Source organism: Dendrobates tinctorius, unplaced genomic scaffold (assembly GCF_039654945.1).
Source record: "Dendrobates tinctorius isolate UK_male_01 unplaced genomic scaffold, ASM3965494v1 ptg000213l, whole genome shotgun sequence".
NCBI classification, from domain to species: Eukaryota; Metazoa; Chordata; class Amphibia; order Anura; family Dendrobatidae; genus Dendrobates; species Dendrobates tinctorius.
The window spans coordinates 5,735,128-5,807,216 of NW_027361880.1; the positions used below are offsets into that span (position 1 = coordinate 5,735,128).

The window sequence follows — 72,089 nt, forward strand, 5'->3', positions numbered from 1 at the left end:
AGTGTCTATAGTGACTGGGGGTGAGTGCAGGCACATGTAATATGCACCGCTCCCCTGTCTACCAACTCGGTGCTGTTTCAGCACCGAGGTGATGGACAGCGGGTGCAGTGAATATTACATGAGGCTAATGAGCGGGAGCACAGGACCTCCCGCTGTCTCTGCAGCCCCATCCAGCCCACCCCAGCCCCCATCCAGCCCGCCAGAGCCGGCCCCCCCCCCCACTCTATAGCACAGCAGCACACAGATTTGCTTTATAAGACGCACCGCCCACTTTCCCCCAAAATTTGGGGGAACAAAAGTGCGTCTTATAAAGCGAAAAATACGGTATATATTCTCAAAGTACGGGTCAGAACAGTTGGCTAGCAGGAAACTGAGTTGTTTTTGGTTTTATTTATTTTAATCCACCCCAGGCCTCACATTTGTGCATATTAATTGTGATTGGAATCCATAAAGGCGTTGTCCACTTTATCTTTATTTTAATATTTTAACATGATATTATGGCGTTGTTATATAGCTAAATGCTGTACCTGCTGTCTTTAATTACGGTGTAAAAATGTTTTTCCATGTTTTCTAACAAAATTGGTCTAAAACTTCTTATTTCTTTTAAAATCTCTTTTTACCGATTTTCTTATATTGACTGCATTTCCCTCCGCTCTGTTAAGATTTAATTTTTTAAAAAAAAATCTTTCTTCTGACAGATATCTTGTGGACTGTGTTCCCCTGGTGGAGGTTGAGGACATGATGATCATGGGGAAGAGGCCAGACTCCAAGTGCGTTTTCACCTACGTCCAGTCCTTATACAACCACCTGAGGCGGCATGAAATGCGTCTACGCAAGAATGAATTTTAATAAAGCCCTTTCATCCCCTTGAATTCTCCTGGCACAGCACCAACACTATGCAGCTAACGCCACAGCAGTAGAGCGCAACTTCACAGTTAACCCCCCCGATCACTGAAGGGACACTTTATGGGGGTTACATTGTGCTGCCAACATGTCATTGGTGTTATAGACTGTACATTTGACTATGTGTTAGTAATTCCTCCCCTTGTAGCTGTCTGAGGCCGGAGCGCTGCAGTGCGTTGCAGTGCAATGCATTGACTCTTTGGTCAACTTCTGCTGCTGTGCTAGTGGGATTGTCACTGCCTGAAATACCTAACCCCTTTCCCACAGAATTAATATATTTGGATAGTACTATAAAATAGCACCAGATAAGCGCTGGGCCTTTACTTTATCACAGCCACAAGCTTCAGAACCTTTGTTGAACTGTCTATTTTTCCACATTCATTGGCGCTCTGTGCTGTATATGTAGTCAGGGCTAGTATGGCTCTTGGATACAGTGTACATCACATGACTTGTACCAGAACTCAAAAAACTGCAACAATCATGGACATAACTGATCTTATTGGCCTTTCCATTGGGCTTTCATTGATGGGTACGGTAATTGTCTGACAACTTATGAATGATAATACTGCATTCTGAATATGAAGGTAAACGCATGCAGGAACCTGTCATGGTAAACATGGTCTCCTGTGCAAAAATTTACTATTTCTTGTGTTTTAATTATTTAAATCCCTACTCTTTCTATGATTAGGGGTAAAGTGGGCGGTTTTATTCAATGATTGACAGCCTTCTCTGGTAGTGTGCATTTTAGAGTTGGGTATCTGGTGCTGATCTAGATGTCACTTATAAGAATCACACTTGATTTCCAACACCACTATGTTGGAATGCTAGTTATAGCCTCGGCCTTCATATATATTTATTGCAATGAATGTATATTTGAACCCTTCATCTTATAGGGGTTTTTTGGGAAAAATGAAAAGCTCACTAGTGGTTTGGATAGAGTTTTACTCTTCTGTCACCCACCTGGATCCTGCACAGGACGTTCCGAGGTCTGCACTTACACATGAGGAGGAGACGGCGCCAATCCACCAGATGGCTGCAACCTGTGATGCGGTGCTCATGTGAAAATACTGCTGCAACCAATCGCAGACCACAGCAATTCTGCGGCAGGTGGAATGGTGACTTGTCCTCTTACTGTGTATGCACAGACCACTGCACAGCTTGTGCTGGACCCAGGTGGGTGATGGTTTGGAGTACATAGTTTATTTGGGTGTTTGTTTTTTTTTGTTTTCTGCCACCAGTGAGCTTTTCATTTTGCCCTGACAATCCTATAAACATGTACCCTGATTCTAATTCTTTCTTTTACCAGCAGGCTCTTTTTTCTGACAACCCCCTCTTTTGATGGTTCCTCCTCTTTGTCTGACAAATGCTGCATGAATTGTAGATCGGCAAGGAGTGTTTGGTACAGCACAGTAAATGTATAAATGCCATCCTGTATCTATGCACAGTGCTGTCTACACTTATGGGGAGAACTTGTTTCCATCGGATTGCTAGGCTTCATTAGTGTGGAATTGCACTTTAAGATTTGTGTTTTTGGGTTTTTATATCTTCATACATTTACAGTAATGTAAGGAGTAAGAAATGTTCAGATATACATTAATATAGATTCTGCTATATTTTGCCAGTCAGTCTTTAACGATGGTTATGGAAACCATTTATTAGATTTTCTGAATTATGAATTATGACAGTGGACAGACTGTATCATCTGGATCACACAGACTATAGACTGGTGCATTTATACAATTTTTAATATATATATATATATATATATATATTCGTAAAATCCACCTCCAATTTTTGATGAGTATCCCTGCCTTCCTTTGAAATATCGTCACCGATTGTCAGTGTGCATCAGACATTCATAAACCTTATTTTAATATGGTTTTCTGCTTTACTCTGTATACGTGTTTACCTATTTCTATACTGTTGCCTGTTTTCATATATGGCCGGTCTGTGTTCTCAGACAGTTTAGCACATCAGACAGACTGAAATGTCGTCAGCTAATGTGCATCAAGTTGAAGACTGCCATCCGCCAGGAAAGCCACCGCAATGTTGCCTGGCTTCGGGTGACTTGTAGGATTAGGAATGTAAGATGTTTCTGCAGTCTCATTAAATTTACAGTTCTGAGAATGAGATGTCACCGATTGCTCGTCTTAGAAAGCCAAGACATCGGAGCCTCCAGCTTTGTGCATACTGCTATCTGTTCTCGGTGCTAATTGACAGGCACACGGGGCATAGACCAATGTTCTACATAAAGCACATTGATATCCATTACGGAAAGGAGTGCAGCACTATCCGAATTCCCTGGGAGTAGAATAGATGGCTGTAATATAAGCTAATAGTCAAACATTTTTTCTTGCGTTGCGTCATAAAACTTAGTAATGTCATCCACTTTCGCCTGTTTTTGGTAATTAAATGCATTATATTAGGTATTTCATTACCTTTCTGTCTAGATTAATTGCCTGATTTTTTTTTTTTTATTAGAAAGTAGCTCCTGTCTGTAACACTATCCATGATACCTCTAGATGGGGTATTGCTCGCTTTTGAGGGACAGGTGATGCCAAGTCTACTGATGCCTGTTGGGTCGCTTGTGTGATTGGCAGGTAGCATGCACATTTTATTTTCTTTATTCCAATCTGCTGCAAAATTCCCTTCTATTACATTCAGATTTGTTGCAGTTAGAACCCTATGCACTGCAAAGGGTTAATGCCGCAGCATAAATTGACATGTTGGGGATTTAGTCTTGCTGCAAGTCATTTTTTTTAAATTATTATTTAAACCATCTGGATGAGATTTTGAAAAATCTCCACTTTACTGGTGCTGTAATATGCAGCAGATTTTCCTTCAGTGTATCTGTCCCGTGTGAATACAAAGGTAAAGGTGAAAAAATATTGTTAAAATGGTACTGATATGTCCTAATCAGGTGATCACATTGGTAGTCTGTGATCTCAGATCGTTACCGACTTCGAGAAAGAATCCTAACACACATCCCTTTATAGATACTATTATTTTGAATAGTCTTTTGCTTACAGCAGTGTTTCTGAAACGGCAAGGCCATCCTTTCCAGTGAAGCGCCCCCTACCTGTTGATGAGGTTCAGCTGGAAAGTCAGTATTCACAGACGTGATAATAAAATGCACGGTGCTTTTTCTTTGTATTAGAGATCTCTAAAGTAGCAACACAATTGGCTAATTTTGTACGTTCTTTAATATTCTAAAGCGTTTAAGAATAAGGGCCCCGTCACACATAGCGACTTACCAACGATCCCGACAACGATATCAACTTGTCATGATCGCTGGTGAGCTGTCAAACAGCTTCACCAGCGATGCCGAGCACGCGGCGTCGCTGTGTACTTTAGTTACCAGCACTCTGATGCAGGGAGCTGGTAACTAAGGTACACATCGGGTTTCTAAGGGGCGTGCGTCACTTAGAAACCCGATGTGTACCTTGGTTACCAGCTCCCTGCATCAGCGCACTGGTAACTAAGGTACACATCGGGTTTCTAAGCACCGCCCGGTGCTTAGAAACCCTGCGTTTACCTTAGTTACCAACTTACTTGAGCCTCTTTTTATGTTGGCTTCAACTTGCACCACTAATGGTGAGGCCCTGACATCTTTTTGGTACAGTTAAAAAAAAAAAAAAAAAAAAAAAAGTTAAAAACAAAGTTTAAGAATGCCTGACTTTAGGTTTCTATACACATTAGACTGGACTGTCCGCCAATTCCATTTATATTGGTGGAATCAACCTACTATCTCTGCAGATGATGCAGGATATGAGGATGCGGCACGTCCTATTTACTACGTCCTCCTTATGTTCTACAGGAGATGAGCAGCAAATGAAAAGTATTAAGGCCACCATACACATGAGGTAAAGGTTGCGTGAACCAGTTTGGCCATCCATTGGGGGCCTCCTGACATATGGCCAACAGCATTTTTATGTATAGGGCACTCGGGAGAAATGGCTGTAAGCTGAGTGAACAATAGATCATGTCTTCTATCCATTATCCAAAGTTTCTGAGCAGGATCAAAGGCAATGTGATCTTCTCATGTATTATGGACATTAGACCATTTGGTTTTCCCTACCACTGCTACGTTGCACATGGACTTGCCGATTAGACCATGATATAGCGGATACACCTACACACCGCTTTTAGTCCTTGGCGTTCTAGAATATCCCACTGATACAATCTGTACATTGCTGATACCTGCTGCTCTACGGCAATGTTGAGCAGGGTGGTGCCAGGTCCTTTCATAACGACATTACCGTTAGGAAGTTCCTGGCACTTAGACTGATGACGTCTGTTATAGCCAATGTAATAACACTACAGTCCTCAGCTATCACAATTGTGATAACCTCTAGTTACTTGTCAGACTCCCCGTCTGCTTTGTTCTACATTGGTAAGTATATTTGCAGGTTCTTCCAGAAAATAGTATGTCTCTACATTTATATTTTTGGACATTTATATACTTTGAAACCCTACAAGACACAAGCATATGCAAACAGCTGCATATACAATGCTCGTAGATTTGTGTGACTTCACATTAACTGTATGAACAATACACATTTTTATTGTTCTCGTTGTCTAAATGGTTTTAATAGCCAGTCTGTCTGTTGTGACCAGAAAGCTTCGATCACTCCTCATTCACAGCTTTTGTGTACCGTTATTTTTATACACCAGCGTGTGCTGTCATTTTAATAAATTTCTATTAATTAATGTGTTCTCTAGACTCTTTATTTTACGCTACACTGAAACTTAAGAGGATTGCGATGATGGCGGTTACTGGTAGACACTCCATGGAGGAGCTGAAGATTAAATGTGCTTTCATTTTAGATGGGGTTAACAGGGCAAGGGGCGGATTATTGTTCCTGTATGGTCCGCAGTCTGATGACATGTAACTGCAACTCCCAGCATCATCTTACCATTGTAAAGGACATATTGGGAAGTGTAAGTTCATGTGATTCAATTGTATATATGGGGCTGACCTAACATTTGCAATAGATCACAGACTAAGCTTTGTGCTGTATACATGTACTGATGTGGTTCTGATGGCCTATTCATGTACTGAAGCTCTTTCTGGCACTGTGTTCATGTACCTCAGATGTTCTGGCGCTGCATTCGCGTGACTTGGCGGTGCTTCTGGAGCTGCATTCACGTAGCTTGGCGGTGCTTCTGGCGCTGCACTCATGGACTTGTAGGTGCTTCTGGCGCTGCACTCAGCGCGGTGGTGCTTCTGGCCCTGCACTCACACTGGCGTAGCGCAGAGGTTCTTCTGGCACTATGTTAAAACTTAAACTCAAAACTGAGATTTGAAATTGAGGAGGATTTGCAGTTTCTGATCCAAAAAGTCACTTTGTTAGCGGTGTTCACAATTTTTTTTTTTTTTTTGGCAGAGGCTCTCCAAATCCTCAACTTAGTTCCGTGAATACATCACCAGAACAATCTTTTTATATTTTCTTTTTTTGCTGCCCTTGGGTTTGGTGCCCTGTAACCAAAAATTACAGCCATATTGATCATGCAACAATTTTGCAGCACCAAAAGTGTTTATGCAGTGATGATGAAATGAAAATACTTTTTCAACATTGGTTAAAAAATTTTCACACAGATCTAAACGCTATAAAAAGGTGCCCCAAACCATATCACACAAAGTGGGAATGACAGCTACAGCTGTTCATAACAAAATTAATGGTTAATGTATACTTTGCAGAAAAAATCTGCCCTTTCATAAAGAAAGTCTCTTTATTAGGAGACCACGTAGGCCATATAGTGCCAGATCTGATATAGAGCTTTAATTAGCTATATGGTACATCAGATTGCTTTCTAATGTCTAATCTATTCTATTTCTAAACACTGTTTTTCAGTGATTCCTTTGTATCCCCGTTCATACTGCACCCACACACACAAATGATACACCATTTGAAAGGTAAACTTGCCCCCTTCAGCAAGAAAATAGCCAAACAAACCACACATCCACGATTTGATCACAAAATACAGTTTAAACATTAATTTTCATAAACCTCCAGTTAGGAAAAATGACCTGCAGGTGGCACCACAGTACCCCAAAGCACACTACCAACACATTTGTAAACCTGCACTGCTTTTTCGCTGATCACTTCGCCCGACACACACACACACGATACACCATTTGAAAGGTAAAATTGCTCCCTTCAGCAAGAAAAAGAGCCAAACAAACGACACATTCACGATTTTACCACTAAATACAGTTTAAACATTAATTTTCAAAAACCTGCAGAAAGACACAATGACCTGCAGGTGGCACCTCAACCGGAAAACATTTTTTAGCCTTTACTTATTAAACCAATTTATTGTATTACCAATCTACATATATAAATACCTATGGAGATTCAGTGGCGCTTGTGTATGAGTGTAATTCCAGCAGCAAACACTAAGACACCTGTCACATGGGTGTCAAAGAAATAAGGTAAAATAACTAATAATATTAGTGTGCGCTTGGAACACTCAAAGAAGAGGGAAATCTAAATTGGGTGGTTATAGAAAAAAAAAAAAAAACTCTTATAAGTGCTCTTTATGTAGCTGGATAATAGCGAGAAAATAGCAATTAGTAATAGTCAATTGTAAGACCTCAGAAGAAGTGCTTAAGGGAAAAAGAATATATATAGATGCTGGTGGCAATCTTAGTTCCAACCTGAACAATCACAAACTAAAAAGGCATGAGTGAGGGTAAAAACCTGAAATCACTGAACAGGTTATATACTGCAGGGTAATTCTCCCTGATAGTAGCTTAAAAAAAAAAGTCAAAGTCAAATTGAAGCCTGTGAACGGCTGTGCAGAGTAGCCGCAATAGTAAATGCACAAGTCAGAGAGCGGTACCTGTAAAGATAATGCGATGCGAAGTCCTCACTCCAGTAAGCGGTGCAAGTTAAAATAGCGCTTTTTGCTCCAGTGCTTGGAAAAGGAGGGGGGGGGGTTTGTACACTGGGGTATAGACGAGTTACAGGGGCTGCCCCGGCCGGTGGCAGCCTCCTGTCAGTGTACCTCCAGCTGTGGAGCAGACTTGAGCGGCCTCTCGTGCTCCCGGCGTCTGTGAGCTGGGATCCCTGAGGAAGAAGACAGTTAGTCTTTGAAACATGTTGGAAAGTCCATTGGACCCCCGTCGCAACCACCAGCAAGTGAAACTGACGTGGTCATGTGCTGACTCACATCACGAAGGTCCTGTATACCAGGAGCAGCTCACAGACGCCGGGAGCACGAGAGGCCGCTCACGTCTGCTCCACAGCCCCTGTAACTCGTCTATGCCCCAGTGTACAACCCCCCCCCCCCCTCCTTTTCCAAGCGCTGGAGCAAAAAGCGCTATTTTAACTTGCACCGCTTACTGGAGTGAGGACTTCGCATCGCATTATCTTTACAGGTACCGCTCTCTGACTTGTGCATTTACCATTGAGGCTACTCTGAACAGCCGTTCACAGGCTGCAATTTGACTTTGACTTTTTTTTTGTTTTTTAAGCTACTATCAGGGAGAATTACCCTGCAGTATATAACCTGTTCAGTGATTTCAGGTTTTTACCCTCACTCATGCCTTTTTAGTTTGTGACTGTTCAGGTTGGAACTAAGATTGCCACCAGCATCTATATATATTCTTTTTCCCTTAAGCACTTCTTCTGAGGTCTTACAATTGACTATTACTAATTGCTATTTTCTCGCTATTATCCAGCTACATAAAGAGCACTTATAAGAGGTGTTTTTTTTTTTTTTTTCTATAACCACCCAATTTAGATTTCCCTCTTCTTTGAGTGTTCCAAGCGCACACTAATATTATTAGTTATATATAAATACCTGTCTGTGTTCATCACCTCATGAAATACATTTACATTTGATCAGCTTGCTTTTGCTGAAATTGCCTGCGCCCCTGACGAGACGACCAATGTGCGAAAATTTCGCACGGGCCAAGCTAGTCAATACATATTTGAAAATGCCCATGTAGGTACTTGGGGGTGCAGAATAGCAATAATCCCAAAACAGGAATCTCTCTACAAAGAATTGGGTCACTACGAAAATGACTGAAAACATCAATAGTACCTACAAACATGGATTCGCCTAGTCAAACGTAAACATGCTTGAATAGAGTGCAGCGCATATACAGATGAATTCCACTGGGGAGAGATAGCGTGCCACTCAGTATTCACATGTTCATCAGGACAACAAGTAATATGTATGAGGCATACCCTGGCTTATCTTTGCAAAGGATGTTGCATTATGGTATACTGCACTGGATCTATGTTTTAAAATAGGGGTATTCTCCCCCCCAGTGGGATTCATCTGTATATGCGCTGTACTCTATTCAGGCATGTTTACATTTGACTAGGTGAATCCATGTTTGTACGTACTACTGATTTTTTTTCAGTCATTGTGTGACCCAATTTTTTGGAGAGGGTTTCCTGGTTTGGGACAATTGCAATTTTGCACCCCTATATATCCACATGGGCACTTTCAAATCTATATTGATGCACTGAATCTATGTTTCAACATCCATCATTGTCAATGGCTGCTCACTTTCCGCAGTCCCGCATACTCGGGTGCCCTCTCTTTCAAGCCACGTATCCAAGCCCTTGCCTTCTCCTGCTGACTCCAACTCAAAAATATCTCCTGGATCCGTACATTCCTTGACCATGAAACTGCAAAAACGCTCGTGCATGCCCACATCATCTCCCGCCTTGACTATTGTAACCTCCTACTCTCTGGCCTCCCCTCTACCACTCTTGCTCCACTCCAATCTATCCTAAACTCTACTGGCCGACTAATCCACCTGTCTCCCCATTATTCCCCAGCCTCTCCTCTCTGCCAAGCCTTTCACTGGCTTCCTATTGTCCAGAGGCTCCAGTTCAAAACCCTAACTGTGACATACAAAGCCATCCACAACCTCCATACATCTGTGACATGGTCTCCTGGTACTTGCCTACATGCAACCTTCCCCTCTTATTTCTTCCCACAACTGCATACAAGACTTCTCCCGTGCTTTTCCCATACTCTGGAACTCTCTACCCCAACAAATCAGACTTTCACCTACGATGGAAACCTTCAAAAGGAATCTGAAGTGCCACCTCTACCGACAAGCCTACAACCTGCAGTGATCCTCACTCTACTGAACAGCCACATGACCAGCCCTACCCTCTCCTAGTCTATCCTCACCTATCCACTGTAGACTGTGAGCCCTCGTGGGCAGGGTCCTCTCTCCTTCTGTACTTGAGTGTGCCTTGTATTGCTCATGTTTATTGTACTTGTTTATGTATGTCCCTTTTTCACATGTAAAGCGCCATGGAATAAATGGCGCTATAAAAATGAATAATAACATAAGGGTACTTTTTGCCCCCCAGTGGATTTTATCTGTATATGTGCTGCACTTTATTCAAGCATGTTTAAATTTGACTAGGCAAATCCATGTTTGTTGGTACTATTGATGTTTTCAGTCATTTTCTATGTTACCAAATTCTTTGGAGAGGGATTCCTATTTTGAGGTTATTGCAATTCTGCACCCCTATGTACCTTCATGGGCATTTTCGAATATGTATTGATTAGACATAGGGATTCTATCTCTATATGGGATCTGGCACTATATGGCCTCATGGTCTCCTGATAAAGAGACTGGCTTTATGAAAATTCACATTTTTTCTGTAAAGTATACATTTACCAATAATTTTGTTATAGACTGCTATAGCTGTCCTTTCCACTTTGTGTGATTTGGTTTGAGGCACCTTTTTATAGCATTTGTGTGAAAAAATTTTAACCAGTGTTGAAATCAAGTGTTTTTATTATCATTGTATAAATACTCTTTTGGTGCTGCATGATTGTTGCAGGATCAATATGGTTGTAATTAATTCAGAGTGTTGCGCCCACTTTTTGTGTAAAGGAAATTGGGCTTGGGTAATATGCTTACTGTTTAACCAAAAAATGTTGTGCACTTCTTCTGATATAAACAATTTCCATTGTACCTCTGGCAGTATGTGTAGGGTCATTGTCCTGCTTGGAGGTGAACCTACACCCCCATCTAAAATAGACTGCTCACAAAAATAAAGGGAACACTAAAATACTGCATCCTAGATATTACTAAATGAAATATTCCAGTTGCAAATTTTTATTCATTACATAATGGGATGTGTTGAACAATTAAACATAAAAATGATGAATGTAAATCAAACTTGATATCCCATGAAGATATCAATTTGGAATGATACTCAAAATCAAAGTGGAAAATCAAATTAGACTGTTCCAACTTTAGTGGAAATGCCTCAAGACAAGGAAGTGATGCTCAGTAGCGTGTGTGGCCTCCATGTGCCTGTATGACCTCCCTACAATGCCTGGGTATGGTACTGATTAGGTGGCGGATGTTCTCCTGAGGAATCTCTTCCCAGACCTGGACTAAAGCATCCCACAACTCCTGGTGCAATGTGACGTTAGTGGACGGAGTGAGACATGATGTCCCAGATGTGCTCAATCAGATTCAGGTCTGGGGAACGGGCGGGCCAGTCCATAGCGTCAATGCCTACATCTTGCAGGAGCTGCTGACACACTCCAGCCATATGGGGTCTGGCATTGTCCTTCATTAGGAGGAACCCAGGGCCAACCGCACCAGCATATGGTCTCACAAGGGAAGGGGTCTGAGGATCTCATCTCGGTACCTAATGGCAGTCAGGCTACCTCTGGCGAGCACATGGAGGGCTGTGCGGCCCTCCAAAGAAATGCCACCCAACACCATTACTGACCCACTGCCAAACCGGTCATGCTGAAGGATGTTGCAGGCAGCAGATCGCTATCCACGGAGTCTTCAGACTCTGTCACACCTGTCACATGTGCTCAGTGTGAACCTGCTTTCATCTGTGAAGAGCACAGGGCGGCAGTGGCAAATTTGCCAATCCTGGTGTTCTGTGGCAAGTGCCAAGTGTCCTGCATGGTGTTGCGCTGTGAGCACAACCCCCCATATATGTGGACGTGAGGCCCTCAGACCATCCTCATGGAGTCTGTTTCGAACCGTTTGTGCAGACATATGCACATTTGTGGCCTGCTGGAGGTCATTTTGCAGGGCTCTGGCAGTGCTCCTCCTGCTCCTCCTTGCACAAAGGCGGAGGTAGCGGTCCTGCTGCTGGGTTGTTGCCCTCCTATGTCCCCCTCCACGTCTCCTTGTGTACTGGCCTGTCTCCTGGTAGCGCCTCCAGCCTCTGGGCACTATGCTGACAGACACAGTAAATCTTGCTACAGCTCGCATTGATGTGTCTTGATAATTACCAATAATTTTCATCTGTTGTCCATTCCATTTGCAGCACAGCATGTGAAATTGATTGTCAATCAGTGTTGCTTCCTAAGTGGACAGTTTGATTTCACAGAAGTTTGATTTACTTGGAATTAGATTCTGTTGTTTGTGTTCCCTTTATTTTTTTGAGCAGTGTATTTTGCTGCCTCTGACAAGTTTTCCTCCAGGATTGCCCTGTATGTGTTTAGCTCCATCCATCTTCTCATCAATTCTGACCAACTTCCCTGTCCCTGTTATAGAAAAGCATCCCCACAGCATGGTGCTGCCACCATGTTTGACGGTAGGGATGGTGTTTTCAGGGTCATGTACAGTGTTTTGCATTTATCCCAAAAAGTTCCCCTTTGGTCTCAACTGACTACCACCTTCATGCCAGCAGTGTCCCCAACACTTTTTTTTTTTTTTTTTTTTGCAAATAGGACTTTTCTTTTGGGTTGCTTTCAAAATGGCTTTCTTACCATTCTTCCATAAAATGCCAGATTTTATGGAGTACATGACTAAGAATTATCCTGTGAACAGATTCTCTCACCTAAACTGTGGATTTCTGCAGCTCCCTTAGAGTGACCTCGGGTCTCTTACCTGCTTCTCTACTTGGTTTTCTCCTTGCTTGGAATGTCAGTCTACGTGGACATCCATGTCGTTGTAGTTTTACAGTTGTGCCATACTCCTTCCATTTTTGGATGATTGAACTTCGTGCGATATTCAGCTTGCCAATTTTTTTTTTTTTTTATAATCTAACCCTGCTTTACTCTTTTACACAACCTTATTCTTGACCTGCCTGGTGTATTCCTTTTTGGTTTTCATGATACTGTTTGATCCCTATTGTTCTCAAACAAACCTGAGGCCTTCACAGAACAGCTGTAGTTATATTGTGTTGGGCTCAACGTACAAATTATTACTTCTGGAGTCAATTTGGTCACACAGGATTTTGAGGGGTATCAAACTGCAGGAGGCTGAATAGAAAGAAAATAAAAATTTGGCTCCAGCAAAATGGTGGCGCATGCACATTAGCATCAATCGGTAAGCAATAGATGCTTCTGTGCCGTCGCCAGCGACATTTTGCTGGAGATAATTTTTTTTTTTTTTTTTTCAGACTACAATTATTACTTGCAATGTTTAATATATTCAGGTCTCTGAAGGTTCAGTGACATATCATTTAAGCCACAATGATGATGAGGCCAGAGCACCAAAGAAAGCCCCATCCACAGGCCCCAAAGCATGAGAATCTCTAACTGAAAACTGCAAATACAGATTAAACCACCACAAGAAGGATTTCTTCAACCCAGGTATTGTTTTAATCAGTATAACAGTGCCAACCTGACAATTCCTGTAGTTTACTTAGAGAACCTGTAATCAGGATTTTGCTAAGTTTGTGCATGTTACATGAAAAATTGTGGAAAAGTTGATGGGCTTATGCATACTTTTTCAAGGCACTGTAAATGTTGGAGTATGCTTTCTGGCAAACGCGCTAGATTTGATATGTTTGTTTATTGGGTTGATTTAAAACTTTATGCACAAAATACAATTTTGAAAACAAATCGTGCATTTTAATATTTTTATTATGAAAGTCTATACTCTCCTGAGGTGTAAAATTCCTATCACCAAACATCATCAAGGACGGTTTACATCTGCTCTCAACCAGGAAACTTTGTAGCTGAGAACTTCATTCATGTCCAAGGAGACAAATGGCGATCAGATGATGTCAGAGAGCAATTTTATCATAAAAAACCCATTAAATAAACTGATCCTTCATAATGAACTCCTTTCCACCTTGCTGCATCCCTGCGACTATAAGCTTATCCCGAAATCTCATCTATTCTACAGCTCATGCAAAGATGGCACTTGTAAACTCTAGTAGTACATTCAACAATCCAAACGTCTTCTAATAAAGACCACCAACACATTACTAGTCTGACTGTTATTCCCTTTTTTATGACTTTAGTACCAGTCTGCCATGCCAACCCTACCTTTAAGACATAGTAAATGGGGCTCTGGTGTCTAAAAGGAATTATGCCAGAACTACCATGTTATACCAGGTGCTGTGCAAGATGTAAGAGGCCGAGGCTCAGAGCACCTATTGCTGCTTGCAGTATTAAGAAAAGACTATGCTGGACCATTTGCTTTTCGGTCTTGAGATATGAGAAGACAACTAGTTGGGTTATTTAGTAAGTGCAGTAGTTTAGTGTTGTGCTCTTCTACAATCATTAGTGTTTTGTGTAGCATTTCTATTCCCATTTTGCTTAATTTTAACTCTATGATGCAATTGTCTCTGATGTGTTTTCTTGACAGACCTATGGCAGATAAGTACTAAGTAAAGCTACTACAACTCCTCCTTTGTATCCCCCACAGGTTTCTCTTCTACATCATCCAGTGTCTTTTGTCTTGCTGGTGCACTTTGGAATTCTTGGGGGACTGGGGAATCTGGGCTTTCCTTCTTGTAAAATCCCAGATCCTTCAGTAGTTGGTTAATTTCTTTTCTTCTCATGTTGCTAAGTCCAATTCTCTGTAATAGATGATAAATACCACAATTTGTTTTGTGTCCTTGGACTGAATGCATTTAGGTTGAACATGATCTAAAAGCTCTAAGTGGAACATATAACCGATGGTGGCAATTTACACACAAACAGATATAATTTTGCTTGTGCAAGAAAAATTATCACTGAAATTAAATTCCACCCATGGGACCTTGAACTGGAAAAAGTCTCTAAAGAGGTTTGCAATATGTCACATCTGCAGATCATGTGAAGGGCACGCTTAACCCCTAATATTCCAATGTTATTTTCACTTATTGTTAGAATCGCCCCAGAATGTGTTAAGAACCAGTTACAAGATTGTAAAATGGCAATGAATTTTATAGCTATAAAGGTGCAGGTGAAAATTCACAAGCAACAAGGACAGAAGTTAATGTGTTACTTGATGTTGAAGTGTAATCACAGAAATTCACTTTAAAAAGAAGTTGTCAAGTTGGAAATGCCCTCAGATAATCAGTCACCTGCAGATCAAACACCTATTATCAGTCTTTTCAGCTCCTCCTGCTTTATAAGGTTACATTAACTCCCTCACTCCAGAACCAATTTGTTTTTTTGTATTTTTTTCCTCATTTTCACATAACCATAACTTTTTTTATTCTTGCACTGAGAAATTTTTTTCTTTTTTTTTTTGCAGAACGTGTCTGTTTTAAAACGACACCACTCATTTTTCAATATGGATTAAAGGAAAATGGCAAAAAAACGGTCCAAGCGTAGTGAATTAATGAAGAAAATACACCACAATTCCACCATTGCTTTTGGGCTGTTATTTTTAAGGTGCTAATTGAGCTATGAAAATGAACTTGAAACTTAATTCTTCATGTCCTTAAAGATTTGGTATCTCTGTAATCGTACCGTTTTAGCTATTTTTAAGCCAATGAAAAAAAATCTGAATTTTGTAGGAAAAAACCTTTTGGCTTGTATCACCATTTTCCGAGACCCATAACTTGTTTTTTTATATTACCATTAATTGAGTTGTGTGGGGACTTTTTTTGTTTGTTTTTCTGCCTCATTGAGGTGGCCGGAATTGTCATTTCTACAATATACATCAATACTGTGGTACTGCTTTATATAGTACAAATACGGTTTCCTATGACGTCCAACCACAGTCATATGATGGACATGTGGCCAGCATAACAATCCATTGGTTCCCTCTGATCACGGGGAGGGGTGTATGGGCAAACCAAACGAACGTCCTGGTCTTATTGCAGAGCTCCTCCTGGGGTTTTGTATTTAGACACTCCTCAAAAATCAAAAGCTTTACAGTATGAGACTGCGTAAAAATTTGCAATTTTGAAAACAAAAATTAAGTTTTTTAGCCTCTCAAACTGTTTTAGCCTCAAATTTGTTATTTTTACAATGGATAATATGAGAAGTTGGACCCCAATAATTTTACGCAATTTCTTCTGAACACAATACTACCCGATTATGTTGTCAAAAACTGCTGGATGGGCACATGGCAAGGCCTAGAAAGGCAAGAGCCCAATTTGATTTTTGGAACGTGAATTTGTCTGTAATAGATTGTGAATGCCATGTCGCATTTGCAGAGCCCCTGGCATGCCAAAACAGCAGAAAGTAACCCCCGAAAAGTGACCCTTTTTTTTTTGGAAACTAGACCCCCTCAAGGAATTGATCTAGTGGTGTTCTGAGCATTTTTAACCTACAAGTGATTCAAAAAACTTTATCAAATTTTAGATGAGAAAACAAAATATTTTTTCACTAAAATACCATTTTAGCACCAAATTTATCATTTCCATGAGGTGTAATAGAAGAAAATAGATCCCAAAACTTGATATGCAATTTTTACTGAATGTGGAATTACCCCATATGTGGCTGTACACTACTGGTTAAGCACACGGCAGGGATAGGATGGGAAGGAGCGCAACTTGGATTTTAGAATGCAGATTCCATTTGAACAGGTTGTGGGCTCCATTAGCCAAGCCCGTGAGGTGCCAAAACAGCAGAAACCCCCCCCCCCCCCATAAGTAACCCCGTTTAGAGCATTTTAACCTACAAATGATTCACAAAGCTTCATAACATTGAGATATGAAAACAAAAAAACACACTTTTTTTTTACACTAAAATACTGTCCTGTCACAAAATTTATAACAGGAGAAAATGGACCCCAAAATGCGTTATGCAATTTTTAATTAACATGGCAGTACCTCATATGTGGTTGCACACAGCTGAGATGGGACGGGAAAGAATGCTACTTGGCTTTTTTAGAACACAGTCTACTAAATTCTGCTTGCCATTAACCGAGCACTTGAAGTTCCAGCTCAGCAAGTGACCCCGTATTGGAAACTTCACTTAAGGATTTCATCTAGGGGTGTATGAGTATTTTGAATCCACAGGTGCCTCACAGAATTTTAGAATATTGGGAAGTGGAAAATATAACTTCAATTGCAAAAATGTAATTTTTTTTCTTTGCTGCAGTTTTGTCAGTTACAAAAGGGTTAGTTTCTGACGAATGTGATGATGCCCTATATGTCTATATGTTGTTGGAAACTACTGTTGAGCCATATGTCATGGCTGAGAAGAAAGGAACGCTATTTGGCTTTTAGAGCACAGATTTTGTTAGAATAGTTTGCGGGCGACATTGCGGAGCCCCGAAGGTGCTAGAACAACAGAAAATCCCCAAATGTGACCCCATTGCAGAAATTGCACCTATTAATGAATTAAAAGGATGATGGCATGATGTCAGTTCCCGGGCAGCGCGCAATGCACATGCCCGAGAACAGTTATCACAGCGCAGGCGCCGGCATACAACACAAGAGGAGGTGGAGGCACACAGGGGCATGATGGATGGATGGAAGGCGGCGCCCAGACACAAGATGGAGGGCATGATGGGAGGGCTGGGAGGCGGCGCCCAGACGCAAGACGAGAGCATGATGGATGGCTTGGAGGCGGTGCCCAGATGCAAGACAGGGGCATGATGGACGGATGGGAGGCGGCTGATACAGGGGAACACACCATACCTATGGGACGCATTACAGGTATGAGGACCTAGTTATAAAAGTCAATATTTCGGTGTTACTATGGGTCAGAAACAGAAGAGCCACCTTCACAGAGTGCAGCCTTAGTGCTGCTGAAGGTGGCTCTTTTACTTAAAAACGCCCTGGGGGGGGTGACAGGTTCCTTTTAAGTTATGGCTACATCGACTATTTTGTAACATCCACGCTAGCCTTCATCCTGAAGAATTGCAAACATGCCAGTCTAGTACCCATACATTGTGACTCCATACTACATAGTGTCCATCTTGTACTTCTGGAGCCACTCCTGTAAATGATGTATGCTATCCCCGCTACATTAATGCCAAATGTGGCCGCTTACTGTGGTTTAGCCACAGCGGGGTTCAGAAGAAGAGGGCATTTGGATTTGGGAGTGCAGATTCCACTAAATTTTTTTTTCATTTTTTTTTTTTACAGCCATGCCACTTTTCCAGAGTCTTTGTTCTACCAGTAACGTGGGAGCCCTTTATATTTCCAGTGGCAGATGATGCACCTGAGTGGGCTGGTTTTGTGCGGGATAAGTTAGGGTTTTTGTTGATAACATTTTGGAGTACATAATAATTTTCGATCGCTTCCAGTATTGGTCTGATTCACATTCTTGAATTCTACACTGAGCCCTTACATTGGGGGTTTTTATGTAAATTCCACAAAAATGAAATTCAGACTGAACCACTTACTATAATGAGGCAGATAGAGACACTGTGTATGCTTTTTGGTGTTTGCTCCGGTGGCGTCCATCTTTTTAGGCAGGCACAAAATGGCAGTCATCCACACTTGTTCGCTGAAAAGATGCCTAAAATAACGTGACACCACCGGAACAGGGACCAGACTGAGTCCAAATTGACTCAACCTGCATCATAAGTGAGTGCTTCTATCGGGGGGGGGGTTTTGTTTGATTGTCATTTTTGGGGATTTACATGGAAACCCTGACGAAAGCACTCATCAGAGAGCACAAGATGCATGTAACCTGAGCCTTATTCAGATTTTTAGGAGGCAGAATGAACAAATAGACAGCAGTACAAGAATAATACTTATTTCTTTTTGTTTTTTTTGCAAAGTTCACCATATCTAGGGGTCATTAGATGACCTCATGGTACCATGGCAATGATTGGCACCCACTTGTTAGGGTCGGCGGAACGCACCAGATATAAATAATAAAAGGTGCGTTCGCCGCCCGGGGTCCACCGTGCGGTAGATAAGACCGCTGCTGGACAATGGCAGATACACCACTAGGTGAAGTACTGCGCTCGGGTTAATGTCACCCGAACGCTAAGAGCGGCTCTGTTCAGACACAGAGTCGCTACACAGTAAACAACACAAAGACGCTGGCCCTATTAGCCTCACAGGATAACCAGCGGGTGGCATTGAAACCGCCAAAGGACGCTGCTACCGCAGCGCAGCAATAACTATAGCTGCTAGACGGCGCCGGAAAGCCGGACACCTCCGGACGCTAGTGTGCAGTGCAGGAAGCACAGTGGCGCTTGGCTTGCCACTAATGGGAGCTGACTATCACCAACACTCTGTCACCATTCGTAATATTAGAGGGAAGGGGTTTCTTAATATGTCAGTCACCAGAACATGCATCCATCACCATTCACACTCAGCATAATATGCTACACTAGCGCATGGTAGAGCCGCCATGCGGGCTTTTTATAGCCATGCGCTTCCGGGACCTACCAATCAGATCCGACGCAGGACCTGAGCACGTGACCTCTGCTCTCCAGTTAGAGGTCAAGTTGCGGGCATGCCCAGTAGCACGGCACGAGGACTTAGCCTCTGGAGCGGTTCCCTGCTGAGCAGGTTGCGCTACCAGTGCTGCACCAGAGGTGGCAGCAACATCCAGGCTCACAGAACAAGTCTGAGCAGCACGCCTGGCTCGCCGTGATTGCTGAGCAGGGCCCTGAGTGGTCGGAGCGGAATGGGAGACCGCAGAATGTATGGCTCTGGATTCCTGCTGTGCAGAGCCAGAAATCCGACCCCTAACATTACCCCCCCTCCTAGGGCCCACCCCCTGCGCTTCACTGCGCTCAAAAGCCACGATCAGGAGTGGTGCGTGGATGTTTTCCACCGGCTCCCAGGTTCGAGCCTCAGGCCCATGACCCTTTCAATCCACTAAATAAAATTTTTTGCCACGGACAAACCTGCACCCTACGATGGCATTAACCTCAAACTCGTCTGACAACCCGGCCGATGACTCAGAAAACCGGGCCATGTGAACTGGTTTGAGGAGGGACACGTGAAACACGTCCAAAATGGCTAAATGTGGAGGAAGAGCCAGGTGATAGACCACCGAGCTAATTCGCTCGAGGACCTTGAAAGGTCCAATGTAACGTGGCGCGAACTTGGGGGACTCGACCCGCAGTTTGATATTTCGGGTGGAGAGCCACACCATGTCGCCAGGGGAGAAGCTTGGAGCGGTTCGCCGATGCGTGTCGGCGGACGCCCTCATCCTTTCCTTAGAAGCACGGATAGCATCCTGAGTGCGATCCCAAATGTCCCGGGCCTCCACTGCCCAGTCTGCCACCCTGGAGTCAGTGGAGGACACTGGCATCAGGACAGGGACGCGTGGATGTTGGCCGTAGTTTAGGAGAAAGGGCGTCTGTGGAATCAGCCACCGCATTGTTTAGGGCAAATTCGGCCCATGGTAGCAAGGATGCCCAGTCATCCTGCCTGGCAGAAGCAAAATGCCGTAGGTAGGTGACCAAGGTCTGATTGGCTCTCTTGACCAATCCGATTGTCTCGGGATGGTAAGTGGAGGACAGATTTAGCTCGATGCTGAGTAAGCTGCAAAGCTCCCTCCAAAACCGAGATGCGAACTGGGGACCTCTATCACTAATGATTTTGTCCGGCATGCCATGTAGGTGGAATACGTGCTTGATGAACAAAGTGGCAAGACCACGAGCGGACGGCAACCGTGCGAGTGGTACCAAATGCACCATTTTGGAAAAATGGTCGGTGACCACCCAGATGACCGTACTGGTACTAGACTTGTGCATGCCAACCATCTCCCAAGGTCTATCCGCCACTGGCAGGGGATACAGCAGCCCCGCCGGCCTCTGTCTAGAGGGTCTGTTCCGAGCACACGAGATGCATGCTTGCACGTATTCCTTAACATCTCGAGCCATATGTGGCCACCAATATGACCTTGCCAGGAGTTCGGTGGTCCGTTTATTACCAAAATGACCACCCACCCTGGAGGCATGTGTCCAGGCGAGGACCTCAGGCCGTAGCTGAGGAGGCACCAAGGTCTTGCCGGGTGGCACTGACTTGAGAGCCACTGGAGCCACGGTCGTAAAACTCCGGCGGGAGGATTAACCGAGGCTCAGCCTCCCCTTCCTCCGCCGAAACCACCGAGCGAGAGAGAGCATCCGCACGGACATTCTTCTCTCCTGATAGGTAATGCAAGGTGAAGTGGAAGCGGGAGAAAAAGAGCGACCACCTGGCCTGACGAGAGTTCAGGCGTTGGGCCGTCTGTAGGTAGACCAGGTTTTTATGGTCCGTATAGACCTGGAAGGGAAACCGCACTCCATCCCAGGAGATGTCTCCACTCTGAAAAGGCCAACTTCATGGCTAGCAGCTCCCTGTCCCCGATGGAGTAATTCTTCTCTGCCGGTGCAAAGGTCTTTGAGAAGAAGCAGGGATACGTCCGACCTTGAGCATCCTTTTGGAAAAGGACTGCTCCTGCCCCGACAGAAGAGGCATCTACCTCCAGTATAAATGGTTTGTTCACATCGGGATGATGTAAAATGGGAGCGCCAGCAGAATTAGATTTTATAGCCGAGAAGGCCTTGGAGACCTGTTTGTCCAAGCATTAGGGTTAGCTCCTTTCTTCGTGACAGCAACCAGAGGAGCAACCAGTGTGGAAAAGTGAGGTATAAACTGCCGGTAATAATTGACGAACCCTAAAAAGCGCTGCACCGTTTTGAGTGAATGAGGTTCTTGCCAATCCGTTACCGCTTGCAGTTTGGCAGGATCCATAGCCAACCCCTGGGCCGAGATGATGTAGCCCAGGAACGGCAAGGACTCCTGCTCAAACTGGCACTTTTCCAGCTTGGCGAAAAGGGAATTCGCCCGTAGACGGTCGAAGACCCTGCAGATGATGTCTCTTCGGTGAGTGGCCAAATCTGGTGAAAAAATGAGAATGTCATCCAGATAGACCACCACCGAGGTAGAGAGCATGTCGCGAAAGACGTCGTTGACAAAATCCTGGAAGATAGCAGGCGCATTACAAAGGCCGAAGGGCATGACCAGATATTCATAGTGGCCATCCCTGGTATTAAAGGCTGTCTTCCACTCGTCTCCTTCGCGAATGCGGATCAGGTTGTATGCCCCCCGTAGATCTAGTTTTGTAAAGATCCGGGCTCCTCGCAATCTGTCAAACAGTTCAGAGATCAGCGGAAGAGGGTATTTACTTTTTACAGTTATGGCATTGAGACCTCTGTAGTCAATGAAGGGACATAACTCTCCGCTCTTCTTCTGAACGAAGAAGAACCCTGCACCAGCAGGCGACACCGATTTTCTAATAAAACCCCTAGCCAGGTTCTCCCGGATATATTGTGACATAGCTTCTGTCTCGGGGAGTGAAAGTGGATACACACAGCCTCTAGGAGGTTCTGTGCCTGGCATGAGGTCTATCGGGCAATCGTATGGACGGTGTGGCGGGAGCGTCTCCTCAGATTTTTTGGAGAAGATGTCCGCGTACTGGTGGTAGGGTTTAGGTAGCGCGGAGAGATCCGCAGGCACTTCAGTGGAGGACACTTGAAGACTGCCCCTCAGACACCTTCCCTCACAGTTCTTGCTCCAGGCGAGTATCTTCCCTGTCGCCCACTCGATATAAGGGGAGTGGCAACGGAGCCAGGGAACCCCGAGAAGCACCTGATCGATGCCATCGGGCAAGATGAGCAGGGACAGAGTCTCATGATGAGAGGGTGAGATAAAGAGCCCAAGTGGAGCTGTCTGATGGGTCACCTGAGAGGGTAACGGTGCTCCGTTAACGACCCTGATGGTCAGAGGCTGTGTTAATAGTATCAGGGGAATGGCATGTTTCTGGGCGAAGGTAGAAGACCTAAAGTTCCCCTCGGCCCCGGAATCCACGGTAACCTCTGCCTCCCAGGTGGAGGACCCACTGTCTAAGATGCCCTGGAATACCGGTTTGGGTGGGAAGGGTTTCATATTGGACTGCCCACCACCTACGGCCACTGGACGTGGACTTTTTTTGCCCACAGAGGACACGTGCTAGCCGGATGACCAAACTGTCGGCACAGATAGCAACGTACAGAGCTTCGCATCGGCCGTGGCTTTGAGCCGGTGCGAGACACCTCCATAGGTTCGGAGGGTAAAAGCTCCTGTGCGGGGTATGTTAGCGGCTCGGTGAATGTGGGAGCCAAGTGAACCTTACGTCTGGATTGTGCCCGTTCCAACCCGCGCTCCGTAAACCGGAGGTCAATGCGGGTGGAAACGGCAATCAATTCCTCCAGACTTGCGGGAACCTCTCTGGTAGCTAGAGCATCTTTAACGTGCTCAGCTAACCCTCTCCAAAACACCGGGACTAAAGCTTTGTCCGGCCACTCTAACTCTGAAGCCAATGTCTGGAACCGGATGGCATAATGGCTGACCGAGAGTGAGCCCTGAGTTAGGGATAGCAATTGCAGGGAGGTGTCGTGCGTGATCCGTGGCCCCAAAAAGACCTGCTTCAGGGCCGTGAGGAACTGAGCAGCACCCTGAACCACAGGATCATCACGTTCCCACAACGGTGTAGCCCACTGTAATGCCCGGCCAGACAAGAGTGACACAATTAGCCGGCTCTGTAGGAAACCGTGCAGCCAGTAACTCAAGCTGATTTGAGCACTGGCTCACGAATCTCCTACAGGTGGCGCTGTCACCCGAAAACTTGTCTGAAAGCAGGAGGCGAGTAACTGTCGGCGTGGGCAAAAGTGCGGGCACAAGTGAGACAGCCTCAGCGACTGTCTGAGCGGCAGCCGAGTTGGCGCTTTCAATTGCCGCAAACCTGCTTTCCAGCTGCCGAAAATAGCGCTGCAACTGCTGCACGTCTGCCATTACCAGCCAGACCCTGGCGCTAGTGTAATGTTAGGGTCGGCGGAACGCACCAGATAGAAATAATAGAAGGTGCGTTCGCCGCCCAGAGTCCACTGTGCGGTAGATAAGACCGCTGCTGGACAATGGCAGATACACCACTAGGTGAAGTACTGCGCTCGGGTTAATGTCACCTGAACGCTAAGAGCGGCTCTGTTCAGACACAGCGTCGCTACACAGTAAACACAAAGACGCTGGCCCTGTTAGCCTCACAGGATAACCAGCGGGTGGTGTTGCAACCGCCAATGGACGCTGCTACCGCAGCGCGGCAATAACTATAGCCGCTAGACGACGGCGCCGGAAAGCCAGACACCGTCGGACGCTAGTGTGCAGTGCAGGAAGCACAGTGGCTTGGCTTGCCACTAATGGGAGCTGACTATCACCAACACTCTGTCACCATTCGTAATATTAGAGGGAAGGGGTTTCTTAATAAGTCAGTCACCAGAACATGCATCCATCACCATTCACACTCAGCATAATATGCTACACTAGCGCATGGTAGAGCCGCCATGTGGGCTTTTTATAGCCATGCGCTTCCGGGACCTTCCAGTACCCTGGAAGGAACCAATCAGATCTGATGCAGGACCTGAGCACGTGACCTCTGCTCTCCAGTTAGAGGTCAAGTTGCGGGCATGCCCAGTAGCACGGCACGAGGACTTAGCCTCTGAAGCGGTTCCCTGCTGAGCAGGTTGCGCTACCAGTGCTGCACCAGAGGTGGTAGCAACATCCAGGCTCACAGAACAAGTCTGAGCAGCACGCCTGGCTCGCCGTGATTGCTGAGCAGGGCCCTGAGTGGTCGGAGCGGAATGGGAGACCGCTGAATGTACGGCTCTGGATTCCTGCTGTGCAGAGTCAGAAATCCGACGCTTAACACCACTATTACAATCGTGGATGGTTGAACCTGTCAAGTGGGGGGTCTTTTAACCCCCTTTTAACCACTTGGATACCTGCAACAGCGGTATTTAAGGGTTTAATCGGCCCCCATCTGTTCCAAAACCGGCTGGGGCCGATACCGAAGGGTGTCGGTTGGCATGTACTGTGGTCTCCCATGGGAATTTTGCCGGTGGGGTGGGGAGGTGCTATTCACTTTTTCCCGATCGTTGTTTTAAAACAGCTGTGAGGGGAAAAAGGCCCCTTAGCAACCACCGTTTTAATGCATATTGGCAGTCGTTAAGTAAACTGGGAAATAACTGGTGTCACTAGCCTGTTTGAGAGTCAAGAATGCTATGGACAAATTGTATTTTGTGGTGGCAAGCAGTAGGCTAGTCACCTGCATAGCTAGGGAAAAGCTATTAGCTCAACTCTATTAATGATGTCTAAACAGACTGCATGAACGATCCAGGCAGTCAGAAAGTAAATCAAGTTGATCACTGTGGTGTGTGTGCCCGATTTGCCATATCTTGCTAGTTGATGCCACCTTTTGGGTCACTTTCGTTAGTCCATTATCTGTATCTAAAATATGGCATACAACGACATAAATAATTTTTACATTCTCCAAAATCCATGTTCCCTCTAAGTGTCCAAAAGGTGCACACCACATCTTTTGCCACACAGCAATGATACATTTGCCTAATTTGACTTTACCCAATGGAATTCCACTTTGAATCTACTGCGTTGAAGGGAACTACTTGTTGTCATGAGTCAGACTAATCAAGGAGACTGTAATCCTTCTGGTAGGAACGGACATATGACTGCTGCAGCAAATCACTAGCTGCACCAATGGCCAGTGACCAATACTGTTGTGGCCAGTGGTATTTGGCAGCGGTCATATGTCCATATGGCCTGACGAGATGTGCACAGACTGACTTGGTATATCCTGTTCCAGTCATAAGTTCATGTGACTGCGGGAGCCAAGCCAGGGCTCTTTAACCCCTTAATGACCGCCAATATGTCTTTTAATTGACGTGAGCTATAAGAGAATAGCATCCCCATACAGTTGACAATCCAGCAGCTGTCTGCTGTACACTATAGCTGACAAATTGCTGCATCATCCACGATCAGTGTTTGCACCGTCCAAATAATTTTAACCCCTTAGATGCTGCTGTGAATAGTGACAACATCATATAAATGGTTGAGTGTGGGGGCTTCCTCTTTATCCCCATCGGCACCCTAAGATCATGATTGTGTAGTCCTGATGTTTGCCATGGCAATTCACGACCAAATAGCAGCCTTAGAGCCTGATGGCTGTTGTAACCTGTTCCGAAGTTAGCGGCATTTAGGTGGTAAAAATGCACGTTTTCATTTCTGTCATGCCACTTTGCATTAATTCCTGAAAATGACCTGAAGGGTTAATAAACTACCTGATAGCAGTTTTCAATATCTAAGGGTGTGTTGTTTTTAAAATGGCATAACTTTTGGGGGGTTTCCAATATATAGGACCCCCAAAGTCACTTCAAACCTAGATAGGTCCCTAAAAAAAAATGTTGTAAATTTCCATGATAAAATGAAAAATTACTGCTACATTTTTTAAACCTCCTAAAATGCTAACAAAATAAAAGAACATTTTACAAATGGTGCTGATGTAAAGCAGACATGTGGGAAATGTTATTTATGAATTTTTGTGTGGTATGACAATCTGGATTAAAGGGATAAGCATTAAAACTTTGAAAATTGCTAATTTTTTAACATTTTTCTCAAATTTCTGATTTTTTTTATAAATAAAAACAAAACATATTGACCTAAATTTACCGTTATCATAAAGTACAATGTGTTACGAAAAAACAATCTCAAAATCACTGGGATTTGTTGAAGCGTTCCAGAGTTATTACCACATAAAGTGACACTGGTCAGATTTAAAAAATTTGACTCCTTCACTAAGGGGTTAAGGCCACTTTCATATGGTCAAAATACTGGCGGTTTTGTATCCGTATTATAGAAGCAACACATGTACCGCCTGTTGTTCATTAGAACCAGAGTTAGTGACCTAGAAGCCAGTTGAGATGTAACAGTGTTCTACATCATCCACGGGAAGTCAGGATGTCAAGGTGAAAATATATTTTCTTATATAACTTTTATATTTTTATACTGTGAAACAATAAGTTTTTCCTAATTGCTTGCTAATGCAAATGTAACTGTATTAAAGATGGCTGCCAGTGTTCACTTTCACTTAAATTCAGTGTCTAAAGAGTTAAGTTAAGTTTCATTTCTCCTAAAAAAGATAACTCAGGAATGTGAAGAAGAAGTAACCATTGGGAGACGTTTTGACGAATCAGAGAGAGACTGGACACTAGATGTATACTGCATAAACCCCGCCTAATGCACGCCTTCCCCTAACACTCAATATAGTATTGTGTATTTGTAAATAAAAGCCAGTTGTTGTACTGCTCCTGACAGGTGTGGATGCAGGACATTAGCTAAGACTGAATCAGCTGCGTGTCTGAGTCATTCTTAATCGGTACCAGATGTTTTGCGCAACACGGTAAGTGAGATCATATACACTGTATGTGTCACACTTGCTAGTGTCTCAGCCGTTATTGGTTTGTCTGTGGTCTCCTTGGGTCTGAGGGGTGACCGGTCGAGTGGTGAGACTGAGTGCGATCCTGTGCCACGCTCTGAACCAGCAACTGAGAGACGTCGCATTCTGCGCGTCCTCGTGTACACCACACCTCCTCCACCGGTCATTGTACTCCATTCAACCACCCTACCCGTGACTATTGTCTAGTAGTGAAGTGGAGTGATAAATTGAGCTAGTTGCAGATTGTGGGGCAACCTAGAGGAAGGGATAGGAGACGCAGCCTCTGTGATATTGTACCAGCTAGGTAATTAAGACGTCCCGAGAAGGGACCACCTGTATTTCTGTGGAGGGCTCTCACTAGGAGACCGCCTCCCGACTGTTGGAATATCGTGGCAGGATAATCTGTTAATCACTGCTGTTCAAGGTTAGGGAAAGGAAATATTGAGCGCGAGGCTCTTTTCCTAGTACGTCGAACGTGAGGCTCCGTACTGTGGAACATCAGTGTTGATATCGCTACCAGTGGTTTTTCTGCAGAGAACCATAGTATTCTGTAAGAGTCATGCTGCGTATCTTAAAGCAGAAGAAGTCTGTGCCCCACAAGTTAGATGAGGATGCTGTGGAGGTCAAGGCAATAGTAGCGTCAAGGGAAGGCAAGAAGGCAGTCAAGAATGTTGAGAGATTGTATAAGCATGTAGGATTGCCCTCGTCAGGGAGATTACAGCCGGCTATGTGGCATAATCTCATAGAGAACAAACGAGGCATGTTGAAAGATAAAGGATTGTTAGAACAAGCACAAGCTCATCTGCGAGTTGCGCGAGGCTTGAAGAATGAAGGATGGAAAGAGATGATGAGGGATCAGAAGATTCTGACAATCAGGTTGCTACAATTCCCCCTGCCCCGCCACTGCTATTAGGTCCGTTCGAATCCCCCCGGCCCAGAAGGAGCCCACTACCTACCCCTCTCAACAAATCCTCTAGGTTGCCCCATGACCCTGAAATCTGGTTCCCCTGTCATTCACGCTATTACATCACACCTCAGGGCTCCCAGGTTCTTTTCTCAGTGGGGTATGGGGACATAGTTACCCACCAGGTAGGAGCCATAGTGAACCCAGCTAACTCTACCCTGTCGCATAGAGGTGGTTTGGCCCAACAGATAGCTAAAAAGGGAGGCCCAGCCATAACCCAAGAGTGTCAGGCCTACCTTGCCAATTATGGCCCCTTGCATCCAGGAGACGCTATGTCCACCCAGGGAGGGAATTTGCCCTGTGATATAGTGTTACACACTGCAGGCCCTATATATGATTACAGGACACCCGAGCATTGCCGTATCCCGGACAGATGCGTTATAGATATTTCAAATCTACATCTGAGACTGAATGAATTGAGTAATGATATAGTTCGTGTTATATGTGGCATTACATTGTAAAGTTTCCTGAATGCATTTGGCCAGAAAAAGGGCAAGGCATGGTTAATCTCATTATACAGTTATCTGCTCTTACAGTGAAATCCCGTGATTTTGAGTTTCTTTGTAGAAAATGATTTTGATAAGTCTAAAGAACTACAGAATTCTGTGAAGGACGACGCTGCATTCTGACGGGAGGGGTGAAGGATGGCGCTGCGTAGTTTTTCTTCTCCCTTCACTCTTATCTCTGCTGAGTGTGAGCTGTGCTCAAAATTCTCTGTAATTCTATCCGTAAGGTACACGCTGAAAGATTTGTGCATTTTAAAGCAACAGTACTTAATTGAAGATTGGAAGTTAAAAGTAAGATATGGTGCCTAATTTAGAAGGGAATTGTAAGTGATTGCTTGGTCATTAATGTGTTTGAACCTGCTTCTAGTTGTGTGATTGATTTGTATCAAATTACAAGAGACAGAGAAGGAAGGAAGCAGTAAAACAAGTGGGACAAACATTGAAAAAGGCAAAAATACCAGAGTGTGAATGTTTGGATGTACAAAAAGGCACAGACAAGGGAAGAAAATAGCAAGTGAATAAATGATGCTTGAGAATGTGCAGCAGTATGGAAGGTGTATTATGAATGTTTGATTGACAAAGTGTAACCAGAGACCCAGACAAAACAGATGGACTTGTAAACACTGTGGTCAGACTCAGACAAATCCAGACTGAATAGCTACTTGTGTGACCTGTGCTACTGACCTAAGAGAATTGCACTAAATCCTATCCAGACAAGATCATAAGAAGCTGACATAATAGTGTGGATAGTGGGTAGTGGGGACATTGGCCCTTGAGGAGTAAGCTGACAGTAGACATCAGACGGCCAACCCCATCAGGACCTAGAAGTGTGACTAGAATAAGAAAGATACAGGTGTATTATCCCTGGAGCCCCTCTGACCAGCTAGCTTTGCTGAAGCAGCTGCCTGCCCCTGAAGACCAACCATTCCCGTTTTACAGACACATAAAGGAAGTACAGCAAACATATAAGTGTACCTGGGCAGACTTAGAGAGGTTGGTGAGTTTAAAGGCAGGTGAAGCACTAGATCATATAATTAAGACACACAGATGTGACAAAGAATCAGGCTTGGGGCATGGATGATAAATCTGCACGATCTGGGGAGACGTACTGTGAGTCACTAAGACAATGGGCTGCAGTGGAACAATCAGAGCAGTCTGTACTCCTGACTAATGTGACACAGCAAAGAGGAGAGAGAGTAGAGATATACCTTGGACGGTTACAGCTGAAATGGGCAGACATGGGGTACATTTGCATAAACCCACTTGATGTTAGAATACTGGTGGATGCATTCATTGACGGTATGAACAAAGACTTACGAGACGCAGTACAGACAGCCAGACCTGAATGGAGACATGTAGATCCGAAAGACCTCCTTAAGGTAGCTAAAGAAATTGAGCAAACAAGGACAATAAAACGACCTGTCATGTATGCTGGAGCACAAGGAAAAAAGTGGAGACGTAATAGGAAAGGCATGTGAGATGACACTGACGTTTCTTTTGACAATCTATTCCCCACATGACATCCATGCCATACTCCTACAAGTTCAACCAAAACATCTGTCTATGGCCAGACAGCTCCGACTTGAGTGTGCTCTACTAATTCCTGAGTATGTCACTCCTCAAAAGATGTAACGTTCTGAATCCAGCCACCCTCCTGCCTGTGGATTCAGAAAAGGGGGAATTGGTGACCATATTAGCGCGTGAGGAAAGATACTTTGACATGACGCATGAACATGTCTGCATAGAACTGATGAGTCAGGAGACAGTTGGGTTTGCACACATTCATGAAAAACCTGTTCCTAATGCAGACTTTGAGTTTCTTTTTTGTAGATGGCCCCAGATACCACCAGGATGGACGATTCTACACTGGATATGCAGTAGTATCCTCACATGAGGTAATCCGAGCGGAACCACTCTCTCCTCACATGTCGGCGCAGGAGGCAGAGTTGAAGGCACTCACTGAGGCGTGTAAAGCCGCTGCAGGTAAAGTCGCTAATATTTTCACAGATTCGAAGCCCATTAAAAATGCAGAGCTGGTGAAACAATTGATGGAGGCATTGATGTTACCAGTCCAGGTTGGCATTGTCAAGGTAAAAGCACACACAAAGGTGACTCCGTGGAGGTAGAGGGCAATAGAAGGGCGAACGAGGCTGCTAAAATAGCACAAGGCGGCCTAGAGAGAGCAGTGGACGGTGGCGGGGAGTCAGCGTATTCCAGCCACATTGGGTCTAGATGTCCTGAAATCCCTCCAGCAAAAGGCTGCCCAAACAGAGAAGGTACACCGAGGGAGACTGGGAGCTGAGCTGAACTCAAATGGAGTATGGGAGAATAAGGATAAAATGTGCCCACCAAAGTCCCTGTTCCCAATCATGGCGCAAGCAGCACATGGCCCCAATCACACCTCAAAAAGTCACATGTGTGCCATGGTAGATGCCTTCTGGATCGCTCCTGGCTTCAGTTGCGCAGCCGCGAAACTTGTACAATCATGCCTCATCTGTGCACAGCACAACCCAGGTAAAACAGTAAAAGTCCCTAAGAAAGCGACACCTAGGCCTCTCTACCCGTTTCAGAGACGGCAGATTGACGACATACAGCTACCAAGGTAGGAGTGTATGCAAATATCCTAGTATGTGTAGATCTCTTCTCTGGATGGCCAGAGGCCTACCCGGTGAAAACGGCTACAGCTCGAGCTACTGCAAAGAAACTGGTGATGGAACTAGTACCACGATTCGGTGTCCCTGAAACAATTGAATCAGACAGAGGTACACACTTTACTGCTGAGGTAATGCAAAATGTAATGCAAATGATAGGTGTAGAACAAGCATTTCATACACCCTACCACCCACAGAGTTCAGGGAAGGTAGAGAGAATGAACGGGACACTAAAATTGAAAATACAGAAAACCATGGAACAAACCCATAAACCATGGCCAGAGTGTCTCCCATTAGCATTATTCTCAGTAAGGTACACACCCACGGGGAAAACTAAACTGTCACCCTTCGAGATACTGTTTGGAAGACCACCGAACACAGGGTTGTACTACCCACAGGTCTTAACACTCAATGTGGATAATTTGACAAGTTATGTAATCCAGTTGCAAAAGCATTTAACTCAAATGCATTCTCTAGTTTTCTCTTCCATTCCAGATCCAGATAGTGTGGAAGGAACTCACTGTCTACAACCTGGTGATTACGTATATGTCAAGAAACACTCCAGAAAGACCCTTGAACCCCGATATCAAGGACCTTACCAAGTACTCCTAACAACGCCTACTTCTGTTAAGTTGGAAGGAAGACCAACCTGGATCCACGCATCGCATTGCAAACTAGCCACAGGAATTAACAAAGCATAAGAGTGCATAATGTTTTGGTTTGGTTTTGTTGCATTATCTGTAATAATGGTAGCTGCGTGGGACAATCTAAATTCTCCAATGTCCTTGAATAATAAGTTTATACAACATCATGAAAAAATACTAAATGATTGGTCAAAAGACACTCAGTCTCCAGCAGATTGCTGGATCTGCACACATTCACCAATATCGGCCACTAGTATTCCGTTCCTTGTTATTCCTGTGCCACCCGAGGAATTATTTGCCTGGACCAGTTGTTCTGATACACTCGCTAATAATGCCACAAATAATGTGAAGTTATGGAACACAACTGTTGGAATACCTATTGTGGGATGGGTAGGATACCCTTGGTGGCAGGGTAATCTTTCAGGAAGTAACACATACCTTCAATATCTGGCATATAAAGGGGGGGCTTGGGTACCCAGGAATAGAACTCGGTTAACCTACCTGGGGCAAATTCCAATGTATGGCCTACAAGTTAGTTTTAATGTAACTTCCCACTCTACTGATGCCTTCAAACCAATACTGCTAGAAAGAAGGTTGCATAACACGTCCTGGGAGTATTCCAATTTATTTCCCCAGGGCAATAATGAAACTTGTTTTAATATTTCAGGTAATATACCTTGCAACGAGTCATCTGGATATGAGAAAGGAACTCCCACCTGTAGAAATCCCGATGTAGGGTATTGTAGCCCTTTAGGACAACTTCCAAATTGGTGTATGCTTCAGAATGTATCTGCGTTCATAGATTTAGTTCATAGACTGGTATTACAACATTCAGCCCTATGGGACCTACCTAGTGACATGTTCTGGGTATGTGGAGACAATGCATATAAATGGTTGCCAGTAGGGGTAAAAGGTGCTTGTACTCTGGGTCGTTTGACTCCAGCTACCTTTGTTATTCCGAATGACCAGTTGAATACTCAGAGCATACCTAAACACCACTGCCTGTGTCATGAATTTGTTGAAAGGTTTGAAGCCCACTGATTGCCCAGATTACGTCCCACTAATTCATAAGGAACCCAAACTAAAGGTCCCAGGAGAAGTAACTGTATTAGCTGACAATTACACCTGCTATAATTCCCACGACACCACAGGTACACCAGTAGGGATCTTCGAGACAGGTTTCTGCAAAGAGAATAGTTCTCTAGATACTGACTTGTTAATCAAACATACACAATATATGTATGACATTTATTGGTTATGTGGAGATGGTAAGCTCCGTCCTAGGTTGCCAAATGCCTGGACAGGCCAATGCACCCTTGTTAAACTAGCTATGCAGTTCAAGATTCTACCCTGGGATCCAAAGATACCTGATGAACCTACCAGGAAAAGGAGAAGCCTCGATCAGCTCCATATGAGTTATGAAGAAGATCCACTAGTATATATTGATGCTATTGGAGTGCCAAGGGGGGTGCCTGACCAATTTAAAGCCCAGAACCAGATCTATGCTGGCTTTGCTTCTATAATCCCACAGGTGCAGATTAATAAAAATGTTGAATGGATCAATTACATATATTACAGTGAACAAAGGTTTGTCAATTTCAGCCAAGATGCCTTCCAAGGTATAGTTGAAGAATTGGGCCCTAACACTAGAATGACACTCCAAAATCGACTAGCCCTTGATATGATATTAGCTGAGAAAGGAGGAGTTTGTGGGATGGTGGGAGAGGAGTGTTGTACCTATATCCCTCAGAACTCTGGAGTGAATGGAAAAACCATGATAGCCCTTAAAAAGATAACTGGGTTAGCAGCAGAATTGAAAACTAATGCTGGAGTAGACACATCTTTCTTTTCCGGCTGGTTGGGTGGACTCAAGGGATTCCTTCAACAAGCTTGTATAGTACTGATTGCCCTCCTTGTAATTGGATCAATAACTCTTTGTTGTGTTATTCCCTTGTATAAAAAGGTTATTGCCAAAGCAACTCCGACTGGCACCTTCCTCAATCAAGAAGTAGACCCACCAGAGTACGATGGTACTGATCTAGGGAAGATCCCTAAGTATATTCCCCTCAAGAGAGTAGACAAACCCCCCATTCTCAGATGATGTTAAGAGACTTAGTTTAGGGACAGCGGGAGAACTCCATATGAGGTTAGTGAAGGGTTCAGCTGCCTGGAGGCCTCTCGCTAGGGGAGAGCTTCTGAGGTGTCTGGATGAAGAAATCCACCTCCCCTTTTCCCATCACATGGACAGTCTCGAAGGATCTTTCATTAAGGGAAAAACTTAGTGTTTAGGGGGGATTGTCAAGGTGAAAATATATTTTCTTATATAACTTTTATATTTTTATACTGTGAAACAATAAGTTTTTCCTAATTGCTTGCTAATGCAAATGTAACTGTATTAAAGATGGCTGCCAGTGTTCACTTTCACTTAAATTCAGTGTCTAAAGAGTTAAGTTAAGTTTCATTTCTCCTAAAAAAGATAACTCAGGAATGTGAAGAAGAAGTAACCATTGGGAGACGTTTTGACGAATCAGAGAGAGACTGGACACTAGATGTATACTGCATAAACCCCGCCTAATGCACGCCTTCCCCTAACACTCAATATAGTATTGTGTATTTGTAAATAAAAGCCAGTTGTTGTACTGCTCCTGACAGGTGTGGATGCAGGACATTAGCTAAGACTGAATCAGCTGCGTGTCTGAGTCATTCTTAATCGGTACCAGATGTTTTGCGCTCGCACAATGATTTGGAATGACTGGTGAATGAGGATTCATTGTCGTTTACGACCCCGACAAGGATATTCTGCCCATTTTCGGGATTCAAAAAAGCCCCCCTATTAGGTCCATTTGAAAGTAGTCAGAATAACCAAAACAGCTTTCGATAAAAATTAATGACTGTTATGTGCATACATTTCTAGCACATGTCACTTACATCTATTTCTTCATATTTGTTGGAAAGTAGAACTAGTTCTGGATCTGCACCAGGTATATGCTTCATCTCAAGGTTGTGGCTGAGCAAGAGATGTCAAGGTCCTAAGTGGAAGCTTATAAATGTTGGCTTTAGTTGTCTGCTTATATATTGTGTTGAATGTACTGATTGAAGGGGTATTACCATCTCCAAGATCCTATCCCAACATATAGTAGGTGTAATAATTTAGCAAATACCTCCAATTAGAAATATAGTTTACTTCTTCTGATTAACTGTTGCTTACCCCATGTGCAGTGTATTGCAGTAGCTTAGATATCTATGGTTGCGACCACTAACAGCTAACTGTCACTATGATCCTCAAACCTAGTAAGTATAATTTAAAGGGTGTATTCCCATCTCCAAGATCCTATGCCAATATATAGTAAGTGTAGTAGTAATAGCTGTAATAATGGCAAATACCTCCAATTAGAAATGTAGTATAGTTTTTCTGATCATCAGTCTCTTTCCTAATGTGCAGGCATTGCAGGACCATAAGTATCCATGGTTATGACCACTGATATAGTGACAGCTAGTTGCCAATGGTCACGACCATGAATACCTAAGCACTGGGCCCCAAGACTGATGGCACACAAATGAGCATATTGTGTTCTAGAGGCTAAGAGAATCATACCTAACTGCAAGGTAAGTTATTAGGACCCCAGGGACTGCAGCCCCAACCCACTGTACATACAAGAAAACACATAGAAGAATCAAGCTTACTAATGTCATGTCTACCAGATGTTACAAAGGATACTAAAGAGGGATGTCCTCTGTGACGAAGGCCTTCACCTGTAACAAAAAGTAATTTTTATTACTAGGATCAGTTATCACTCTTTCATAGGCTTATAATACAAATGGCAAATATGAATACATGAAGAAAAACCTTTCCATTCTAAATTCAGATGACTTTTAGCTTAGCCAATAACAATGGCAGCCTGCGCGCACTGAATGATCTACTCCAGACTCAGTCTTAAAATGCACCAAATGTATCGTGGCCCATGCGGGGGATCATAGAGCTGGTGTGTTTTTTTTAGACCTTTTTTTTTCTAACTCTAAACCACCCTCTTGGCTTACTTTTAGACCATTTGAACAAAAAAAAAGTAGCAGACCATTAAAGGAGTTATCTGGGACTTTCTTTCTTTTTAATCTCTTACGTGCCAAAAACTTACAGGCAGGAAATTGCTAACTAGTAATTACCTGAATCCATCATAACTCCTCATAACACCTTTCACGAAATTGTTCATGTTCAACTTGACACATGGCAGACTAAAATGGCTTTTTTTTTCCATCCTGCACCCAAAATTACATTGTGTCCAGTCGAAACATGTAAATTGTGGCGAAAAGTCCTCTTCATAGATCCAAGTGGTGAGGCAGGTTTCCCATCTCCTCCTAGTTAGTAATATTCAGGACCCAAGAAAAGCCAAATCTCCATTCACAATAGTTTCTGGGCTTCTTCAAGCTTGACTAACACAGCGCGACAATAGATTAATTGCTGTTCGGCATTTTACTAGGTATTAATAGCAACAAAAGCAGAAAACCGAGAAGGAACTTGCCAAAAGCAAACTGAAGGCCCAAAAATTACAAATGAGGAGGTTATCAAAAAGGTTTGTGTTTTTCTGTAAATGTAACAAAACAGGAAAAACTCTGTTTGAAAACTGATTTCTAACAAACTGGAGTACGGTACTTAAAGGAAATCTATTGCCAGTTTTTCGCTAACCTATCTGAGAGCAGCATAATAACATGTCAGAAACCATGATTCCAGCGATGTGTCACTTACTGGGCTGCTTGCTGCAGTCTTGGTGAAATCACTGATTTATCTGCGGCAGACATAGCCATTCTCTGAATGCTGAGCTCTGTATAACTCCGCAGTGTTGGTCATGAGGTTGGACTAACTGGCGGCAGGTTTACTAGTCATCTAGTGATAATCTCTTGCTGATGAAACGGTGCTTTTATAAAAATTACAGCAAGGAGCCCAGAAAGTGGCACTGGACTTGGGGTCTCTCTCTCGACATCATGCTGCTGCTCTCAGGTAGCAGAAACCTGGTGACAGATTCCCTTTAGGACTTGCCCTGATCATACCTGGATTAATGCTTGATAAGATGCATTTGACCATGCACGTATATTACATTTTGCTTTACATGTCTTTATTTTTTATTATGCAATATATAATTTAATTTGATATCCTGTATCTTATAGTTTCTATCTTCTGTTGCTCTTTCGTGAAGTAAAGGAAATCCTGAATATTTTATAGCGTTTGGCATTTGCGAATGTCCATTTAATGGAACATTACTGTAGCTGAATCAGAGCAGAATTTGTTCTCGGAGAATGTAGCTTGATAAATGGCCTTTTATATCTTTAATCGATTAGTTTAGAATCTGTGATGGCTGGTTCCGTGTTCTTCATCATAAATCTACAATATATTTAGCAGCAAAGATGGAGTCAGGAGATTCTATCCTACAGATATTATGTTACTTTGCATCTGTTTATGCGCACACCATTGTTTGCAAATTATTACCTAAAACCAACACCTATGCTTTACATAAGCCCAGTAAATGTAAAATCGAAAGCTGTGTTCCCATCTCGCTCAAGACAACTCCCGTTTGGCCTGTGAAGGATAAATGTAAGCCTATACTGAGTGTGTGCGTCAATCACTTTCTAGCTGCATTAACAGGGTCCCACCAGTAACCAACTCCAGGACCTCACTTTTCTGCTACATGCAAATGTGACATTATCATCAATCACAAATGTATATAACAATGATCTGGATAAATTGATAAATGAATAAGATGTCGCCTTTGTCTGTACATAGTGATTCAAGTATATAGTGACAAATACTACTCATATAAGAGGGTGGTGGCCCATTCATACACGGGCCCACCAGAGGATTCTACTGTTCTCCTGTGGGCCAAGCCAAGCTGGGTGCATACATTGTGTTCACATGAGACCTGGACAAGGCTCGCCTACATTCCCTTTTATTGGCAATGCTTTATTACAACCTAATGCTCCATAAAACCCCAATTTCATCCTGGGGAAATGCAATTCTTTTAGGCTAAGTATCAATTTGATTTTTATTCTTTTTTTTTTAACATTCATACACATTTTACATGCTCACCAACAGAAGCAGTACCCTAGACCCAACAATCCCAGCCAAAAATAAAATAGATGACGCTACCTCTGTTCATGGTTTATGTGCCTAGAGTAATTTTTTTTTTTATAGACCGATTAGTAGCTCATCAGAGTAAAAAAAAAAGCAAGCAATCTAATGTTATCCCATAGAGATTACTGTAGTTTTTATTAGCCATGGGTGGCCGCAGAGTTTCCTCCTTGTCACAGGTAGTCCTTATCAGGAATGTCCCAACAACTCCCATATGATAATATCTTCTATGTAAGGCCAGGGTAACACTTGCTAGTGTGATGCTAAAATTCACGGGAGTCTCTCGAAGCAATACCGGCACTTGGACCGGAGTGTGCAGCTGCACACTCCGGTCTGAATGCCGGCGGTAGTGCCGGGTATTGATGTGCGTTTTCGCATCACACTCGCAAGTCACGATTTAGCTGAGCTTTGTAGAACTAACTTTCCTGCCAAAAATAGACATTATTTTAAAGTATTCTTATTACGTTTTATATTCATTAAGTGCGTACATGTGAGTGTATTCAGAGGCGTATCCGGGGGGGGCAGCCAGCAAGGGGGCGCAGTCGGGCCGCCTAATGCAGCGGTCCGCAGTGTCTCCCCCCCGGCGGCTGCGTTCTGCCGCTCCCCGTCCTTTGAGTCGGCTGTTCTCTCTGACGGCAGAGAAGGAGGCCGCGCCGGCTCCCAGGCAGCAATTGTACTGGCGTCTACACAGACGCCAGTACAATTGAAGCTCTGACCGCCGGGTCAGAGCGACGTGAGCAGCGTGATCAGGTCATGTGATCACGCTGCTGACGTCACTCCCTGGCGCCCAGAGCAAACGCTGGTGGAGGTGGTAAGTGTGCTCCACTGTGGAGCTGAAGAACCACCGAAGATTGGAGATGGGGGTTAATGTGTGGGGAGTTAATGAGTGGGGGCTACATAATGTGTGGGGGGATTTGGGTGTAGGGACTGGGGTTATTGAGTGGGGATGGGGGATACTTAATGTGGGGGGATTTGGAGTGGGGATGGGGATTTAATGTGTGGGGGGGATTTGGAGTGGGGATGGGGGTACTTAATGTGTGTGGGGGATTGGGGATGGTGGGATTTGGAGTGGGGATGGGATTTAGTGTGTGTGGGGAGATTTGAGGACACAAAATGAAGAGTATGTATGAGGGCATGTATGAGGAATACTGTAGAGAACTGGGTGCTCACTGTCAATTTAGGTGCTCAGAGTTAAAAGACATATATTGTACAGTAGAAAAACCTCGACACACACAATTTATTAAATATAATGCTCAACTTTATAAGACTAAAGCAATTCTGATAAAGTTATTTCAATACATATATGCTGATACAAAGAAAGTACCTCAGATTACCACCACAGAGATAAACAGTATTGTTGCTTTAGTCTTATAAAGTTGAGCATTATATTTCATAAATTTTGTATGCCGAGGCATGTATGAGGAAATAGTTTGCGGGATGGGTGCAGACAGTAAGGGGTGCGAACGGGTAAATGTATGTGGACACAGTATGAGTAGCGATGGGAAAAATGTATGTGGACACAGTATGGGGAGAGAGGGTGATGGGATGTGTGCAGACACAGTAGGGGGAGTCAGGGGAATGTGTGAGCAGACAGTATAGAGAGTGAGGGGGTAAATATATGAGGAGACAGTATGGTGAACAAGTGGGATGTTAGAGGAGACAGTATGAGGAGGAGGGGAATAGTGTGAGGCGACAGTATATTGCATATATTTTTATTTAGGAGCATTATAATGACACTTCTGTCTTTAAGGCATCGTGTGGAGAATTGGTGCAGAAGACCGGAGAAGATGGAGGTCTACAGAGACGAGATGTGGATGAGAAAACTCATCATGGGGTCTGGACAAGAAGAAGAAAAGAAGGAGAACGACTCTAGAGACGACATCATCTCTAAGGTACCTGGATGTAAATGTTATTTGTGATACTGACTTATTCTCATGTTTTTATTTGTTAGGAACATTAAAGGGCTTGTCCAGGTCAGTGATGAGTCTGCAGACATTCTATGTGACTGCAGACTTCTGAATTCTCACAGTGCTCACTGAACGCTGTTAGGATTCTCTCATGCCGGTAATTTACATACATGCGGACACATGCTGACTAGACACGTGTGGCCTCGCTCAATGAAAATGAACTGAGCGAGGCCGGGCACGTCTAGTCGGAATGTGGCCAGAAGTATATAAATCACATCGCTGTGCTGTGCTGACTGTACATCGGCAAGGGAGAATCCTAAAAGTGTGCAGTGCATTAGTTGTGAGAATTCAGTCATCACATGGACACTTCACTCATATGTGATTTTCATAGTTATGGTCTTGTGACAACAAGCCTCTCATCCTGCTTTCAGTTTTTTACTGAACATTGAGAGCATTAGGGAGAGCAGCTTGTGGGTACTTGCAAGTCGCATATGTACTTGGGGGGGCGCCGAACCAAATTCTTGCCCCGGGTGCCAGAAAGCCTAGATACACCTCTGAGTGTATTAATATACTCGACTACCACTGCTCTCCCCAGTGTTTAAAACCGTTCTGTGTGAGTGACGTCACCCCAAGTGTTATCGGTCGGCCCCTCTACACTCTATGCATGACCCTGATGTCTCTTATAATGTAAGTCTATGTAGCCTAATTCTGCAGCTCCATAGGATTACACTGTAAAAGCCACTTTTGGATCACACAGAGCTCAGTGTGACCCAGAGTGTTTGCAAAGTGGTGACGTCATGGAGAAGAGAACAAGAACGGTGCAGGTCACCAGACAGAGCCAGTGGTAGGGGAGTATATTAATATACTGACACTACAGTATTATTATTTTTATAGCGCCATTAATTCCATGGTGCTGTACATGAGAAGGGGGGTTACATACAAAGTTATAGATATCGTTAACAGTAAACAAATTTACGATGACAGACAGGTACAGAGGGGAGAGGACCCAGTCCTTGCGGACTTACATTCTACGGTACATGCATACTGTATATACACATTTACTAATTAATACAAATCTTCTTCAACCTAGATATACTGAATGACGTTTGCTAACAGCTGCATGTCGGTGAAAATCATCTTCTTGGTTCTATCTCTTTCTAGGAAAGGTGGGTGGCCATCATCAAATTTTCTCAGGGGTTTTGACACATTTCTAGATTCCTGGCCAGCATATCTCCCTAGTTATGCAGCTAATAATATGGTAGATTCCGCAGTGTGTGAACGCTGCCTGCTCTCCAGGGAAGATTGTGAATGCAGACATGCGGTTTGTCATCCAACATTCCAGAAATATGGAGAATAACGATTCAGGTACTTAGAATTGACAAAAGAGGAATGCCTGATAGCTGATTTATGGGGGAAAATGGACTTTAAAGGTGCTTTTACACTGCAAGGTTATTGGGCACGAGCGTTCATAGGAAAGCTCGTTTCCTGAAGATCTTGCAGTTTAAACAGGTTGCCTCCCCTGATGAATGGCAAATTGCCAATTAGTTTTCACAAAAAATCGTCATTCTCTGCAGCCTGTCGTCCTGTGTAATCCGGATTGGCGCTGCTGAGAACATCAGCCGTCTACGTGCATTTGAATTATCTATTACACAATGTCAAGTGCGGTCTGCCTGTGTAACCAGACTATTAAATAACCGCCGATCAGTGGCCATTTAGGGCAGCCAATCGGTTTGTCTAAATGGCCCTTAAGGTTATGTTCACACATATGTTCACGAAAACCTTCTTGAAAACTCTATTAATTTCAATAGGAAATCCACTGTGCTGCTCAGGACGAGTCCTTGGGTATGTGTGCACACGTTTTTTCAGAAATCGATCAAAAGTATGAATGCAAGTAATTCTATTAAGAACAACTTGCTGTGTGTATGTGCAGGCTTATGAAAGTCTTTATCCACTTAATATTTTCTGACAATGCCAAGCAGTGAATTACATGTCCATTCTTCTGGTGGTTTCTCCTGGGAATATGATCTTTAATTTACCAGTCCATGACAAAGCTCTGAAGACAAATGGAAGCTGTTTGGAGCATTTTTCCATCGTTTTAGCTAGCGGTTTCTTTATTCTTAAATGAAGTGGGGGAAAAAGACTGCAAAATTACAGTAAAATCATGTCATGAAAATCCTCCAAGAAAACAGTCGTGGGAACTACAGTTGGAAAAACAGCAAGGAAACAACCGGAAAAAAAGGCACCAAAGACTCTTACGTAAAAGAAGCATCTTCTACTTAAAAAATTCGGCGGAAGAGGGTTTCATAAATGCTTGGCGAAAAAAGAAAAAAGTGCATCTCACTTCTCTGCAGTGGATACCAAATGAAACCTATGAAAACTATTCAATGTCAAGTAAAAAGGCTGGAAAGAAGGGATAAAACTAATCAAATTATCATGGAAGGTTTGGAGTTAGGAGTCATTACTAAAAAACAGGCAGAATATCTGCAAGTGAAAAAAACGGTGCTTCCAATTATATATGGAGTACCCAAAATACACAAAGGCTGTGGCATTCCTCCTATGCGACCGATTGTCTCGGGCATCGGTTCAGCACATGAGCATTTGTCACAATGGGTTGACACATTGTTGCAACCCCTTGTACAGAGGATGCCTGGCTATATTAGAGATTCCAAACAGGTGTTACAAATGTTTTCTAACAAGATGTGGTTGTCATCATATTCATGGCTTAGTTGTGATGTAGTATCATTATATACATGTATCCCTCATGATTTAGCAATAAGAGCTTTGCAATTTCATTTAAAAAGGTTTAGTAACTACTCTATGGATCTAATTAATTATATTTTGCAAGTAGTAATATTTTTGATGTCACATAATTTTTTCTCCTTCAACCAGTGTTATTATTTACAGTTGAAGGGAGTAGCCATGGGAGCCAAATTTTCACCGTCCCTTGCAAATCTGGTTATGTCGTATTGGGAATATGAATTTATTTTCTCAGATTCCAATCCTTTTTATGGACAGGTGGCATGGTATGGCAGATATATCGATGATACCCTATTAATTTGGGATGGAGATGTATCTGCCATACCTGCCTTTATGCTATATCTAAACTCTAACCAATACAATATTAAATTTACGCATGAACATAATATGGAACATATATCTTTTTTGGATTTGGATTTATTTGGTGTTGAGGGGGAAATAATCTCTACGAAAACACATCATAAACCCTATAGTGGGAATACCATCTTACATGCGACTAGCAGTCACAATAAACATACCCTCAAAGCAATACCAGTAGGAGAACTCCCAAGGGTTAAACGTAATTGTAGTGAAGAGAGTAATCTAGATAGTGAACTGGAACATGTAAAGAAAAAATTAAAAAATCGCATGTATCCGGATTGGTCTTTAAATTGAGCACAACAAATAGTAAAAAAATAAAAAACGTAATAAAATGATTTTTTCTGGTGGCAATGCAAATGAGACAGTTATTGGAAAAAAAACGTATATTTGTTTTCAGTTTAGTCGCCAATTTCCACAAATCAAGGGAATCATTAATAGATATTTGCCCATTTTATATGAAGATAGTAAATTGGCAGATATATTAAAGCCAGGTATTAATATAGTATCGAGAAGAGCTCCTACATTGGGAGACAAATTATCACCTAATTTATTTTCTCTCAATAATAAAACTAATAAAACCTGGTTAACCTGCAATGGTTTTTTCAGATGTGGAGCTACAAAATGCAAAACATGTAGATATGCAAATGTCACAAAAAAATTTTCTGATGCGGCAAATAAAGTGCAATATACCATAAAACAATATATCAATTGTAATTCAACTAATGTAATATACAAGATAGATTGCACTATTTGCAAATTATCATATATAGGGTGCACATCTAGAAAAATGAAGATGCGCATTAGGGAACATCTACATGATATTGAGAATACGAATAACATGAATCGTAATATATCAGCTGTGTCGCAGCATTTCATTAGGCACCATGCTAGAAATACCTCGAGTTTTAAAGTGCAAGGAATAGAACAGGTTAAAATTCCTTTCCGCGGCGGAGATTCAAAGCGACGCCTGTTATCAAGAGAGGCTTTTTGGATTTATCACCTAGATGTCCGATCCCCGAATGGTTTAAATAAACGAAATGACCTAATGCTTCATTATTGTTGAAAAGATAAATATTTCTCTTTTGCAACATGTGTTTTAATTTATTTTGTACATTGCTATGTAATTTTAATGAGTTAATTGTCATGTGATTGTATTTGTGCATGTCATTGGATCAAATGTAGTATATATGCAGCTGAGATCAGTGTATCTCTATGGCTCTGACAAAGATCTTACAGATCGAAACGCGTTGCCGTGTCAGTGTGTATGGCATTTACTATGAAGATGACATAATTTTAATGTTGAAATAAAGAAGAAATTTTTTACACGCAGCTGGAACTAATTGCTTTTTCCTATTGATTACACGTCAGTCCAGACGGAGCTCCGAGGTCTGCGGTGAACACTTGGTGAGCTGGCTTTTGTTTGTTTTCATATCATGTTCTTGATACTGCCTGGCTTATTACACCTATATCAGTTGTCACCACTATTCTGGTACTGACATATAACCCTATACGGAGGCCCTGGTACTGGCATAACGTCATACAACTCGACCCTAGTACTGGCATATAACCCTAAGCCTAGTCTCTGATATAGGCATAAAGCCATATACCTAGACCCTGGTACTGACATAAAGCTATATAAGTAGACCATGGTACTGGCATATAACCATATCTCTAGACTCTGGTACAGGCATAAAGCCATATACCTAGACCCTGGTACTGACATAAAGCTATATAAGTAGACCATGGTACTGGCATATAACCATATCTCTACACTCTGGTACAGGCATAAAGCCATATACCTAGACCCTGGTAGTGGCATAATGCCATATACCTAGACCAGGGCCGGACTGGCCATCTGGCAAATGCCAGAAGGGCCTATCTGGTTGTGGACCACCTTGTCTGCTACATTGTTAACAGAATCTGTGTTCTCAAGACACCCATGCTGTTAACAGTTGTGATGGAGCGCAAAGTGGCTGACTCAGTCACTTACTCCAGCAGACCATGAGAATCATTAGAAATATTGGTCTTGTAGTAAATCTTGCTTTCCACCATACAGGGTAATATTAGTAATATATCCCCATCTGGTGCTTGGGGATGGGGACAGCATGGGCCTGAGTGATTTCAAATGGCAGGGCTGAATCTCCGCTCCAGTCCTTACCTGACCTAGACCCTGGTAGTGGCATATCACCATATGCCTAGACCCTGGTAGTGGCATATAACCATATACCTAGACTCTGGTAGTGGAATATAACCATATACCTAGACCTTGGTACAAGCATATCACCATAACCCGTCACCCTAGTAGTGGCATAAAACAATATACCTAGACCCTGGTACTGGCAAATCACCATATACCTAGTCTCTGGTATAGGCATAAAGCCATATACCTAGACCCTGGTACTGGCAAATCACCATATACCTAGTCTCTGGTATAGGCATAAAGCCATATACCTAGACCCTGGTACTGGCAAATCACCATACACCTAGTCCCTGGCACTGGCGTATCACCATATACCTAGACCCTGGTAATGGTATAAAGCCATATACTATTAGAATATCAGTCAGATGTACAAATTATTTGCTTAACACAACTGTTCAGCATAAATCTATATGATCTGAAGTACGGGATTTCTCCTAACTGATAAATTGTTCTTATTTGCTCAGTTATAAGAACCCCAGACTTAACCATTCATTTACCATATTGGTCCACAACAGACAGGAATATTCCTGTGGGTAATGATATTTCATTCAGATGTCACATCTCAGACATGTGTAATGTCTGTATTTTTGTGAGGAGACCATGTAACCATTATAGTCTATGTGGCTGTTAAAATGTAAATTTATCTTTTTTTCTGGAGAACCGAGTGTCCACAAAATTAAAGCAGAGACATTTCCAATTTTTTTTCATCAATTACAGATCAAAATCGCACATGCTATGTTATGGGTCCATGGAGAACTCGGACAGCACACCGCCACCTGTTGCGTACTAGTGCTGCCCATTTTTCCCTGTCCGCTTGGTAGGAAAAGGTAGAGGATTTTGTTTTTGTTTTTTTTGCATTTGAGAAAAACACAGGTGGTAAAGACACACATCATCTTTATTTCTCATGTACAGGGGGGGAAAAAAGGACATGTCTATGTTTCAGGAATACATAAGTTCCTAAGGGCTTGCTCACATGCTACATTTTTGCTGTGGGGAAAAAAATGCAGCATTTTACAGAACCAATGAAGTGAATGATCCTTCTGAAATCTCAGGCACACGCTGAATATTTTTTCCCCAGCAGAATTAAACCATCAGGTTTTTTTTTGTTTTTTTTTTCAAATCTACAGCATGTCCATTCTTTCAGTGCTTGTCAGCCATGGAAATGAATGGGAGAAGATCGCATCAAAAACGTGAGTATTGTACGCAGCGTTTTTCCTTCCAATACTTTGTTTTTGAAAAATCTGCTGCAAATACTCAATATGTGCACATAGCCCTACCTCTCCCCTGAAAAATTTTTTTCATCTATTGTGAGTAAAGTGATTGAGATGATTGAAAACCATCATGGCAGTCGCCATATGTAACAGGAGGGATCGTGTTTTGCCTTTATGCCACATCAAATACCCTCCGGTCGCCAGTCAGATTAATATTAAAGCTACATAGTGTCACAAGTAGTAACAAAGTGATGACGGGTTCTCTTACCTCTTTAAGTCTGTTCAGCTGTCATCCACCACATGACTGCGAAGAAAGAAATGTTAGAGATGAGCGCTTTGTGGACCCTGCCAGATGTTACGTTAAAGACTTCTTTAGTAGTAGAAGGGTTAAAGAGGGGCATCCGTTCCGCCATTAATTCCTGCTAATCCCATTGATTTTAGACTGAGTTTTAAAGCGGATACAAGCATTTAGCACATGTTCTGCCATGTCTGCAGCCCATCAACTCGGACGTTACCCACCTCTACTTTTGCTCTTTCCATATTCTCTAACTTGCCCCAATCAATCTGGTAGCCCAGCAATGGCTGGACAAGGCCGAGCAGCAGCAATGGCAGCCACATGTTAGGAATCAGCTGTGAGCCTGAGAGAGGAAAGAAAGCAGTCACACAAGGAAGTAGAGGGAGAATGTGTATATTTGTGTGCCACGTCAGTGAGAATGCGAATGAGGAGGGAACACGAAGGGGAGAGGAGGGCTGATATCCCCCACCTCGCCTCCTCTGCCCCCAGGAGAGTGCAGCAGATAATGAGCACTCTCCATGGTCCAGGCCTCCCTTACATCATCCTGTGCCCATCTGTGCAGCACACATTACACATGTTACCATACTATACCTACACGACACCTGCTGCTCTGTAATCCGTAAGTGTCCAAGTCTGAAAATGGACACAAGCAGCTTTGAAAATAAAAAAAAGCAATATTTATTTTGAAAAAAATTTTTTAAAGCGCCATTAATTCCAGCGATCTGTACATGCAAAATACAGATAATATATAAGTACATGAAACAAATGCCATGTTTCATGTATGTGTTCTGTTCTCATGGATACCATACGTACCTGTTATACTCCATGGAGCTGCTCACACTTCCAAGTTTTTGTTTTCTTTTTTTTGTGGTGTTTGTCCCCCTTAAAAGATAATCATGGCGCACGTCCGATTTTAATCGGCGCCAGAGATCAAATTGCCGGTACAAGTCTATGGGTCTATAAAGATCACAGACCACACACCCATGGCATCAGTGTTCAATCCATGTTCTGTCCAGTATTAAGGAAAATGAGGGCATCAAGCCACTATGACTTGACCCCGGTAGCAGTAATATGGAGGAATGACTGGTGTCTTGGTTTCTGCGTTTTTCGGAGCAGTGGCATTTTAATTAAAAAGCAGCTTGCGCTACATAGAGTTTTAGTCTAGCTTTTTTCCCCCACTCACCTTCTTTATAAAACGTGGCAGTAGAAAATGTCAGAAAATAAAAAAACACCATTAAAATTCTGGAAAGTATATGTTTCCACATTAATAAACGTATTACATTAACAACTTGACAGAAGAGAAGAGCATAAGGGCATAAAAAGGTACAGATATTTTTTGCTGTCTCCTCGAAATAGGGCTTGCAAAAATCTTTGCGCTTGCTGCAAAAATAACTCCATTTATATTAATGCTAGGGATGAACTGTATTATGGCTATTACTGAGTGTATATGATTGGTAGGTTTACACTTGACAGTAGCTCCGGACATAAACTTTATTCCATGTGCAAATTGAGCGGCTCATGTGCGGATGGTACCCATGGTCTGGAGGAGAGGAGACTGTCCTCCAGGCCCTGGGTACCATATCCCTGTAAAAAAAAAAGAATAAAAAATCAAGTTATACTCACCTTCCGGCATCACGCGCAGTGTCCCCAGGCCAACCTGTGACCAACCTGTCAATCACATTCCAAGCGATGCTTCAAATTGCTTGGAATGCGCTCGAATTCCGCACGCGAAAATCACGTGAAAAACGCTTGTTTTCGCGGGAAAAACGCATGCGAATGCCATGCATTTTTCCCGCCGTGGAAATTTCCGCAGCATCTCTGCAACGTGGGTGCATAGCCTTAATTTGTCTTCTTGCAAACACATTTTTGCAGCTCTTGAGCTCTGCTGTATTGCAGAAATATTGCAACGATGTCTGTCTGTGAGATGGGAGCAGATGTGTCAGATAGGGCTCGCTCACACGAGTGTATAAATCAGACGAGTGTATTACAAGAAAACATCGCATTGCACTCTGACCAATGTTATTCAATGAGTCAGTGCTCATCTGCGAGTTTTTCCTTAGCCTAATCAGACTGACGAAAAAATCGCAGCATGCTTCGATTGTCTGCGGAACTTTGATCGAACTCGCCAATGCAAGTTAATGTGTGCAAGAACAAAATCGGATGGCGCACAGATCATTCTTTGCCGTCCGATTTTTACGTACACATCTCAAAGGAAACCCAACATTTCACCAGCCAAGTACAGTAAATTCAGATCCAGAACCGTCAGAATAGAATAGGTAGAATAGCCTAGATAGAAAGATGTCCTACATATAATAAATCCATGCAAAGAGAAAAGGTCGCACTCATCGAGATCGAAGTTTCACTGATTTATTGACATATCATGAACATGTCAAGTCGGGGGAGTGACATAAGGAGTGCAAGAAAGGCTGACAACGGCCGTTTCGCGCTGCTCTTGACCCGTTAAAGCGCTCGAGCAGCGCGAAACGGCAGTTGTCAGCCTTTCTTGCACTCCTTATGTCACTCCCCCGACTTGACATGTTCATGATATGTCAATAAATCAGTGAAACTTCGATCTCGATGAGTGCGACCTTTTCTCTTTGCATGGATTCCCAGGATTGACTGTTTCCAGGTCTGGCACCCGAGATTCCCAGCTGCTGGGCTTCTGTATGCCGCACATCATTTGAAGTCACACGGTAACAGCGGTGCCGTCCGCTTTTTATCTTGAGTTTTGTGACTACATATAATAAACTAGCACCCTTCAGTGTCTTTCACGTGGTACTAAAGGGTTTCACCTGTGGCCCGGTTTAACCAATTTTTTTTAAAAAGCCATCCAGTCCAGGGACTCCGACGTAGTCTACCAAATCTGACGTAGTCCAAAATTGGGAACCTAAAAGGCATAAAAAGAGAGACTTCAAGAAATAAAAACAAGAAACAATCCCTCATTCTCCAATTCAGGGGCGAACATTGACAGTTTGGGGCTTCTTTGCATGAAATGTGTTTCCTCCCACATTCCAAAGATATACTGATAGGGAATTTAGATTGTGAGCCCCATTGGGGACAGTGCCAATAATGTCTGTAAAGCGGTGTGGAATTAATGGCGCTATACAGTTGTGGCCAAAAGTATTGACACCCCTGCAATTCTGTCAGATAATACTCAGTTTCTTCCTGAAAATGACTGCAAACACAAATTCTTTGGTATTATTATCTTCATTTAATTTGTCTTAAATGAATGGTTTGAGAGAAAGCACTGGCGACTTCTAAGGTGGCCAGCAATGAGTCCAGACCTGAATCCCATAGAACACCTGTGGAGAGATCTAAAAATGGCAGTTTGGAGAAGGCAACCTTCAAATATAAGGGACCTGGAGCAGTTTGCCAAAGAAGAATGGTCTAAAATTCCAGCAGAGCATTGTAAGAAACTCATTGATGGCTACCGGAAGCGGTTGGTCGCAGTTATTTTGGCTAAAGGTTGTGCAACCAAGTATTAGGCTGAGGGTGCCAATACTTTTGTCTGGCCCATTTTTGGAGTTTTGTGTGAAATGATCAATGTTTTGCTTTTTGCTTAATTCTCTTTTGTGTTTTTTCGTTTAAGACAAATTAAATGAAGATAAAACCAAAGAATTTGCGTTTGCAATCATTTTCAGGAAGAAACTGAGTATTATCTGACAATTGCAGGGGTGTCAATACTTTTGGCCACAACTGTATAAATTAGTCAAATAAAATAAATATATATGCCACACACATGTGTATATATGTATCTTACATTGTCTCCTTTATTATATATATTGCCGTCAGTAGCGTAGCTACTGGGGGGGCAGAGCGGGCCGTTGCTCTGCGCCCAGTCACATGCAGGGGCCCACTGGGAACATGGCCACTTTAGTCTTATGTCCGTATCAGGGGTGTCGGGGAGAGAGCAGCACAATGTCAGCTTCCCTGTCTCAGACTGCACAGTGGCAGGTTGCAGAGCCTATCTGTGCAGTGTACGGTGCTGCTGTCTCATCGGAGGAGCTGCTTCCTGGCTGACAGCAGCTGCAGATTCTGCCGCGCAGGCTCTGATTATCTCAGCCACACTGGGTCCTAGTGCCCTCTGTGTGCATAAACTGGACACTTCCTGGGGAGGGGGGACAGAGAACTGGGGGTGAATGTGAGAGGATGAGGCATTGTGGGGGATAGAGGACAGAGAACTTGGGGTGAATGTGAGAGGATGGGGTATTGTGGGGTAAGGGAAACAGAGCACTGAGGGGTGAATGTGAGAGGATGGGGTGTGGGAGGGGGACAGGGGTGAGGTAGGGGGCTTTTTTTTTTTTTTACTTGTAAGCTCGTTAATACTTTAATAATAGATTAATATTTCAGTATTAGTATAACAAGGATAAGTATTAGTATAAGGCCACAGACAGACGGCCGTATAACTCATGCGAGGATCACAGCGCAGTCCTTGGACTGTCCAGTACCGCTCCTGACATGAGCATGACAGTGTGATGTATTACTATGCAGCTGTCACACTCAGATGTGGAGAGCTGACGGTCAGTCCAAGGATTGCGATGCGATCTTCGCGCAAGAAATACGTCTGTCTGTCTGTCTGCCCCTTAACAAGAATAACCATACAGTAACCACGAGCTGCATTCTATTTAATAATTTATTAAGCAATTAATAAATATTATAAAGTTATTAAAGGCTTGGGATAACTGTCTGCAGTCACTCTGAGACTACAGAATGCAAAATCATGAGGTGCGCCTGCCATGCCGTTATGAGACCCTAAGACAACTGGGGCGATCAGGAGGTCATGCGACCACGTTTGCTATTTGCACGTTTCGACTAGATAAGTTTGACTCAATAGAAGATAATTGGGAGAAGCTGAAAGAGCCGTCAAACGACCCCCTGCTCACATCAGCGATGCTGGGGCCATTACTACAGTACATAGGGGGACTCAGTTAAATATTAAGTGGGCACTTAAAAGGCATTATTACTTATAGGGGCACCAGTAGGGTAATGATCGAGTGGCAGACGGCGCCTTTCAGTCAGTGCCGGGGTGAGATTACAAGCCGCCACTCTCTATACATAGAGTGGTGACTGAAACCGTGTCTGCGCAACCCTTATGACTGGAAGAGCAAGACTGCCAGGAGGAATAAAGTTAATTTCCTCCTGGTAAAGGGGCTCTCAGTGCAAGCGCCGCACGGTGTCAGAACGCTATTAACTATTATACTGTGTATTGGAGGCGCAGTGGGGACATCATTATATGTATAGGGGACGCTAGGGGACATCATAGTGTGTGTACGGGAGCTGTGGGATCATCATACAGTGTATAGGGGAACTGTGAGCTCAGCATACTGTATATAGAGGAGTTCTACATGGGGAACTCAAGGGACATTATTAAATGTTAAGTGGGCATTTAAACATTATTGTTATAGGGGCTCCCAGTACTGTGACCATCAAAGTTGCACTTGGAGTATTATTACTTTCTAGGGACAAAATTTGGAGGGCACATGCACAGGAAATTAAAATTTTCTAGGAGGCAATTTTATCATCTAGAGAGCACAAAGAGGCATTATTACGATGTAAGGGGCACAGTGGTGGCATTACTATGTGGGGCAGTAAGAGGAGCTCTGTTTTTGTACCACACAGCAGGTGCAATAATAGGGACACATATGGCAGCAGCGGTTCAATATTGGGGTATTGGCAGGAAGAGGAGTTTGTGCAGGTTGGGAATACATTTGCTCATGGAAACACGAGAAGCAATGGGATGAAACTGAAAGGGAGAATATACACATTAGATATTAGAAAAACCTTTTTGACATGGTGAGCAATGAGTGGAACAGGCTGCCACGAGAGATGGTGAGTTCTCCTTCAATGGAATTGTTCACAATTGAGGCTGGACAGACATCTAAGATGGTTTAGTGAATCCTGCATTGTGCAGGGAGTTGGACACGATGACCCTAAAGGTCCCTTCCAACTCACAGTCTAGGATTTCATGATTCTACATGTGAATGGTGCTGGAAATGTGAGAAGTCAGATGTGTCTTTGTTGTAATCTCTGCAGATGGGTCCTGGCTGGAGAAGTCAACATTTCGGACTGGGCCAGATGGAAAAGACGGGAAAAGTGAATGACTCCACCAGAAAGAACATCATCTGTAAGTTACCATCTATAACTGTGCAGTAATCTCTATATGTCCTGCAGGACCCGTATCTACCACTATATGTCACCATAAGGCGGTAATATCAGTGCTGGTCTTTGCATAGACTTTTATTTTCAGTAACAGTGAGGTCATCTCCTGAGGTTCCCCTATACCACCATAGTTATAATCATGATTATCTGGCTAGGGGCCACAGGCGGACACAGACAGAAAGGGCCCCTGTTCAAGAAAAATATATGATCCCTTTGCAGCCCAAGAGCTCCTAAAATGCAAAATTGCACCTTTTTTGGAGGTAGAAATGGGTCCCCTTACCTCTTGTGGACACGCAAGTTGCACCAAAGATATGTCCTCCTGTTAGGGGCCCACTCAGATGTTTCGCCACCCCCTGAGCTGAACCACTAGCTACGCCTTTGATTGCCATCCCTTATTACTCAGTGCCCTCTCTTATGTATAGCTCTGTACCTTACATATTGCATTATATAGAGCCCTGTCTTTATTACATACCGTCCTGTCTTGTTAGATATATAATGCAATGATGGCTGATGGAGCATGAGAAAGCTTCTTTTCTAATGGAGGAGCTGATGGACTGGTCGTCTGGTCACCGACTGCCCCATTAGCAATCTTTTTATATTCCAACAAGGGAGGACTATGTAATAAAAGAGGGCGCTGTGAATAACAAAAATAACAAGAATACACTATGGAAGAGACCGGGGGATCAGACCATGTTAAGATACTGTAGAAACCTTTTCATGCACATGCATAGAAATTTCAAGCAGGATTGCACTTTTTGCAGATGCCAGTGTTAGGAAATATGGAATTTCTTAACGTTGCCTCTACTCGCAGAAAACAAGCACGCAACTGAGCAAATTAAAGCTCACGCATCACCATTGACTAAACGGTTAATCAGACTGGCCGTTGTTTTTAGACGTCCAGAGCTTTCCAACCAGCTGTGATCAGATCACCAGAGAGGATTTATTTCAAGCCTGAAGTCTCAGCTTATGGTACAAACAAGCCATGTGATCGAAGAAAACTGGGGAAAATAGGTCAGGCCTCGTCCAGTTTGTTATGGTATTAATTCTAGTGGAAAAAAAAGATGACAAACAAGTCACTGGTTGCTTAGCAGCAATACTGGGCGAGTGTACATGATGGGTGATAACCATTGTTCGAAAATGAATATCGATGATTTGCTAATGTGATGGGTGCATGCCGGAACTGCAAATAGTATGGCAAGAAGAAACAAAGGGCATAGACTAGAGGAAAAAAACCCCACATACATATATATATATATATATATATATATATATATATATATATATATATATAAATAATCACTGTGCAAAATCTTTAGGCTGGTGTGGAACAAATTCTGCAGGGTAAGAATTCTTTAACCCCTTCACCCTGAAGCCTGATTTCACCTTCCTGCCAAGGCCAATTTTTACAATTCTGACCACTGACACTTTATGAGGTCATAATTCTAGCACACTTCAACAGATCTCACTGACTCTGAGAATGTTTTCTTGTGACATATTGTACTTTATGATAGTGGCAACATTTATTTCATATGACTTGCGTTTATTTTGTTAAAAAAAAAGGAAATTTGGCAAAAATTTTGAAAATTTCTCAATTTTCAAACTTTTAATTTTTGTGCCTTTAAATCAGAGAGTCATATTGCAAAAAATAGTTAATAAATAGCATTTCCCACGTCTACTTTACCGCAGCACAATTTTGGAAACATCATTTTTTTTGTTAGGAAGTTATAAGGGTTAAAAGTTGACCAGCGATTTCTCATATTTACAACAAAATTTGCAAAACCATTTTTTTTTCTTTTTTTTTTAGGGACCACCTCACATTTGAAGTGACTTTGAGGGGCACAGAAAATACCCAAAAATGACACCATTCTAAAAACTGCACTCCTCAAAGTACTCAAAACCACATTCAAGAAGTTTATTAACCCTTCAGGTGCTTCACAGGAATTTTTGGAACGTGGAAGAAAAAAATAAACATTTACCTTCCTTTTACAAAAATTTTCCTTTAGACCTTTTTTTTTTTTTTTTTTACTTTTGCAAGGGTAACAGGAGAAAATGGACCATACGTTGTGCAATTTCTCCTGAGCATGCCAATGCCCCATATGTGGGGGTAGTCTACTGTTTGGGCACATGGCAGGGCTCGGAAGGGAAGGAGCGCCATTTCACTTTTTGAATGTAAAATTTGGTTGAATATATAGCAGTCGCATTTGGAGAGCCCCTGATGTGCCTAAAAAGTGTAAACCCCCCACAAGTGACATCATTTTGGAAACTAGATCCCTTAGGGCACTTATCTAGATGTGTATTGAGCACCTTAAACCCACAGGTGCTTCACAGAAGTTTATAACATTAAGCCGTCATTAAAAAAATGCACATTTTTCCCAGATAAATCTTTTCTAGCTCCAAATTTTGCATTTTCATAAGGGTAATAAGAGAAATTGCTCCATAAAGTTTGTTGTGCAATTTCTCCTGAGTACACAGATACCCCATATGTGGGGGAATACTACTGTTTGGGTGTAAGGCAGGGCTCGGAAGGGAAGGAGCGCCATTTGACTTTTTGAATGTAAAATTTACTGGAATAATTAGCGGATGCCATGTAGCGTTTGGAGAGGCCCTGATCTGTCTAAACAGTGGAAACCCCCACAAGTGACCACATTTTGGGTGATTTCCAGAAACAGGCAGCAGTGGATGTTGCTGAGCAAAAATTGCAACTGCCGTTGTAGTGACCAGTACATTATGCCCAGCTTTTGCTCCTGCAGACACGCAACTGTAAATTAGGTGAGCTCTGATCACTGCAGAAATGCCAAACGTGGGCGCTAAATGTTTAGGCACACTGGGGCTCAGAAGGGAGTGGGGCATTTGGATTTGGGAGCGCAGAATTTGCTGAATTTTCTTTGGGGAGTGTGAAGCCATTTAGCTTTTCCAGAACCTTTGTGCTACCAGTGAGGTGGAAGCTCCCTATATTTCCGTTAACAGATGACGGACCTGAGTGGGGAATTGCTTTTTTTGTGGATTGAGTTGAAGCTTTTATTGGGAACGCTTTACATAACGTCAAGGATCACATTTATCCATCGCTCGACGATGAACACTTTGGGGTTTCCATCTAAATCTCTGAGTGACGTGACAGATGAAACCCCTGAGGGATCTATTCACTATAATGAGGCAGCAGATTTACTCTGGACTCCGTCTGGCCTCTGTTCAGCGATATCATTTTCAGAATTGCACAAAACTGTGGCCGACAGCACTTTTATGCAATCTTAAGACGACGGACACCGCCGGATCACAGGTCCTATGGCGCCCACAGTGCCTCCATCTGCTTCATTATAGGGAATCTTCCACCGGAGGTTCTGTCTGAATCGCATATTTCAGAGACTTACACGGAAACCCCATTTTAAGCGCTCAGTGCAGACAGCAGGATAAATGTGTGCTGAGCCTTACTGCGATCTTTGGGAGGCAGAATGAAAAAATCAACAGCATTTGAAGAATTGGTTTTATTTATTTTTTTACGCCGCTCCTTGTACGGTATAAGTGATTAGGTGACTTTATTCTTCGGGTCAGTATGATTACAGCGATACCGGATTTATATCGGGTTTTTATGTTTGGCTTCTGTCACACACTAAAAGATGCTTTTTACTGCAAAAACTAGTTTTTGCATCATCATCATATTTTGAGAGCTATAATTTTTTCATATTTTGGCCCACAGTCATGTGAGGGCTTGTTTTTTGCGGGACAAGCTAATGTTTTTATTGATACCATTTTCGGGCACATGACACTTTTTATCACTTTCTATTCCGATTTTCGGGGGACAGAATGAAAAAAAACTAGCAATTCAGGATATTTTTTTTTTCTTTTAATACCTTTCTTCATGTGGTAAAATTGATAAAACCACTTTATTCTTACTTTTTTTTGTGTTTTGGCACTTTTACACAATAAAAACTATTTTATAGAAAAAATACTTATTTTTGCATCACTTTATTCTGAGAGCTATAACTTTTTTATTTTTCTGCTGATGGAGCTGTATGACACTTTGTTTTTTGTGGGACAAGATGACGTTTTCAGCGGTACCATTTCAATTTACATCTGTCTATTTGATCGTGTTTTATTTCACTTTTAGTTCAGCGGTATGATCATAAAGCATTGTTTTTTGCCTTGTTTTTTATTTTTTTACGGTGTTCACTGAAGGGGTTAACTAGTGAGAATTTTATAGAGCGGGCCGTTACGGACGGGGCAATACCAAATGTGTACTTTTGTTGTTTTTTTTAATTTACATAAATGTATTTATTGGAAAAATATTTATTTTGTTTATACTGTGTATATATTATACGTGTGTGTGTATATATATATATATATATATATATATGTGTGTGTATATATTAGGGTACCAAGGAAAAATTAACTTTGCAAATTGGTAAGTCTTACCCCTCAAATTTGCTCCTTTTGGCATAAGGATTCACCATGTAAAATATGTTGACATTAAATTTAGATATACCACTTGCTCGAGCTATCAAAATATAAAATCAATGTGATCGGTAAACGGCATAACATACCATACATAACGTGGGATATGCATGACGATAAATACTAAACAAACATTTAAAACTTCAATATGGTGCGCCATTGAGAAACCGGTAAATGATAACTAATCTTAAAAAAAGAAAATTATAAAATATCTATGAACAAAAAGGAACAAAATTAGGAGGTAAGACCTTCAAAAACTTTTTACCTAATTTTGAGACCATGCATTTCCTTGGAACCCTAATATATATATATATATATATATATATATATATATATATATATATATACTGTATATATACACACACACACACTGCCATTCAAAATTTTGGGGTCACCCAGACAATTTTGTGTTTCCCATGAGAACTCATACTTTTATTAATCAAATGAGTTGCCAAATGAATTTAAAATCTAGACCAGACATTGACAAGGTTTGAAAAAAAGATTTTTATTTGAAATAATAATTTTCTCCTTCAAACTTTGCTTTCGTCAAAGAATGCTCCCTTTGCAGCAATTACAGCATTGCAGACCTTTGGCATTCTAGCAGTTAACTTGCTGAGGTAATCTGGAGAAATTTCACCCCATGCTTCCAGAAGCCCCTCCTACAAGTTGGTTTGGCTTGATGGGCACTTTTTGCGTACCATACGGTCAAGCTGCTCCCACAACAGCTCAATGGGGTTCAGATCTGGTGACTGCGCTGGCCACTCCATTACAGATAGAATACCAGCTGCCTGCTTCTTCCCTAAATAGTTCTTGCATAATTTGGAGGTGTGCTTTGTGTCATTGTCCTGTTGTAGGATGAAATTGTCTCCAATCAAGCGCTGTCCACAGGGTATGTCATGGCTTTGCAAAATGGTGATGGCCTTCCTTATTCAAAATCCCTTTTACCTTGTACAAATCTCCCATTTTACCAGCACCAAAGCAACCCCAGACCATCACATTACCTCCACCATGCTTGACAGATGGCATCAGGCACTCTTCCAGCATCTTTTCAGTTGTTCTGCATCTCACAAATGTTCTTCTCTGTGATCCAAACACCTCAAACTTGTATTTGTCTGTCCATAACACTTTTTTCAATTTTCCTCTGTCCAATGTCTGTGTTTTTGTGCCCACATTAATCTTTTCCTTTTATTAGCCAGTCTCAGATATGGCTTTTTCTATGCCACTATGCCCTGAAGGCCAGCATCTTGGAGTCGCCTCTTCACTGTAGACATTGACACTGGCGTTTTGCGTGTAATATTTAATGAAGCTGCCAGTTGAGGACCTGTGAGGCGTCAATTTCTCAAACTACAGACTCTAATGTACTTGTCTTGTTGCTTAATTGTGCAGCGGGGCCTCCCACATCTCTTTCTACTCTGGTTAGTGCCTGTTTGTGCTCTCCTCTGAAGGGAGTAGTACACACCGTTGTAGGAAATCTTCAGTTTCTTGGCAATATCTCACATGGAATAGCCTTCATTTCTAAGAACAAGACTAGACTGTCGAGTTTCACATGAAAGTTCTTTTTTTCTGGCCATTTTAAGGGTTTAATGGAACCAGCAAATGTAATGCTCCGGATTCTCAATTAGCTCAAAGGAAGGTCAGGTTTATTGCTTCTCTAATCAGCCAAACTGTTTTCAGCTGTGCTAACATACTTGCAAAAGGGTTTTCAAGGGTATTCTAACCATCCAATAGCCTTCTTACACAGTTAGCAAACACAAAGTACCATAAGAACACTGGAGTGGTGGTTGTTGGAAATGGGCCTCTATACACCTATGAAGATATTGCATTACAAACCAGACGTTTGCAGCTAGAATAGAAATTTACCACATTAACAATGTATTGAGTGTATTTCTGAATCATTTAATGTTAGCTTCATTGGAAAAAACTGCTTTTCTTTAAAAAATAAGGAAATTTCGAAGTGACCCTAAACTTTTGAACGGTAATGTGTGTGTATATAATTTTTTTTTTTTTTTTTTAACTTTTTTACATTGTCCCAGGATGGAACATCACTATATGTCAGATTGCTGATTTGATACTTTGCACTGCTTAGTATCAGATCAGCGATCTGACAGGCAGGGAAGAAGGCATGCCGGCGTCTGCTCACAGCAGGCGCTCACAAGCCACCTCCCTGCAGGACCCGGAAGGACCCCGTAGCCATCTTGGTGCAGGGGGGTTCCATGGAGACCACCAGAACAACCTGAAAGCATTGTTCTGGTGGGAGCGTGAAGGAAGCCCCCTCCCTGCACAAAGCTTCTCTATGCCGCTGTCACTACAGCTGCATCAGAGGGGGTAAATGCCCACGATCGGTGCTAGCACTCAACGTGGCCATTACTGTGGGGTGTCATCTGTCACATACAGCTAACACCCGCACCCAATTTCCGCAGCACTCATCGTGATTCCACCCGATCGGTGCGCCGTACTATTACTGCTGTTTGCGGGAATGCACCTCCTACATGTCGGGAAGGGGTTTAAAATATTTGGTTAAACCGCTCTTTTGTTTTTTTTTACACAGCATCAATTATTCTGGACACATTTGCACACAGGTTTTGAAGGCGCTCGACAGGCATGTTGTTCCAAACATCTTGGAGAACTAACCACAGATCTTCTATTGATGTAGGCTTCTGAAAATCCTTCTATCTGCATGTACAGGTGCTTTACACAAAATTAGAATATCATCAAAAAGTTAATTTATTTCAGTTCTTCAATGCAAAAAGTGAAACTCATACAGTGGGGCAAAAAAGTATTTAGTCAGTCAGCAATAGTGCAAGTTCCACCACTTAAAAAGATGAGAGGCGTCTGTAATTTACATCATAGGTAGACCTCAACTATGGGAGACAAACTGAGAAAAAAAAATCCAGAAAATCACATTGTCTGGTTTTTTTTCATTTTATTTGCATATTATGGTGGAAAATAAGTATTTGGTCAGAAACAAGTAAACAAGATTTCTGGCTCTCACAGACCTGTAACTTCTTCTTTAAGAGTCTCCTCTTTCCTCCACTCATTACCTGTAGTAATGGCACCTGTTTAAACTTGTTATCAGTATAAAAAGACACCTGTGCACACCCTCAAACAGTCTGACTCCAAACTCCACTATGGTGAAGACCAAAGAGCTGTCAAAGGACACCAGAAACAAAATTGTAGCCCTGCACCAGGCTGGGAAGACTGAATCTGCAATAGCCAACCAGCTTGGAGTGAAGAAATCAAATGTAGGAGCAATAATTAGAAAATGGAAGACATACAAGACCACTGATAATCTCCCTCGATCTGGTGCTCCACGCAAAATCCCACCCCGTGGGGTCAGAATGATCACAAGAACGGTGAGCAAAAATCCCAGAACCACGCGGGGGGACCTAGTGAATGAACTGCAGAGAGCTGGGACCAATGTAACAAGGCCTACCATAAGTAACACACTACGCCACCATGGACTCAGATCCTGCAGTGCCAGACGTGTCCCACTGCTTAAGCCTGTACATGTCCGGGCCCGGCTGAAGTTTGCTAGAGAGCATTTGGATGATCCAGAGGAGTTTTGGGAGAATGTCCTATGGTCTGATGAAACCAAACTGGAACTGTTTGGTAGAAACACAACTTGTCGTGTTTGGAGGAAAAAGAATACTGAGTTGCATCCATCAAACACCATACCTACTGTAAAGCATGGTGGTGGAAACATCATGCTTTGGGGCTGTTTCTCTGCAAAGGGGCCAGGACGACTGATCCGGGGATCCAGGTACATGAAAGAATGAATGGGGCCATGTATCGTGAGATTTTGAGTGCAAACCTCCTTCCATCAGCAAGGGCATTGAAGATGAAACGTGGCTGGGTCTTTCAACATGACAATGATCCAAAGCACACCGCCAGGGCAACGAAGGAGTGGCTTCGTAAGAAGCATTTCAAGGTCCTGGAGTGGCCTAGCCAGTCTCCAGATCTCAACGCTATAGAAAACCTTTGGAGGGAGTTGAAAGTCCGTGTTGCCAAGCGAAAAGCCAAAAACATCACTGCTCTAGAGGAGATCTGCATGGAGGAATGGGCCAACATACCAACAACAGTATGTGGCAACCTTGTGAAGACTTACAGAAAACGTTTGACCTCTGTCATTGCCAACAAAGGATATATCACAAAGTATTGCGATGAAATTTTGTTTCTGACCAAATACTTATTTTCCACCATAATATGCAAATAAAATGAAAAAAAAACAGACAATGTGATTTTCTGGATTTTTTTTTTCTCAGTTTGTCTCCCATAGTTGAGGTCTACCTATGATGTAAATTACAGACGCCTCTCATCTTTTTAAGTGGTGGAACTTGCACTATTGCTGACTGACTAAATACTTTTTTGCCCCACTGTATATTAGTCATTACAGACAGAGTGATCTATTTCAAGTGTTTATTTCTTTTAATGTTGATTATTATTGCTTACAGCCAATGAAAACCCAAAAGTCATTATCTCCGTAAATTAGAATACTTTATAACACGAGCTTGAAAAATGATTTTAAAATCGGCAATGTTGGCCTACTGAAATGTATGTTCAGTTAATGCACTCAATACTTGGTCGGGGCTCCTTTTGCATCAATCACTGCATCAATGTGGCATGGAGGTGATCAGTCTGTGGCACTGCTGAGGTGTTATGGAAGCCCAGGTTGCTTTGATAGCAGCCTTCAGCTCGTCTGCATTGCTGGGTCTGGTGTCTCTCGTCTTCCTCTTGACAATACCCCATAGATTCTCTATGTGGTTAAGGTCAGGTGAGTTTGCTGGCCAATCAAGCACAGTGATACTGTTGTTTTTAAACCAGGTATTAGTACTTTTGGCAGTGTGGACAGGTGCCAAGTCCTGCTGGAGAATGAAATTTCCATCTCAATCACTGTGTCAAGTCACTCATGACCAATAGACCATGCCAGAAGCGTCTTACCTGGGCAAAGGAGAAAAAGAACTGGACTGCTGCTCAGTGGTCCAAGGTGTTGCTTTCAGATGAAAGTAAATTTTGCATTTCATTTGGAAATCAAGGTCCTATATTCTGGAGGAAGAGTGGAGAGGCCACAATCCAAGCTGCTTGAGGTCTAGTGTAAAGTTTCCACAATCAGTGATGGTTTTGGGAGCTATGTCGTCTGCTGGTGTAGATTCACTGTGTTTTATCAAGACCAAAGTCAGCGCAGCCGTCTACCAGGAAACTTTAGAGCACTTCATGCTTCCCTCTGCCGACAAGCTTTTTGGAGATGGAAATGTCATTCTCCAGCAGGACTTGGCATGTATCCACACTGCCAAAAGTACCAATACTTGGTACAGTCCACCAAGGAAGCCCACTCAAAATGCGAGGTGGGCTGCTATCTTGCTGTGCATTCTCACAGGGGTAATTATGGGTAAGATGACCACATCATGACCTAATCTTTTTCTCACTATATGTGTCTCTTTTTTTTTTTTTTGCATATCTTGGTATTGGACCAATATACATCATGCCACGTACATACCTTTGGAATTGCTTTAACCCCTTCACGACCCATGACGCCTACGTAGGTGTCATGAAAAGTCGTGCCCAAATGACCTATGACGCCTACGTAGGCGTCATGCTATAAATAGCCCCCCTGCTGGTCGGGTGACCGGGGTCACTGAAAGGTCACCCGACCCGCACACAGAGGACACTCTCCGGTTAATCCCACGTGCCTACGATCGCTCTGATTGGCTGTTAAAAGTGAAACAGCCAATCAGAGCGATTTGTAATATTTCACCAATGAAATTTGGTGAAATATTACAATCCAGCCATGGCCGATGCTGCAATAGCATCGGACATGGCTGGACACCGACTCCCCCACACCGACTGGCGGGGCCGATCGGCCCCTGCCACCGATGGACGGCGGCGATCGGTCGCCGCCATCATCATCTGCTCCCCCTCCCCTTCCTATTACTCCCTCCCACCTTCCGATCCCCCCTGGGACCTCCGATGGTGTTCCCGGTGTCTCGCCACGGCTCTCGGCGTCCTGCCGTCCGGATCATGGGCGCAGCCATCTTGGAAAATGGCGGGCGCAGTGCGCCTGCCATTGTCCAACATGTATGTAAACCGAATCAAAGAAAAACCCAAATTTTGGTCAAAAAATGTATATAAAAATTAAATAAGATATATGAATAATAAAAAAGTCATAAAACAGATATACGATTAAAATACCTTTATTAAGTAATAGTAATACAAATACATATAAAAAAGATGTGTGCTCAAAAGAATTTTATATATACACCTATATAGGTTAATAAAGCACGGCGTTCCCCATTAATAAATAACTATATTTTATCCCTCTATACATTGGCTCCTTAAAAAAGTGACATAAAATATATGGAGACCATATAGGCTCAAACAAGTGTCTGTGCATAGAACCATGTGGTGATGCAAAACAATCAACAAGGAGAGAAACCAATGTGATGGTATAAAGTGCAAAAAATGCAAATTCCAAAAATAAATAAAAGAGTGAGTGTAGGGGAAAGGAGGGAAGAATAGAGGGTATATACCTTGGAGGAACGCTGCTGGATGAGCTACACACGCCCGACGTACGTTTCGGAATGAATCCTTCGTCAGGGGGTGGAGTGTGTAATCACAGATCTCCCTAAATACTCCTGTGCAAATAACATGTGGGAGGATTAAACCTATCACGGCGCGCGCGCCGCCATGTTGGCCGGAAATGGATCCGCCCTCCCGTCACATGACCGGTAACCTAGTAACAGGATGCCAGACACTGACGTAGGAATAGGGAAGCCGGAACTCAGGCTGCGCGTGCGCACAGGCCATCCACTCACATGGTATAAGCACACCTCCAAATGTGGAAGGGTGACTGGATTAAGCGGCGCATGCGTAGCCAGTAAAACAAGAGGTACCCGACCATGTCCGAGAAGCCCAAAAGGGGAATCCGATGCATGTGTCGAGAAACACCGAGTCCCTGGCCACGCACGCACACATCCAGTTCCCAAACACATAAGCTAAAAAATATATATGAAAACAAAATAGAAAAAATAAACATAGACTCCGGAAAAGAAATTTCTTTACAAAAGAGTATATATATATATGTGTACTTTCAAAAACGCATAGCAATCAATATATAAAAACCACATAATAGAAATATATCCATATGCATCTGGACTACTTCAATCGAAGAATACCATATAGAAATCCATATACAAATAATAATAGAATGAGAGCATGTATAAAAATAATGTTATCACATATTATATAACGATGTATAGTACATACATTAAAGGTGTCAAGAATGGATTACCATATAAGAGTACAAAAACAAGGAAAAGGAAGAAGGAAAAAAAAAAAAAAAATTAAAAATTTAAAAAAAAAATAAAAATATTTTTTTAAAAATAAAAATAATATATTGAATACATAATGAATAATTAATTGAATAAATAAATAAATCTTCTTCCATGGATTTGTACTAAACACGATGGACAGTCACAGGTATGTATTTCTTCATGCATCAAATAATTCCGGATCGTCTTTCATCACTCAAACCATAAGAAGGGAAGAAACATAGTTCCTTAACAAAAGAAATATAAAATATTAATAAGACATAAAAGAAAGGAGGGATAAAAAGGGGGGGAGAAGGGTGAGACAAGGGGGTCCGCAATATTAAAAAATAACAAAAATAAAAAATAAAAATATATAAATATATAATAAGAATAATAATATATTACAGTTTACAGAAAAGGTGCAAAGCTAAGATTTTCGTTAAGACCTAAAGGTGAGACTGTTTTGAGGCTCCAAATCCACTTAGCTTCCAACCGTGCTAAAGGGGCACTTATTCTACCACCTCTAATGTTTGGTTTTACCATATCAATGCCAATTATCCTCAATTCATTGGCGTTGCAGTTGTGGAAAAGTTTAAAATGTTTCGGTATAGTTTTCAATATATTTATATCCTCAATTTCCTTTGCCGCTAAAATTCCCAAAACATGTTCCCGAACCCTTACCTTTAGTTGACGGGTTGTTAATCCAACATAGATTAGGGAACAGGGGCAGGTGGCATAGTAGACAACTGCTTTGGTTGTACAAGTTATTGTATGAGTGATTTTATACATACTTAAGCCATCCGAACTAGAAAATGTCTGGGCTTGATCAATATTTGAACAAGCCACACATTTACCACAAGGTTTACAACCCCACGCTGGTTTGGAATCCAAAAAGGACATTGACTGGATGGGTTCTGGAACATAGTGGCTTTTAACTAATTTATCCCCCAAATTTACTGGTCTCCTATAGGTTATGCTTGGTTTAGATCCAATATAGTGAGATAAAATTGGATCAGTATGTAATATGGGCCAAGCTTTTTCCAACATTTTTATCATCATATTCGTCTGACCGTGATATTGGGTAATATATCTTATTTTCCTATCAGATGTTGATGGTCTCGAAGAGTATAGAGCCTGATGTCTTGATACATTTTTTGCTCTATTGAATGCCCTTTTCACAGATCTGTGGCTATAGCCACGATCAAAAAATCTAAGTTTAAGCTCATCCGCTTGTTTTAAAAAGTCTTCCTCATTTGAGCAGATCCTACGTAATCGCAGGAACTGTCCAATGGGAATAGATTTCACCAAAGCTGGGGGATGCGCTGAAGTAGCATGAAGGAAAGAATTTACTGAGGTACTTTTCCGAAATAAGTCAGTCTGTATGCAATTCTCCATATCTCTTTTTACTTTTACATCCAGAAAGTCAATCACATCTTTATCAGATTGATAAGTGAGATGTATGTTCATAGTATTATCATTTAAATTTAAAATAAACTCTTTGAGTGCTTCAACGGATCCCTGCCAGATCAAAAATATGTCATCAATGTACCGCGTCCAAAAGAGAACGCGGTGCATTGATGACAAACGATCGGATCGTTTGTCATCAATGCACCGCGTTCTCTTTTGGACGCGGTACATTGATGACATATTTTTGATCTGGCAGGGATCCGTTGAAGCACTCAAAGAGTTTATTTTAAATTTAAATGATAATACTATGAACATACATCTCACTTATCAATCTGATAAAGATGTGATTGACTTTCTGGATGTAAAAGTAAAAAGAGATATGGAGAATTGCATACAGACTGACTTATTTCGGAAAAGTACCTCAGTAAATTCTTTCCTTCATGCTACTTCAGCGCATCCCCCAGCTTTGGTGAAATCTATTCCCATTGGACAGTTCCTGCGATTACGTAGGATCTGCTCAAATGAGGAAGACTTTTTAAAACAAGCGGATGAGCTTAAACTTAGATTTTTTGATCGTGGCTATAGCCACAGATCTGTGAAAAGGGCATTCAATAGAGCAAAAAATGTATCAAGACATCAGGCTCTATACTCTTCGAGACCATCAACATCTGATAGGAAAATAAGATATATTACCCAATATCACAGTCAGACGAATATGATGATAAAAATGTTGGAAAAAGCTTGGCCCATATTACATACTGATCCAATTTTATCTCACTATATTGGATCTAAACCAAGCATAACCTATAGGAGACCAGTAAATTTGGGGGATAAATTAGTTAAAAGCCACTATGTTCCAGAACCCATCCAGTCAATGTCCTTTTTGGATTCCAAACCAGCGTGGGGTTGTAAACCTTGTGGTAAATGTGTGGCTTGTTCAAATATTGATCAAGCCCAGACATTTTCTAGTTCGGATGGCTTAAGTATGTATAAAATCACTCATACAATAACTTGTACAACCAAAACAGTTGTCTACTATGCCACCTGCCCCTGTTCCCTAATCTATGTTGGATTAACAACCCGTCAACTAAAGGTAAGGGTTCGGGAACATGTTTTGGGAATTTTAGCGGCAAAGGAAATTGAGGATATAAATATATTGAAAACTATACCGAAACATTTTAAACTTTTCCACAACTGCAACGCCAACGAATTGAGGATAATTGGCATTGATATGGTAAAACCAAACATTAGAGGTGGTAGAATAAGTGCCCCTTTAGCACGGTTGGAAGCTAAGTGGATTTGGAGCCTCAAAACAGTCTCACCTTTAGGTCTTAACGAAAATCTTAGCTTTGCACCTTTTCTGTAAACTGTAATATATTATTATTCTTATTATATATTTATATATTTTTATTTTTTATTTTTGTTATTTTTTAATATTGCGGACCCCCTTGTCTCACCCTTCTCCCCCCCTTTTTATCCCTCCTTTCTTTTATGTCTTATTAATATTTTATATTTCTTTTGTTAAGGAACTATGTTTCTTCCCTTCTTATGGTTTGAGTGATGAAAGACGATCCGGAATTATTTGATGCATGAAGAAATACATACCTGTGACTGTCCATCGTGTTTAGTACAAATCCATGGAAGAAGATTTATTTATTTATTCAATTAATTATTCATTATGTATTCAATATATTATTTTTATTTTTAAAAAAATATTTTTATTTTTTTTTTAAATTTTTAATTTTTTTTTTTTTTTTCCTTCTTCCTTTTCCTTGTTTTTGTACTCTTATATGGTAATCCATTCTTGACACCTTTAATGTATGTACTATACATCGTTATATAATATGTGATAACATTATTTTTATACATGCTCTCATTCTATTATTATTTGTATATGGATTTCTATATGGTATTCTTCGATTGAATATGGATATATTTCTATTATGTGGTTTTTATATATTGATTGCTATGCGTTTTTGAAAGTACACATATATATATACTCTTTTGTAAAGAAATTTCTTTTCCGGAGTCTATGTTTATTTTTTCTATTTTGTTTTCATATATATTTTTTAGCTTATGTGTTTGGGAACTGGATGTGCGCGTGCGTGGCCAGGGACTCGGTGTTTCTCGACACATGCATCGGATTCCCCTTTTGGGCTTCTCGGACATGGTCGGGTACCTCTTGTTTTACTGGCTACGCATGCGCCGCTTAATCCAGTCACCCTTCCACATTTGGAGGTGTGCTTATACCATGTGAGTGGATGGCCTGTGCGCACGCGCAGCCTGAGTTCCGGCTTCCCTATTCCTACGTCAGTGTCTGGCATCCTGTTACTAGGTTACCGGTCATGTGACGGGAGGGCGGATCCATTTCCGGCCAACATGGCGGCGCGCGCGCCGTGATAGGTTTAATCCTCCCACATGTTATTTGCACAGGAGTATTTAGGGAGATCTGTGATTACACACTCCACCCCCTGACGAAGGATTCATTCCGAAACGTACGTCGGGCGTGTGTAGCTCATCCAGCAGCGCTCCTCCAAGGTATATACCCTCTATTCTTCCCTCCTTTCTCCTACACTCACTCTTTTATTTATTTTTGGAATTTGCATTTTTTGCACTTTATACCATCACATTGGTTTCTCTCCTTGTTGATTGTTTTGCATCACCACATGGTTCTATGCACAGACACTTGTTTGAGCCTATATGGTCTCCATATATTTTATGTCACTTTTTTAAGGAGCCAATGTATAGAGGGATAAAATATAGTTATTTATTAATGGGGAACGCCGTGCTTTATTAACCTATATAGGTGTATATATAAAATTCTTTTGAGCACACATCTTTTTTATATGTATTTGTATTACTATTACTTAATAAAGGTATTTTAATCGTATATCTGTTTTATGACTTTTTTATTATTCATATATCTTATTTAATTTTTATATACATTTTTTGACCAAAATTTGGGTTTTTCTTTGATTCGGTTTACAAATCTTTTCTCGAATGGTCTACCATTCTTCCAGTGGCACACACTTATACACGTTGAAAAAGGTATACTAATAGAATTATAACCATTTCATTATTATTGTTATATATATAAAAAATATATTATTTTTTTTTTTTTTTTCACGTGTTTTTTGTGGTATTGCCTTAAAATCAGGTTAATTTGAGTTATCATTGTCCAACATGGCGGCGCCCATGAATTTGCCGGCTGCCCATTCATTTTTCATTTTGATCACTGTGATACACTCTCACAGTGATCAAAATGAAAAAAAAAGTAAATACACTCCCCTTTTCTCATCCCCATAGCCAGGCTCAAATAATAAAATAAAAAAAATATTTTTTTTTCCATTTAGGGTTCGAACTAGGGTTAGTGTTGGAATTGGGGTTATAGATAGGGTTAGGGTTGGAATTAGGGTTAGGGCTGGAATTAGGGTTAGGGTTAGGCTTGTAGTTAGGGTTGGAGTTGGGATTAGGGTTAGGGGTGTGTTGGCGTTAGGGTTGTGGTTAGGGTTATTATTAGGGTTGGGTTAGGGTTAGGGGTGTGTTGGGGTTAGAGTTGGAGTTAGAATTGAGGGGTTTCCACTGTTTAGGCACATCACGGGGTCTCCGAATGCGACATGGCACCACGATTTATTCCAGCCAATTTTGCGTTCAAAATGTCAAACCGCACTCCCTCCATTCCGAGCCCCGACGTGTGCCCAAACAGTGGTTTACCCCCACATATGGAGTATCAGTGTACTCAGGAAAAATTGCACAACAACTTTGGGGGTCTAATTTCTCCTGTTACCCTTGGAAAAATAAAAAATTGGGGGCTAAAAAAAGATTTTTGTGAAAAAAAATGATTTTTTTTATTTTCACGGCTCTGAGTTATAAACTTCGGTGAAGCATTTGGGGGTTCAAAGTGCTCATCACACATCTAGATAAGTTCCTTGGGGGGTCTAGTTTCCAAAATGGGGTCACTTATGGGGGGTTTCCACTGTTTAGGCACATCAGAGGCTCTGCAAACGTAACATGATGCCCGCAGACCATTCCATCAAGTCGGTATTTCAAAACGTCACTACTTCCCTTCCAAGCCCCGACGTGTGCGCAAACAGTGGTCCCTCCCCACATATTGGGTACCAGCGTACTCAGGACAAACTGGATAACAACTTTTGGTGTCCAATTTCTCCTGTTACTATTGTGAAAATCAAAAATAGCGGGCTAAAAAATTATTTTTTTAGGAAAAAAAATATTTTTATTTTCACAGCTCTGCATTATACACTTCTGTAAAGCACCTGGGGGTTCAAAGTGCTCACTATGCATCTAGATAACTTCCTTAGGGGGTCTAGTTTCCAAAATGGGGTGATTTGTGGGGGAGCTCCAAAGTGTAGGCAGACAGGGACTCTCCAAACACAACATGGTGTCCGCTAACGATTGGAGCTAATTTTCCATTCAAAAAGTCAAATGGCGCTCCTTCCCTTCTGAGCCCTGCCGTGCGCCCAAACAATGGTTCCCCACCACATATGGGGTGCCAGCGTACCCAGGACAAACTGAACAGCAACTTTAGGGGTACAATTTATCCTGTTACCCTTGTGAAAATAAAAAATAGCGGGCTAAAAAAAATCATTTTTGAGGAAAAAAATGATTTTTTATTTTTATGGCTCTGCGTTTATAAACTTCTGTGAAGCACTTGTGGGTTCAAAGTGCTCACTACACATCTAGATAAGCTCCTTGGGGGGTCTAGTTTCCAAAATGGGGTCATTTGTGGGGGGTTTCTACTGTTTAGGCACATTAGGGGCTCTGCAAACGCAACATGATGCCCGCAGAACATCCCATCAGTCTGCATTCCAAAATCGCGCTCCTTCCCTTCTGAGCTCTCCCATGCACCCAAACAGTGGTTTCCCCTGACATATGGGGTATCGGTGTACTCAGGACAAATTGCACAACAACTTTTGTGGTCCAATTTCTCCTGCTAGCTTTGTGAAAATAAAATACAGCGGGCTAAAAAATCATTTTTGAGGAAAAAAAATATTTTTTTATTTTCACTGCTCTGCGTCATAAACTTCTGTGAAGCACTTGGGGGTTCAGTGTGCTCACCACACATCTAGATAAGTTCCTTGGGTGGTCTAGTTTCCAAAATGGGGTCACTTGTTGGGGAGCTCCAATGTTTAGGTACACAGGGGCTCTCCAAACACGACAAGGTGTCCACTAACGATTGGAGCTAATTTTCCATTCAAAAAGTCAAATGGTGCTCCTTCCCTTCGGGACCCTGCCGTGTGCCTAAACAGTGGTTTATGACCACATATGAGGTATCGGTGCACTCAGGAGAAATTGGCCAACAAATTTTAGGATCAATTTTATCCCACTGCCCATGTGAAAATGAAAAAAACTGAGGCAAAAAGAATTTTTTTGTGGGAAAAAAAAGTCCTTTTTTTTTACTGATCAATTTGTGAAGCACCTGGCGGTTCAAAGTGCTCACTATGCATCTAGATAAGTTCCTTGGAGGATCTAGTTTCCAAAATGGGGTCACTTGTAGGGGAGCTCCAATGTTTAGGCACACAGGGGCTCTCCAAACGCGACATGGCAAGCGCTAAATATTCCAGCATATTTTCCATTCAAAAAGTCAAATGGTGCTCCTTCCCTTCTGAGCCCTGCCGTGCACCCAAACAGTGGTTTATGACCACATATGATGTATCGGTGCACTCAGGAGAAATTGCCCAACAAATTTTAGGATCCATTTTATCCTGTTTCCCATGTGAAAATGAAAAAATTGATGCTAAAAGAAAATTTTTGTTGGAAAAATTAAAATGTTCATTTTTTCCTTCCATATTGCTTTAGTTGTGTGAAGCACCTGAAGGGTTAATAATCTTCTTGAATGTAGTTTTGAGTAGCTTGAGGGGTGCAGTTTTTAGAA

The 72,089-nt window shown here is 42.3% G+C and overlaps 3 protein-coding genes across 4 annotated transcripts in view; 2 read left to right on the top strand and 1 right to left on the bottom strand.

Moving 5' to 3' along the window:
* Positions 1 to 5,613, top strand: part of SMTN (smoothelin) — a 176,953-nt gene extending 171,340 nt beyond the window's left edge. Inside the window, exon 20 of one of the 2 annotated variants that reach the window (XM_073554795.1) lies at positions 699 to 846. Coding sequence is in view for 1 of the 2 variants with exons in the window: in XM_073554794.1 (XP_073410895.1) it covers positions 699 to 849 (151 nt within the window). In the remaining variant the exon portion in view is untranslated. Of the gene's footprint in view, positions 1 to 698 lie in introns of both variants that reach the window. The other variant, XM_073554794.1, reaches the window with a different exon arrangement.
* Positions 5,614 to 13,647: 8,034 nt separating this feature from the next.
* SELENOM (selenoprotein M) lies at positions 13,648 to 49,687 on the bottom strand. Its single transcript, XM_073554797.1, has 6 exons — positions 49,670 to 49,687; positions 47,102 to 47,220; positions 46,851 to 46,886; positions 35,748 to 35,782; positions 34,958 to 35,036; positions 13,648 to 14,681 (listed from the first exon to the last, which is right to left on the bottom strand). The coding sequence occupies exons 2-6, from the start codon at positions 47,198 to 47,200 to the stop codon at positions 14,499 to 14,501; spliced, it is 432 nt and encodes a 143-aa protein (XP_073410898.1). The 5' UTR covers positions 47,201 to 47,220; positions 49,670 to 49,687; the 3' UTR covers positions 13,648 to 14,498.
* On the top strand, positions 29,398 to 34,654 carry LOC141058609 (endogenous retrovirus group PABLB member 1 Env polyprotein-like). The gene is made up of 2 exons (XM_073554796.1): positions 29,398 to 32,088; positions 32,697 to 34,654. The coding sequence occupies exon 2, from the start codon at positions 33,039 to 33,041 to the stop codon at positions 34,128 to 34,130; it is 1,092 nt and encodes a 363-aa protein (XP_073410897.1). The 5' UTR covers positions 29,398 to 32,088; positions 32,697 to 33,038; the 3' UTR covers positions 34,131 to 34,654.
* Positions 49,688 to 72,089: the final 22,402 nt, after the last annotated feature.

Bases quoted from the DNA above. Each gene is read 5' to 3' on its own strand.
- LOC141058609 (XM_073554796.1), top strand. From the start codon at position 33,039: ATGAATTTGTTGAAAGGTTTGAAGCCCACTGATTGCCCAGATTACGTC.